Genomic DNA, 71659 nt, shown 5'->3' on the forward strand with positions numbered 1-71659 from the left:
ACCATCGTCAACCCTACCGGAGTAGCTTCGCCTATACCATTCTCAACCCTACCGGGGCCGCTTTGCCAACTCACAAGTCCACAGCCTCAGATCCGCTTCCTCGCATCCTCATCCAACCTACCGGAGCAGCTTCTGACGCCGCATCCACGGCCGTAGATCCACATCGTCGACACCGCCATTAACCCAACCACCAGAGTATCTTCTAACGCCCCGTCCACGGCCGCGGATCCGCATCGTCGACACCATCCTTAACCCAACCACCGGAGCAGCTTCTAACGCCCCGTCTACGGCCGGAGATCCGCATCGTCGACACCATCCTTAACCCAAACATCGAAGCAGCTTCACCTACGCCATCGTCCACGGCCACAGATCCGCTTCGCCCACACCGTAGTCCACCCTACCGGAGCCGCTCCACAAACACCCTACTCGACGATTCTCCGGACCCTGATAGCCAGCGCAGCGTCATCACCCTCGACGTTTCTAACCTGATTCCCACCGTCTGGGGAGATGCCAAGCACCCGCCACGGCCTAGGTACTTGTCACCTTTAAACCCATCTAGCATCACCTGCCCGATGTACTTCAAATATACTAACCGGTCGTTGTTACCTGTTATGCAGCTGGCAAAAACTACAAGGACGATGTTTCTTCTGGATCTAACAGCTTGGCCAACCAAGATCCTGGACTGAGGCATTGCTATGATCTTGTAAGCGCGTCTCTCTCTCTCTCTCTTGTATTGTTCTGTGCCTGCCAGCGTGCTTTGCTAGGATTTTCGACCAGTAATCCCTATGTGCAGACAATGATTTCTACTACTGGCTGCTAAATTAGATATGTAGATGTCATACATGATACTACCTCGTACCTCCGTTCCTAAATATAAGTCTTTCTAGAGATTCCACTATAGGCTACATACGGAGCAAAATGAGTGAATCTACACTCGAAAATGCATCTATATACATCTGTATGTGGTCCATACTGGAATCTCTACAAAGACATATATTTAGGAACAGGGGCAGTACATTACACAAAATCGTAGGTGGCATGTAGGAATTCCAGTGCACTACATTAGGCTCCCTTAGAGTGCCTGCTAGTCCAGCATACAGAGTCATGGCTAGTTTATGGTACGCACACAATCGTTAATTGGTGGTTTAAATATGCGCAAGGGATATGCAATGTAGTATCATGTAGAGATGTCTGAAATTAGCCGTGTCAACTTGCAGATAGGGTTACACAATGAAAAAGTACAAGATGTATGTGGCAATTTCATGGAACATCGCAAAAAAGGAGAGGCAGCGGTGAGCCTATACAGTGTGCTATGGTACGTCACTCCTCCATTGCAATCATCGTGACATGTTATTTGTATGCCAGTTCTATTAGCCAAGTTTCTTAGGGACAGTTATTACGAGTTATCCTAAGAAAATAAGCACCTGTGAATATAAGCTCCATGTAATAAGCCAACCAGTTCTTTTCATTGCGTTTTCAGCTTATCTTTGGTATGATCAGTGGAAAGTCTAGATTGCATTATATTTTTTTCATTTTGCTGCCCGTATGGAAATTAATTTGACTTGCAAACATCACAAATTGAACTCAGTGCAGTAATTAATATGATAGGAAAACAGACCATCACTATTTGCTCAAAATGCAAATATAAAGATACCATCTACTTGGCACAATCTACTTTGGTCAATGTTTTCCATAGAGATCCCATTGCCTAATTTAAACGAAGAACGCATGACCCACATTTAAATGAAGAACAATTATTTATTGAAATTTGATGGTCCAAGTGGCTGGTTATTATCGTATAGCAGCACCACCTGAAAGCATCATATAGCAGCAGAAGCTCATAGCAACTCATCATACAGCAGCAGTCTGCAATTCATCATATAACAGCAGCAGCTAATAGCAATTCATCATATAGCAACAGAAGGAGCAGCTCATAGCAATTCATCATATAGCAGCAGCAGGAGCAGCTCATAGCAATTCATCATATAGCAGTAGCAGGAGCAGCTTGTAGCAACTCATCATATAGCAGCAGCAGCAGCTCATAGCAATTCATCATATAGCAGCAGTAGCTCATAGCAACTCATCATACAGCAGCAGCAGCTCATAGCAATTCATCATATAGCAACAGCAGGAGCAGCTCATGGCAATGCATCATATAGCAGCAGCAGAAGCAGCTCATAGCAATTCATCGTATAGTGGATCAGAATGAAAATTTGGCAAAAAAATTAGAGGAGATCCTCACCTTGTTGGATGAGCTCATCCTTTAACAACACCTCAAGGCCATGGCCTGGGAGGAGGGGAGGGGGAATAAGGTGCCCTCTGCCGCGGTGTGGCATCAGCCGTAGTTGTGCAGCGCCTGCCGAAGTAGTGCGTTGGACGAACCACAGTGGAGCAGCTGCTGGAGACCATGAGAATGAGGGGCGGCGCCAGAGGGAGGAGGAGCCAGGGAGATTTGCCCCTACCCGCCGGCCATGTAGCCTAGCTGGACATAGCATCATTGAGGACTAGGCCAGATGGGACCAGTGGCGACGGCTTGCTGGAGGAACCCTAGTGCTGCAGGCAGGGGATCGAGGTAGAGGGAAAGGGGAGAGGAGATGCAAGCAGGCAGGGCAATGAATGCTTGCGTGTTTGTTTTTACTTGAGGGTCAGGTGTGACACGGGCGTCAGCAGTTGCATTTTGAGTGTAATATAGGCAGACAACAGAGTCATTTCACTATTCCCCTTCCCTTCAATTTTTAGTGAGGTTCTACCCGAAACACCCCCCTCCAAAGCGAAATTAGTTAAGCCCAAGCCCATAACTCAAAAATGACTTCTTTACATCTTTTATGGCTTATTTTGACAATATGCCCTGAAAAGGCGGAATCGAACTGGCCCTTAACCTGCAATTCAATTGTGCGTGCAATGATGAATCACTCCTGCCTGCTATCTGTACATTTAGGCATCATCATACATGGCATAACCTAATACATGTGCATTCCATTGTAGAATCTGGAATATGCAATGTTTATGTTAGTTCATACGTTGCACATGATGTTTAAATGCCCCTTAAATCTGGTCAGTCAAGTGATGGTCTTTAAGCCTCCTTCTTTGCTTCTTTTCTTGATATGTAAGATTTGCTCACACATCTGTTCAATTGCTTGTTTGCATCAGCCAGCCATACTAGGACTGTTTGCTTTGATTACTTGCTGTTCTTGACCTAACACTCTAACAGAGCTTGTCAATGATTTAAACACTAAGGGCTGCTGTAGTGGGGCCTTGTCTAACTCATAGGTGACATAAAGGTTTGGCTGTACACTACAGTAGGCTCTCCAAGAGTACCTGGAGATCCAGTTCGAAGGTATGCCTAGTTTTTACATAGTGCAGACATAGTAAATGCTCATTTCATTGTGTGCAAGTGCAAGAGATGCGGCATGTTTCATTATGTGGTGTTGTTTTGTTATAATCTCATTCTTTTGTGTTCACAGACTGGAAAGTATGCATATTTATCTTCCAAGGAGACGAGTAACTAGTTTGTGTCACCTTGCAGAGGGGGTGCAATGAAGATAAGATTGAGGATTTCCAAGTACAAGATGTTAGGAAGGAGCCTTGCAAGAGAAGTAGGAGCTGCGCTGAGCCTCTTCAACCTGCTAAGGTAAGTCACTGTATGCAACTCAACAGTTCAATTCCTTGTTTGTTTCAGGCATAGTTAATTTTCTCTTTTCAATTGCTTTATTTGTCCTCAATTAATGAGATGCCCAAATAATCATGCCTGATGTTCGGTACTTGTATCACTATTAGTTGACATAATTAAAGGCCTTAACATTTAATTACTCTGCCGAAGTGTGCCTGAAGCTTTGAAGTCTATTAACCAACTATTATTGCATGAGGCTCACAATCTAGTTTATACTATGCTAATGATTGCATAGTTTTGCCTGCTGTAGTATGTTTGTATGAAACCCTCTGCTGTTCATTATGCTCCCTAAGACTTTAATTGAGGCACAGAATGGCCAACTGCTTGCTTACTTATATGCAACGTGCTGTCTAAATTTGTAACTTGTCTGTGTTTTTGATTGGGCCCCAACATCATGCTCCTCTGGTGAGCTAAGAGGGATTTCTGTATGCAGGCTGCACAGACTATCTTTTTTATAATTTTTTAAATATCACCTGCTTATGCTTCATGACGTGTAACATTTTTTTGAAAGTGACGTGTAACATTATTTTTAGTCTTGTTTTGCCATGTAGTACAAAATAGTGTCTTGTTTGCTTCACTGTTGTAACTATATTTTTGCCCTAGTCATGTGTACTTACAGAAACATTTCAGGATGAAGTGACATCAACACAAAGATCTACGAGCAGTACGGCATGGCCGTTACCGAATGATTATGGATTGGAATTGGAATGTGCTGATGTTCTCGAGCATCAACTAGAGGTGGCAAGACAACGTGTACATGATTGTCAACGTATAATCAACAAGTTGAGACTAGACATGCATGTATTAGATGCAGGAGTCAAAAAATGAAACAAGACACTGAGATAACCATAAAGGAATTGGAGATTTTGCAGACTGAAATTTGTGCTATCTGAATCCGGCCAATCCTATTTTCTGAAGAGATTATAGTTCAAATGGAGTTAAGTTGATGCGTGTCCATGATGTATGAGTTGTATTTGCCCAGTGTATGTAATTTGATGTTTGTGTATGCTTTATTATCACCTGTGCCAAACCATAATGCCCAGTGGGTATAATCGGCTGTAATTTCTTTATTGTATAGTGTAGGATTATTCTACCTTTCTATGCCTTGATCTCTTTGTTGTATAGTGTATGCTTTTTAGAGGTGATAGTATTGAGTAGGATAATTCTTTGAATATGCTATATCGTTCAAACGGGGGCCAACTCGCCCGACCATGGCCCTTCACGGGCCGTCAGATCCATGGGCCTTCTACGTCTCGTAGGATCCATGGGCCTTCTACGTCTCATAGGATCCATGGGACGCCGACTCATTTATGGGTCTTGTACGGGCCTTTAATGGGCCGTAGACGGGCCTTTAATGGAAATCGTATGTTTTATGGGCTGACCATAACGGGCCGTTAATAGGCCGTATTAGGTGATGCTATGAAAATGGCCCAACAGACTAACAGTCCACAAATGGGCCGACTGTAACGACGGGCTGAATTTGGCCCACAAGCAGAAAATGACAGTAACGGGCCGTAAGTAACCGAATACTGCAAATGAGCCCAAGAATAAATGGGCCCTCAGAAGGCCGAAAGTTAACTTGGGCTGGAAACGGCCCAACGGAATAACGGGCCGTTAATGGGTATAAAGTGATACACTGTTCATTACGGGCTAGTTTCACCACGGGCCGTTAATGGGTGTAAAGTAATACATTGTTCATTACGGGCCAGTTTCAGCATGGGCCGCTAATGGGCCAAGAGTTACAAAGGGCCTCATATGGGCCGAAAGACGTCATGGGCTATACATGGGCCAGAAGTGAAAACGGGCTGGAATCATATTGGATGGCCCAGATGACGCTACTGGGCCTAATTCGGATAGGGCATAATGGGCCTTGGGTTAGCGGGTTGTAAATGGGCTATATGCAAACAGGCCGTTAACAGGCTTTCCATGAGCTGGCCCGCCAGCTTTTGACCAAGTTAAACGGGTCAGCTTTTTCACAGGAATGGGCCACTGTTGGGCCGTGCCACGTGTTGATGTATCATAGGCGCCTTCTGTCTAGTGAGTGGATGACATCTGTCCCAACGATAGAGCACTCGCGACGAGTGCATGGGCGCTGATGTTTCCCACAACTACGGTTTTGCATCTGACGACGGCGACCTCGGACCATGCCCCAATTCTATTGAAAATTCAGGATGGTGAGTCTCGTCCACCGGCAAAACCTCCCTTCAGGTATGAGGTCATGTGGGAGACGCATGAAACATGGCAGGATACATTCTCACAGTGCCGGAGCGAGAGACAACCGATTGTGAATTTGGAAGAGTTGCAAGTAAAGTTGCGGGGTATGTCTGACAGCCTTGGTAATTGGAATAGGAATACTTTTGGGAGTGTCCGCAAAGAAATAAAGAACCTGTCGGCTGAACTAGAGCGACTGAGAGAAGACCCGATGAGGATCGGACCATCCCATACAGAACTTAAGATCAATGAAAAGCTCGTTGAGCTCTACCATAGGGAAGAACTGATGTGGCGTCAAAGGTCCAGGATTGAGTGGCTTGCATCAGGTGACAAGAACACAATATTTTTTCATATGAGGGCTTCGATGAGGAGAAAGAAGAACATGATTAAAGCCCTTGAGAATGCACTTGGGGTGAACATTAGTGATCCGGCTGAATTGAGAACACTCGTGACTGATTTTTACAAGTCTCTATATACATCTGCGGGTGTAAGTAATGTGGATCAAGTCCTCCAACATGTTCCTACAAAGGTCACCCAAAGCATGAACGAGGCACTGGTTGCCCCTTATACCCGAGAGGAAGTTAAAATATCACTCTTTCAGATGGCACCGACTAAGGTGCCTGGACCCGACGGATTTCCTGCACAATTCTATCAGCGGCACTGGGATATTTGTGGAGAGGAGGTCACGAGAGCAGTCCTAAGAATCGTAAGGGGAGAGGAAAGTGTGGCATGTGTTAATGACACAGTACTGGTGCTAATCCCAAAGGTGATGAACCCTACCCTCTTATCTCAGTTTCGCCCCATTACCCTATGTAATGTCATCTATAAGATCGCGTCCAGGGTTATAGCAAACAGGTTGAAAGTGATCCTGCCAGAGATCATTTCAGAAGAGCAATCAGCATTTGTCCCGGGCCGTCTCATCACAGATAATATTATTTGTTCTTACGAGTGCTTGCATTTCATGAACAGGAGTAAGGCCAAATCAAATAGTCATTGTGCGCTCAAGCTTGATATGATGAAAGCTTATGAAAAGTTAGAATGGTCTTATCTTCAGGCGATTATGATCAAGCTTGGTTTTATGCAGCAGTGGGTGCACATTATAATGGGTATGATCAGCTCAGTTTCTTTCTCGGTTTCTTTTAATGGAGAGAAGTTGGAAGCTTTTACATTATAATGGGTATTCAACAGGGAGATCCGATTTCCCCATATCTATTCTTGATTGCAGCAGAGGGCCTCTCGTGCCTCCTAAAACACACTTCTCAGTCGTCTTTGCTCAGTGGGATTAAGGTGGCTCCGACAGCTCCGGCTGTGAACCATCTCCTGTTTGCGGACGATAGCCTGCTGCTTTTCAAGGCTAGTAGTGAGGGGGTGACGGTGGTGTCAAACCTATTGAATACCTATTGTGATGCATCAGGCCAGAGAGTCAATCACAGTAAGTCATCTATTTTTTTCAGCAAGGGGTGCCCACAACAGAGGAGAGATAGTATCAAGCACATCCTCAACGTTCAGAATGATACCCTCAGTGATCGCTATTTGGGAGTGCCAACTGATGTTGGTCAATCAAAAATGGGAACCTTCCGCTATCTTCGAGATCGTGTTTGGGATAAGGTGAAGGGGTGGCTGCAAAAACTCTTGTCTTATGCGGGGAAGGAGATTTTGATTAAAGCAGTGGCACAAGCACTCCCGGTCTTCTCCATGGCTTGTTTCAGACTACCCAGAGGACTATGTGACAATATCACATTGATCATCCGGCAATTTTGGTGGGGTAGTAAGGCGGGGAGGCGCAAGCCCAGTTGGGTGGCTTGGGATGACATGGTTAGACCGAAACACCTTGGGGGTTTGGGCTTCAGAGACATGGAAATTTTCAATCTAGCATTACTCGCCAGGCAAGCTTGGAGAATCTTGAGCGACCCATCTTCTCTTAGTGCGAGGATTTTGAAGGCAGCTTACTTCCCAGAGACTTCCTTGCTTGATGCAGAATTAGGGAGTAAGCCCTCGCACATTTGGCGGGCAGTCTTGGATGGACGAGACATGTTGAAGCAGGGAATTATAAGGAGAATTGGCAATGGACAGACTACAGAAATATGGAGACACAACTGGCTACCGCGCCCGGGTATGTTGAGACCGATCGCGTCTTTGGTTAATAACCCACCAGAGCTTGTGGCAGATCTGATAATCCCAGCTACAGCATCTTGGAATGAGCCGTTGGTACGCCAGGTATTTTTGCCTATCGATGTTGAAGCAATTTTGTCGATTCCCCGGTGTACCAGAACATCGATGACTTCTGGTCGTGGAGTGCTGACAATCGAGGCATGTTCACTGTCAAATCATCCTACAAGATGATACTTCACACGAAAATCTCAAGGGAGAATTGGTTAGAGGAGGCCGAGGGCGCGTCGGGCGATAACAAAGAGACAAATGACTGGTCGAAGCTTTGAAATATTGATGTTCCATCGAAACTGAAAATGTTCTTGTGGCGGCTGGCTAGATCATCGATGCCAACTGTGGATCTTCTTCATCATTGGAACATGGCTACATCGGCGGCATGAAGGTTATGCGGCGCAAGAGATTCTTGGTGACATGCGCTGATAAACTGCTCGATGGCTCGGAGTGTGTGGGCGTTAGCTGATGAAGAAATTGTGGAGGTGATGTGTCAGAATGAAAGCGACAACGCGAAGGACTGGATCTTCCAAATGAACAGCAAATTATCGCATGACCAGCTAGTTCGCATGGTGATCACGTTATGGGCTATATGGGGAGCGAGAAGGAAAGCAGTTTATGAGGACACCTTTCAAAGCCCAATGTCAACACACTTATATATTCAGTCCTATTGGAGTGATCTCCAAGTTTTAAAGAAGCCACACATCCAGCATTCATAGGCCAGGCCAGCGAGGCCGTCCAACTAGATCCAACCGCCGGAAAATTTGATGAAGGTGAATGTAGATGCTGCGGTGAGGGGACGTCGAGGAGTCGGTTCAGTGGCAGCGATATGCAGGAACAGGCAAGGGCTCTATCTAGGTGCTTCATCTGTGGTATTCAGAGGTATAGTTGATCCCACGACTCTGGAAGCTCTAGCGGTGAGGGAGGCCATGGCATTAGCGGAGGATCTAAACCTACAAGCTATTCAGGTGGCTTCGGATTGCTCAATGGTGATAGATGACATCAAGAGGAGAAGTGGGGCTGGCTATGGGGCTATTATACATGACATACTAGAGTACTCTACTAGTTTTACTTTGTGTAATTTTGTTCATGAATTTAGGAGCTCGAATGTCGAAGCTCACAATCTAGCAAAGCATGCACTAAAACTAGGGCTTGGTCGCCATGTTTGGTTGGGCCACCCTGGGGATCTTCATTTCGTCCATGTAAATTGTGTGGCGGATCAATAAAGCTTTGCTGATTGTCTCAAAAAAGAATTGTCCCAACGATGAGCCGACACTTGTTTCCTCTAGCCAATGATGATTTTACACGTGGAAAATCCCCATTGGTCGGGGCTGTTAACGGGTTATCGGATCCAAAACCCGACCCGATAGCTTAACGGTGTTCCGCTACGGTGGATGCCACCTGCCGGTCACCCTTGATGAAAGCACTTCTGTGACGCGCGATTTATCGTCATGGAAGTGGACACTTCCGTGATGATAATTTTGGTAATGTCATGGAACACTTCTACGACAGCACAGGTATGACTATCTTGATTCTATCATAAATTTGTCATGGATGTACATGCATGACAAAAAAATGCGACCTACTGTGACAAACACGTATCATCACGGAAGTGTATTTTTTATAGTGCAAAGATGACAATACCTAGATCTATTTTTGTTTTTATGCCTAGCTAGGGGCGTTAAACGATGGCGCTTGTTGGGAGGCAACCCAATTGTATTTTTGTTTCTTGCTTTTTGGTTCTGTTTAGTAATAAATAATTCATATAGATTCTGTTTAGATGTGGTTTTATGCTTTTAATTAGTGTTTGTGCCAAGTAGAACCTTTGGGAAGACTTGGAGGAAGTCTTTGTGATCTTGCTGTAAAAAACAGAAACTTTAGTGCTCATGAGATTTGCTGCCATTTTTTACTGAAGAGTGCGATTAGGTTGATTCTTTTTGAAGATGATTAATAGACAAATTCCTCACATCCACCAATTTATTTCAGAATTTTTGGGGTTATAGAAGTATTCGAAACCTACAGATTACTACAGACTATTCTGTTTTTGACAGATTCTGTTTTTCATGTGTTGTTTGCTTTTTGATGAATCTATGGCCAGTATCGGGGGGTGTGAACCATAGAGAAGTTGGAATACAGTAGGTTTAACCCCAATATAAATAAATAATGAGTTCATTACAGTACCTTGAAGTGGTGGTTTGTTTTATTATACTAACGGAGCTCATGAGATTTTCTATTGAGTTTTGTGTTGTGAAGTTCTCAAGTTTTGGGTAAAGATTTGGTGGATTTTGGAACAAGGAGAGGAAAGAGCCTAAGCTTGGGGATGCCCAAGGCACCCCAAGGTAAAATTCAAGGACAAACAAAAGCCTAAGATTGGGGATGCCCCGGAAGGCATCCCCTCTTTCGTCTTCGTCCATCGGTAACTTTACTCGAGACTATATTTTTATTCACCACATGATATGTGTTTTGCTTGGAGCGTCTTGTATGATTTGAGTCTTTGCTTTTTAGTTTACCACAATCATCCTTGTTGTACACACCTTTGGGAGAGACACACATGAATCGAAATTTATTAGAATACTCTATGCGTTTCACTTATATCTTTTGAGCTAGATAATTTTGCTCTAGTGCTTCACTTATATCTTTTTAGAGCACGGTGGTGGTTTTATTTTATAGAAATTATTGATATCTCATGCTTCACTTATATAATTTTGAGAGTCCTCTAGAACAGCATGGTAATTTGCTTTGGCAATAAAATTAGTTCTAATATAATAGGCATCCAAGATGGGTATAATAAAACCTATCATAAAAAGTGCATTGAATACTATGAGAAGTTTGATACTTGATGATTGTTTTGAGATATGAAGATGGTGATATTAGAGTCATGCTAGTTGAGTAGTTGTGAATTTTAGAAATACTTGTGTTAAAGTTTGTGATTCCCGTAGCATGCACGTATGGTGAACCGTTATGTGATGAAGTCGGAGCATGATTTATTTATTGATTGTCTTCCTTATGAGTGGCAGTCGGGGACGAGCGATGGTCTTTTCCTACCAATCTACCCCCCTAGGAGCATGCCCATAGTAATTTATTTCGATAAATAATAGATTTTTGCAATAAGTATGTGAGTTCTTTATGACTAATGTTGAGTCCATGGGTTATACGCACTCTCACCCTTCCACCATAGCTAGCCTCTCTAGTACCGCGCAACTTTCGTCGGTACCATAAACCCACCATATAGCTTCCTGAAAACAGCCACCATACCTACCTATTATGGCATTTCCATAGCCATTCTGAGATATATTGCCATGCAACTTACCACCGTTCCATTTATTATGACACGCTTCATCATTGTCATATTGCTTTGCATGATCATGTAGTTGACATTGTATTTGTGGCAAAGCCACCGTTCATAATTCTTTCATACATGTCACTCATGAGTCATTGCACATCCTGGTACACCGCTGGAGGCATTCACATAGAGTCATATTTTGTTCTAAGTATCGAGTTATAATTTTTTCGAGTTGTAAGTAAATAAAAGTGTGATGATCATCATTATTAGAGCATTGTCCCATGTGAGGAAAGGATGATGGAGACTATGATTCCCCCACAAGTCGGGATGAGACTCCGGACGAAAATAAAAAAGGGGAGAAAGGCCATAGAAAAGAAAAGGCCCAAAAAAAGAGAAAGAAAAAATGAGAGAAAAAGAGAGAAGGGACAATGCTACTATCCTTTTACCACACTTGTGCTTCAAAATAGCACCATGATCTTCATGATAGAGAGAGTCTGCTATGTTGTCACTTTTATATAGAAGTGGGAATTTTACCTTATAGAACTTGGCTTGTATATTCCAATGATGGGCTTCCTCAAAATGCCCTAGGTCTTCGTGAGCAAGCAAGTTGGATGCACACCCACTTAGTTTCTTTTGTTGAGCTTTCATACACTTATAGCTCTAGTGCATCCGTTGCATGGCAATCCCTACTCACTCACATTGACATCTATTGATGGGCATCTCCATAGCCCATTGATACACCTAGTTGATGTGAGACTATCTTCTCCTTTTTGTCTTCTCCACAGCCACCATTCTATTCCACCTATAGTGCTATATCCATGGCTCACGCTCATGTATGCGTGAAGATTGAAAAAGTTTGAGAACATCAAAAGTATGAAACAATTGCTTGGCTTGTCATCGGGGTTGTGCATGATTTAAATATTTTCTGTGGTGAAGATGGAGCATAGCCAGACTATATGATTTTGTAGGGATAACTCTCTTTGACCATGTTATTTTAAGAAAACATGATTGCTTTGTTAGTATGCTTGAAGTATTATTATTTTTATGTCAATATTAAACTTTTATCTTGAATCTTTCGGATCTGAACATTCATGCCACAATAAATAAAATTACATTGAGAATTATGCTAGGTAGCATTCCACATCAAAAATTCTGTTTTTATCATTTACCTACTCGAGGACGAGCATGAATTAAGCTTGGGGATGCTTGATACGCCTCCAACGTATCTATAATTTTTTATTATTCCATGCTATTATATTACCAGTTTTGGATGTTTAATGGGCTTTAATATACCTTTTTATACTATTTTTGGGACTAACCTACTTACCAAAGGCCTAGTGCAAATTGTTTTTTTTGCCTATTTCAGTGTTTCACAGAAAAGGAATATCAAACGGAATCCAAACAGAATGAAACCTTCGGGAGAGTTATTTTTGGAACAAAAATGATCCAGCAGACTTGGAGTCTAGTCAAGAAAGAAGCGAGGAGGCCACGAGGCAGGGAGGCGCGCCCCCCACCCTCGTGGGCCCCTCACAGCTCCACCGACGTACTTCTTCCTCCTATATATACCCATATACCCCGAAAACATCCAGGAGCACCATGAAACCCTATTTCCACCGCAACAACCTTCTGTACCCATGAGATCCCATCTTGGGGCCTTTTTCGACGCTCCGCCGAAGGGGGAATCGATCACGGAGGGCTTCTACATCAACACCATAGCCTCTCCAATGATGTGTGAGTAGTTTACCACAGACCTTCGGGTCCATAGTTATTAGCTAGATGGCTTCTTCTCTCTCTTTGGACCTCAATACAAAGTTCTCCTCGATTCTCTTGGAGATCTATTCGATGTAATTCTTTTTACGGTGTGTTTGTCGCGATCCGATGAATTGTGGGTTTATGATCAAGATTATCTATGAACAATATTTGATTCTTCTCTGAAATCTCTTATGCATGATTTAAATATCTTTGCAAGTCTCTTCGAATCGTCAGTTTGGTTTGGCCTACTAGATTGATCGTTCTTGCAATGGGAGAAGTGCTTAGCTTTGGGTTCAATCTTGCGGTGTCCTTTCCCAGTGACAGCAGGGGAAGCAAGGCATGTATTGTATTGTTGCCATCGAGGATAAAAAGATGGGGTTTATATCATATTGCTTGAGTTTATCCCTCTACATTATGTCATCTTGCCTAATGTGTTACTCTGTTCTTATGAACTTAATACTCTAGATGCATGCTAGATAGCGGTCGATGTGTGGAGTAATAGTAGTAGATGCAGAATTGTTTCGGTCTACTTTGTCACGGGCGTGATGCCTATATACATGATCATGCCTAGATATTCTCATAACTATGCGTTTTTCTATCAATTGCTTGACAGTAATTCGTTCACCCACCGTAGAATTTGCTATCTTGAGAGAAGCCACTAGTGAAACCTATGGCCCTCGAGTCTATCTTCCATCATATTATTTTCTTATCAACTTGCTATTTCTATTACCATTTATTTTACAAATCTTTATTTTTCAATCTATACAACAAAAATACCAAGAATATTTATCTTATTATCTCTATCATATCTCACTTTCGTAAGTGACCATGAAGGGATTGACAACCCCTTTATCGCGTTGGTTGCGAGGTTCTTGTTTGTTTGTGCAGGTACTATGGGACTTGTGTGTTACCTCCTACTGGATTGATACCTTGGTTCTCAAAACTGAGGGAAATACTTACGCTACTGTGCTGCATCACCCTTTCCTCTTCAAGGGAAAACCAATGCAAGCTCAAGAGGTAGCAGCTCACAAGGCTTATGCCGTCCTACCTGGCCAAGGTAGCGCCCGCGCATAACCTTCCCTCGTTGGGGCACGGCGAGAGGCACAACAGTAGACGCAGTTAGGACCCTCCCAAAAAGGCAAGTATGGTTGCACTGGTCAGCTCGATATGGTGGCACCATGACTCAGCCAATAGTTGTTCAAGTTTAATTTAATCTGGTTAAACTTGAATGCAATATGCTGAGTCATGATAAAATAACATGATGCAATTACAATGCATGAACATGATATCAACATGAGCATGAGGGTACAACATAACTATCCACCATATCAACAATGAATCATATCCAACTGAGCATGGCATAATGACGAGCATGAATATCACAAGTACAACACTACTCATTGTATAACATGACCACTAACATCAACAATAAATACCATGCAATAACACATCAATAATATTATCGAGTAAACACTTAACCAATTAACAGCAAAGGAACAATGCATATCAACGGTACTCGGTAACCGACGTTAGTCATGCACCGAAGAACATGACCAACCCAACATGTACTACTATCAAGAATGGCAATATGAAAGTAATACTAGCAAGTAGAACATGATAACTGAGTGCAAGAAAACATAGCATGACGGTAATCACCGATCCATAAGCCTCACTGAAATAACGATAGCAGTAGCAAAACAAACCTACAGTTATTAAAGATTCAAGTTAAAAACCAAAGCTAATGCATGGCTATCATGCAAATGGTGGTTGTGGCTTGCTTGGGGATGAAGAAGGCTCTGGGAAGATGTGCGGAAACATCGCAGAAAGATTCGCCGGAAACACTTCTATCTCGAAAAGGGGCTGGTTAACGGCAAGGGAAATAAGGTCATTTCCAGTATGTCAAACCATAGTGAAAATGATACCAACAGAACGGGCTTGATGAGACAAAGATGTGGTCGTTGGATTCACCTTAATCGGAGTCTCGAGCAAAAAGTTATAGCCCAACAAAGTTCAGGGACCAATCTATAAAAATAATCTCTACAAACAGGTCCCTGACTGGAAAACAGGAAATGTATTCTCAGAAAATACGTCTTCAGAATGGATAAAGCAGACGCACAATACACTTACTTCACGCAAAAACGTACTTTCTGAAGTACGCTTCCACTTATCCACGTGGACAGTGGTGGGGCCGGGCTCCTGGGTCGCGTACAGGTGGGGCCTGTCGTTGACTCTTTCTCCTCCCTTCTCTTCTCTTCTTCCTCCCGACGACGCCCGCGGGGCAGAGAGAGGGTGCCGGCGCCGGCGCTCGCCTGGCCGACTCCGGTCATCCCCCGAGGCGCTCCGGCCACCGACGTGCTCAGGGGGAGTACGGCGCCTCCGTCCCACCTGAGCATGGACGGCGACGAGGCCCTGAATGGCGGCGGCGTGGGCTCCTTATCCAGAGCCAAGATCGGCCGGAGGCCTCTTCCGCGGGTTTCCCCGAGGAAGAAAGGAAGATGGGGGAGGCTTCGCCAGTATCCTGGGCTTCTACTAGTGAAGAAAGGAGGAGCGGAGGGGCTAGGCAGGGCTCCAATTTAGGAGGAGGCCAAGGATAGATACGGCGGCCAGGGGCGATGAGGAGGGGCTCTTGAGCTCGGGCTAGAGGTGGGGAGGGCCTAGATGAGTGCAGTGGAGGCGATGGTGTGCTCGGAGTGGCTCGGGGTGGCCTTTATATAGGCGTGGCCGAGGAGGGGAGGCCGTGGATGTGTGGCCGTGGCTCGGGTGCCACCGCTCGCGTCCGGCCATGCTCTGGCGACGACCAGCGATCACGGGAGGGCACATGAAGGCGACAAGGGAGGGAACGGATGAGCTACGGAGGCGCATAGGGAAGGAGGGGCCGAGGGGCGCAGGGGAGAAGGATCCGAACGCCATTAATGCCTTGTCGGCTACAGCTCGCTCATGGGCATGCGGCGACGAGCACCAACAAAGAAGCAGACGGAGGGGGAAATGGCTCCAGGAGGACGACGATGACGTGGGGAACACGCTAGACAGGCCCGTGCTCGCTGAGACGCCAAGCAGAGAAGGGGCCCGAGTAAGAAGACGCTCTGGACGCGGCCAGTGCGTGCCAAAACGGTGGTCACCGCGTGCACTGGTGCACACAGTGCCACACTATCACCCAAATGGTGTCTGGGGTTTAGTCCTTCCTGGGTAGGTTCCAACTGCGGTGGTAGCTCGGTCAAAGACTCCGTGGTGAAATGGTAAGTGAACTCTGAAGTTTACTGCAGTAAACTTGATCATGAAACAGTGATCAACTGAGGTGAGATTAGAGGCAAATGAGTTGTCTGGTAGGTTTAGGATAGGAAGGACTATAGTCCTGGTAATTATGAGATGATTAGGACAAGCATTTAATATAGTTGCTTAACAACCACATAAATTTGTCCAGAAACAAAATCAGGAAGAACCACTCACATAGAGTGATGGATTGATCTGAAAATGAACATGGCAGGGTTATTTGGTCATGTGAGAGTGCCACAAAAATTTCATACCATTTGGCCAAGCCAAAATGGTACTTCCTTCATACAGCGCCTCTTTGGACAGAAACTTAGGAAAAATCCTGAGGAAATATGGCTAGATGAAATATTCCAAAATTTGGTAGAGATAGGTTATATATATAGGGTAAGGCCTAGGAAAAATTTCAGACACAATGGAGCAATATAGAATATACTTGCTTCACTAACTGAAAATTTGGACAGAAACAAAGAATTGATGCTCATCTCACAAGGATGTATTTAATGAGCTCAAATCTTGAGGAGGGCTTTGATTTGATAAAATGAAGGACCATGCAAAATTTCAACTCATTTGGGTTAACCTAGCTAGTACTTCCTTCACAACCAATTCCCTTAGACAGGAACTTTGAAAAATTTCTCAGGAATATTCACTAGGCAAATTAAGTTTAATTTTGGCATGAGGAAATTATTTGGACCATAAAAGATGTCCAAAAAGTTTGGGGTCAATTGGGAAAAGGTAAATTGCACTTGCTTCACAATCTGCCATTCATGACAGAATAGGAAAAGAGTTAATTGAGCATGATGAGGAACAAGGAAAATGAAATATTTTGCCATGTTTGGGGAAGATATGACCCAAACAATTTATGAGAATTACTTGGGAATTTTGGGAGTGATGGAAATATAGGTTGCTTCACAACCTAGGGCAAATTGGGTTATTCCTTTAAAAGGAATATGCCCAATAAAATGAATATTAGGATTGGTCCAAGATGGAAATGGCAAGGTCTAGGAATGGATATGGGGATGAGAAGCAACTTTGGAAAAAAGAAGAAGAGGGCATCTTCTTCAGTTTCAGACCACACAGCCACGGAAAAATAAAACTCACGCAAAAACTCAGAAAAACAAAAGAAAAAGAAAGGGCCAAAAATCAGGCTGTGACATAAGAGCATAGCCAGAGAACTCTATAACAGCAAGATCAACCCTCTTGGCTTCAGAAAAACCATGGATGCGAAATATTTGATCACACTTCTCCTCCCACTCAATATATGCATCCAGATCCTCTTTTCTCGTGAATGATGGCACATGTAGCTTCACTCTTGCTTGGTTGTCATTGTCATCTTGACCACGACGGTCATAATGATGACCGTTGCGACCAAAAACAACATCACGACGAGGCATGGAGTAGGGTTCATAGTCCCCCATGCCTTCATCTTCGTCACCATGCTCGGAGAGATCTTCAAGGGAGAGGTCATCACCATCATGTGCAGCTCATCGCCGGTGCTCAGCGGCAAACCCGTAGGGGTCATGGCCTCGCCCACGAGCTTCTCCTCCATGCAGCCCACCCTCACGGGTGGCAACAAAGTTGCCATGCCTCCGTTCAGCACCAACAGCAGGGGCGCCCTGGGCAGCAGCTCCTACAACTCTTCCATGCCCATCGTGATGGTCCTCGGTTCTGTGATGTCGCCGGTTGTCGACGACCAGCGAGGTAGCGGGACTATGTTGATGTTGATCCACATTGCCCGTGATAGGAAGACGGCCTCCGAACATCCTTCGCATAGCTGCAACTACAGTCTCCTCAATCATATCACCAAGTGTTGCACGAGTTTTTGGGAGATCATCTTCCACATGTTCATGTCCATGTACACTCGAGTTGGATCTTGTCATGTCAACTCTCGGAAACAAGTGGACAAAAGAAAAAAAATATGTGGAAAACACTCAGCTCACCTTCTTGCTTACCCAAATTCTAATGATTCCTTGGTGGTTGTGCGGTGGTAGAAAATCAGGAGTGGACGGGAGAATGAAAGGAAGGAAGCTGACGGTTTCTAGGTGGATCTGGGTGGGGTAAAATGGGGAGGGCTAGTGCTAAGATCCAATCGATGCAAACCAAATAAACAAGAAAAATTTGCAGATCCTTGCACCACATTTGAGCTGCAACACTTGCCACTACAACTTCTGATATTTCTCACCCAACTGAATATGATTGCACACTTGCTCAACACTTTCTCTTCTCTTTTTTTCACTTTTTTTTGCTTTTTTCCTCTCTTTTTTGTAGTACAAAAGATCTAGCAACAAGACTAGAAGAAAACAACATCAACTTTGGATAGAACTTGGTGCAAACACAAAGAGGAAAGCAAACAACTACATCTCAGCAAACAAAGGCTTGGATTCTTTTTATGGCTTTTTGGCTTTGGACTCTAGGACGGGGAAAACCAAACTAAAAAGGATAGATCTAGCTACAAGGATACAGATCCTACCGTGTAAACCTTGCTCTGAATACGAGATGACACGACATCGTCTTCAGAGAAGAGGGTGTTCAAGGAAAGGTCCGATCTTCACGGCGTAGGATCGATAAAAGGATGGGGATAACTAGCTGCAAGCAGCCAAAAAATGGAAAATAAAAGATTATGACCCGATGAGGAGGATGCTCACCGAAGCTTGCAATCCGAACATTCACCGATCCACAACTCGCAATACTACCCCACACAACCACGCTCAAGTCGTGGAGCACGGGATAGGTGTAATCCGCAAGGGAAACCACGAACTCTAACCCACACAACATGATCTAGTCGTGGAGCACGAATTAGGGGCAATTTCTCAAGGAATCACGAGAATAAGGGTAACAAGAGCTATCCAATCTTAGGAGGAGTCTATGTCTTTGCTCTTTGATAGAAATGGCAAAAGTCCCCAACAAAGGGAAGAGCTAGCCTATTTATAATCGGGACAACCCCCTGGATAGGTTTGAAAACAAACTAGCTTTGGAACCGGCTTAGGTGTGAAAGTGAACCAACTTTGGTTTGACTAATTGGCTTCGAGACTTAAAGAGGTAGCTTCTGGAAATCTCTCGTCGGAGGCGGTTGGTAGTTCCCAACCAAACATTGTTCACTGGGGTCGAACAATGTTTCCTTCAGCAGCAAACTCGAGTTATTGGAACCTTTCGCAAGTTGGGATATCCAAACTCGTGTAAAACATTGTTTCGTCAGAATCGGAACAATGTTTCTTCAACGGACAATTCGTTTCTTCATGAACTCCTAACTTTGTTTCTTCACCATAAAACATTGTTTTACATGGACTGATATGTGTTTGTCCTTGTTCGACATTGCACCTGAGTTCAACCAACAACAAAGGAGGTGAAGGCACAACCATGTTTTCAAGGTCAAATGATAAACTTAAGTTAGCGTTCACCCGATCATGTATTTGCATTGCGCGACTTCTTGTGATTGGACCGTTGATGGTTGGGATGTCCTCATCACCTAGCTCTACCTGTAATCATGACATGCATCTGTTTGCTTGTATTTACTATTTCTCCCCCCCCCCCCTCTTCTCTCTGGTAGACGCCGAGACCGCTGCTGATGCCCCTGTGATCGACTACGTCGACGACAATCCTTCTTCCCTTTGAGCAGAGCTTCCAAGCAAGCAAACTCCCCTTCTTTTGTCTTTCTTTTTTGGATTTGAAACTACTCATGGAAGCCTCATAAAAAGTTAATAAAATGTTTGAAACAAAATTTGAACCTCAAAACACTGAAACCATTTGTTTCTAGCCTTTTTTAAGGGAACTATGTTTCTAGTCAAGACAGGAAAATATAGAAAAGCCAAACCATAATGGGCCAAAGCCCATCTATTCTCCCCCATTTCCTTTTTAGGTCACTCTCCACCTTTTCCCCTTTTTTGAGGCATCCATTTTCCTTTTCTTCATGTACCCTCCACCACCGAATGGGCCAAACACCATCTTTCCTTTTCATCATCCTTTATTTCTTTTTTTTTCACTGAATGTGCATAGCCTAATAAACTAAGCGAGGCTAGTATGAAACCTCCTCTTCTCTTTTTTTAGCAAAACTCGCCTATCGCGAGACCTATTGTCGCCTCGCCTCAGGCGTTGGGGTGCCCTTGCATTAGTGGGTCGGCCCATCTAAATGGTTTTGGAAGGTACTTCATATTGATTTGGATCGGGTTTAGAACACCGCATGCATATTTTGTAAACTTAGAAGAGGAGAAAAAATCACAGAAATGAAATTAAATCTTTATGTACTGACCCCTAAGAAAATTATTTGGGATTGTGAACTGCAATAAATCATTTTATCCACTAATAGTGGCCAAATTAGATTTTTATGTGTTCCTCTCATCATTTTCTACATACATACCAAAATTTTCCAATACAGGTTATACAGTTTTCTTATATGAGTATAACATTTTTATGCATGTTGAACATTTCTCAATTGATGAGCATTTTTTCAAAGCATACTTGAACATTTTTTTCAAATAAATGTTACACATTTTTAATACGCATGGAACATTTTTTTGAACGCTATGAAACAATTTTTAATACTACGTGGACGTTTTTCTACATTGTACAAACATTTTTATGAAATGTCACAAACATATTCTTGAAATGAGTGGAAAAAAATTAAGTTTCACAGACATTTTTTGAATGGTACATTTTTTAAAAAAATCTAACATTATTATTTGTTGTATAAACAGTTTTTAAAATGTCACAAACATTTATTTAAATGCGTGAATTATTTTTCTGAATGACACAAACATTTTTTTTCCAAATTACAATCTTTTTCTACATTGTGTAATGTTTTTTTTGAAAATTTTACGACATTTGTTTTGAAACACATGAACATTTTCAAATGTCACAAACATTTTTTTGAATGATATCTACATTTTAAAAAAAAATTGTGCACACATTAATTTTACACTCCATGATTTTTTTTGAATATGCAATGAATACTTTTAAAAATGTATGTAAATTAATTTGAAATATGTATATTCAATTTTTTCGAGAGTACAAACAAAAGTAAAAAAATGAAAAACTAAAAAGAACAAAACGAACGAACTAACTAACTTTGGCTGTAACTAACGGATAGCCCACTACTGCGTCGTGCAGAGGCGAGATGGATGCTCCTCTTGGTGCAGGCGAGACATATGCCCTCCCTTAAAAACATCCCAGTCTTACAAAATTACAGGTAGCTAGATGAAACCCACATGTTACAGTTGGGATGGGTTGCAATATATTTCAATAAAATTTGATTGTATGAAATATAAATATTTAGATTGCTAACATATGAGCCAAAATTAAAAATACAAACATACTATTATATTTGATTATGTATCTCTATACGAGTGCAGCGATTCGGTGCCCAGACTCATCTGCACCCGGTCAGAAAAAAATTCAAAACAAATACTAGAAAAAAAATCCACTTTTTCCTATGATAGAAAATTTATTGCGTGAGGTTCTCTCCAAATTTTAGCTCATTTGGACTTCTAAGTAGCTCTCAGCAAACCCGACAAATTGGGCCAAAACAGTACGTGAACAATAAACTGTTTTACAAACCCTGAATTTTTCTTTTTTGCTGAGAGTTGCTCAGTTGTCCAAATAATTTGTAAATTAGGGCGGACCTCACACATCAAATTGTCTACCATTGGACACAAAATTGATTTTTTTTGAATTTTCCTAGTATTTGTTTTCATTTTTTATTCAACAGGGTGCATATGAGCCCGAGCTCATAGAAGGATTTCTCTCTATATATACTACTTAAAAAGAACGTAAGGTTCCCATTTAACATTTCTTTCCCCCACCCTTTAGTCCAACCTTTCCATGTACATGATAATCTATCAATCGCCTTAATTTACTTACCTTCTAAACCAATTCCACTTTAATTTACTTACCAAATTTCCAATCAAAATATAAGGTAATTCATGGGCAAAATTACATTATTATTGACAGGTAACTCACAAGCATGGACATTATTCTAGTAGTTGTAAAAATTTATTGAATATAAGTACAATAATATAATGATTTCCCTCCATAGATGGTTTCATGTTGAGGTGGGCCTTATCCAACCCATAATGTATGGTGATCTGGCATGCTTGCATGTTGAGATAAATAAGTTAGTGAGACGACCCTCTTACGTATATAGGATTACTCTTACTATCTTTTCATTTCATGAAAATGCTTAGAATACTGCCATCTACCTTTTTATTTCATTTGGATGCATGTTGTAAGTAAGATTTAATCTATTTATTTAACAAACAAGTGTAATTAACTATTAATCTCTCGTGGGAGTATATTCGATTTCCTATATCTTGAGCATTTTAAATCCAAGTAATCAATTCCACTTATATTGGTCTTAGTTTTAGTGTATGGTGTGAATTTCATATCATGATCATGTTGATACCTTGGTCATAGCTAGTTTTGAATGTCTTATTCCCTAAAGAAAATAGTTGTAAATGTCTTAGTGCAAACTGTGAGAACCCACACGAAGTTAGTGCTTTTGTTGTTTGAAGTAGGAAAATCAATAAATTGTTAAAATAGACACGGGGCCATAAAACATAGGCTCACCCATAGGTTGTTAGGAATGCCTGCACCATGCTGATATTTCCGCTAATTTTAGCAGAATTTGATCTAGACCAAATTTAGCCAGTTATAGATAATTTGATATATTTCTATTTTTATTATATTCTATTTAGGATCTTGAATCTATTAAAAATATATTATGTGCTCATTAATAAGGTGATCATTCTTTTTTTATGTTGGTCATTTCTTCATTTAAGATTGTCTATAGGGTGCTCCTCCAATACTATCATTCCCACCCTCGATTGTTAACTTGCAAGCTTATTGAGTAGTTTTAACTTCTAGTCCCTCCGTTCCTAAATATTTATCTTTCTAGATATTTCAACAAGTGACTACATACAAAGGGAAATAAGTGAATCTACACTTTAAAATATGTCTATGTACATCCGTATGTGGTAGTCCATTTAAAATATGGGAAAACTTTGTTTTTGCCACTCTAGTTTTTGCCAACTTTGCTTATGCCACTCTAGAATTTGACATCTCACTTTTGCCACTCTTAGCTTTTGACAATACATCACAAATGCCATTCCGTGGCAAAAACGATAATTTTTCATTTCACTTTTGTCACTCTTAGCTTTTGACATGTATCACAATTGCCACTCTAAATTTTTTGTTTTTGCCACGGAATGGCAAAAGTGATATATTGTCAAAAGCTAAGAGTGGCAAAAATGAAATGTCAAATTCTAGAGTGGCATAAGCAAAGTTGGCAAAAACTAGAGTGGCAAAAATAAAGTTTTCCCTTAATATCTAGAAAGACAAATATTTAGAAACGGAGGGAGTAGAATTCAGACCATTTCCTCCATGGTAATAGGAGCATCTTTCATGTTGGTGGTTTTCATGTTTTAAGATAACTACTCACCGAAGTAAGCAAAAGCTAGAAGTTCTTGCATAACGTAACGATGAGATACGAGGCCTACAACCATAGTGTCGCGAACGATGAAATACACAGTGTGAATTCATGGAACATGTTGCTTGGGATCATGTTTTGCTAGAGTTTTTTTTTTTTTTGAATGTAGAATGCAGTTTGGGTAGCCATGTTCCATGAATTCGTGGAAGAAGTTGTCAACTGACGACCGGGGTCGCTGGTCCGTGAATAACAAACAATCTGAAACAGAAGAGAAGCGGTAGCCCCCGTTCCCCCGGATCACCAGGGGCATCGGCGACCGATGCGATGCGAGTCGCGGCGCCGGTTGACCATTTCGCTCCCCCCCCCCCCCCCCCCCCCCCCTCTCTCTCTCTCTCGCTGGGTGCATGGCATGGCATGCGACGCGACGCAATGCGAGGTCTCCTCTCCTCCCACACCCGCTCTCTGCGCTGGAGCTGTGGACTTCCCCCCTCTCTCCGGAGAGAGGAGAAGAAGAAATCGTGGATGCTCCTCCCTCTGGGTCTGGCTCAGGCTCTGACTGCTCAGGTCAATGGTCGCCAACACTGCCTAGAATGGTGGACTCAGATCGACCCGCCACGCGTCCCCCTCCGCCACCTTCTTATACCCGAAGCCCACCTCCATCCACCCATCCGCCCACGGTCTCCCCCTCCTCCTCCATCGATCGCCATCCGTTTCTTGATTCCTTGTTGCTGTCAATGGATCAGTCGTCCTTCGTCGCCGCCGGCCTCAAGCGCAAGAACGCCGCCCTCGGCTGCGGCAGGGAGCTGCCCTCGGAGGCGGTGGGGCTGGGCTACGGGGCGAACGACGGCGACGGGGAGCGCCGGGTGGTGGTCGGCGAGATGGACTTCTTCGAGACGGAGATGAGGAAGGAGAAGCGGGACAAGAAGGACCATGCCGCCGCCGGCGCGGCGGACGGCGATCTCGGCATGAAGCCCGACCTCACCATCGACGTACGTGTGATCCGCCGATGCGTCGTGTGGATCGAAACGTATTTCCCTAAATCTGATTGACCTAACGTCTGTTTCTGGATCCATGTGCGATGGATCGTGTTGTTCTTGATGGATCTGCAGATGGGGCTGCACGTCGGGGGCCGGAGGAGGAACAGCGGCAGCGAGGAGTCCACCGTCGACGACGGCGTCTCCTCCAACGACGAGGACCACAGGGAGGCCAAGGCCGAGGTAATTAATCTCCCCGGTGCGCTTGGTATACCTAATTAAGTCCCACATTTTCAAATCAACTAAGATCCTTTTTTTCTCCAACAGGAAATCAACTAAGATCCTACAAAACATGAAATGAAATTCAAATCCAGAAGATCGTCTATAACAGATGAAAACGAGCCAAAAACCCTACATTTTTCTCTTAAAATATATGAACTAGATCGCAATTATATTGTGACCCATAATAAGTTGACAAAAAATGCGTTAGCCACACAGAAAAATAGTCGGGTTGACTAAGCCGAAGCCGTTTAAGATTTTTTTTCTAATGCCTAAATGGACTTGCTTTTTCTTTAATTAAAAAAAGTATAGAGGCACTTAAATATAGAGGAAGCAAAAAAAACGTTGACCTGTTTGGCTTTTATTTTTAGACGACTTTTTTGACTGTCTTCTGTGCCTATGGCTTTGACCAGTTAGCGGCCGCAAAATCGGAGCTGGCGCGGGTGAACGAGGAGAACAAGCGGCTCAAGACCATGCTCGCCAACGCCAACACCAAGTGCAGCTCCCTCCACATGCAGATCGCGCTCATGCAGCAGCAGCAGCAGCAGCACAGGAGCAGCCATGGCCACGGCCACGGCCACCAGTTCGAACCGGAGAAGAGGGAGCAGCAGCTCCTCCTCGACGCGGGGAACCACAGCCAGCTGGTGCCGAGGCAGTTCATGAGCCTCGGCTCCTCGTCGTCGCCCGACGAGCCCCGCCCCGCCCGCGGCACCGACGCGTCGCCGAGCAGCAACCCCCTCCTCGCCGTCGGCCCCGACGCGGCCATGGACTGCGCCGGATGCCATGGCATCGTCGGCGCGGGCAAGGCGGAGCTCATGCCGCTGCCGTCGTTCGAGCACCACGGTCACCACGAGAGGGGCGGCAGCCCGGAGGCCATGCAGGGCTGGCTGCCTAGCAAGGTGCCCAAGTTCCTCCCTGCTGCCAAGGGACCCGAGCCTCCCCCGCCTGAGGCTGCCGCCGCCGCTGCCACCATGCGTAAGGCCCGCGTCTCCGTGCGCGCCCGCTCCGAAGCCGCCATGGTACGTGCGCTCCTCGTCCTCGTCGTCATCCATGAAGCATGACATGTTATGGCTTGTGTATAATTAAATGTTTCTGCCGACGGTGTTGCAGATCAGCGACGGATGCCAGTGGCGCAAGTACGGGCAGAAGATGGCCAAGGGCAACCCGTGCCCGCGCGCCTACTACCGGTGCACCATGGCCGCCGGCTGCCCGGTGCGGAAGCAGGTGCAGCGCTGCGCCGAGGACCGGACGGTGCTCATCACCACGTACGAGGGCAACCACAACCACCCGCTGCCGCCGGCGGCCATGGCGATGGCGTCCACCACGGCAGCCGCGGCCTCCATGCTGCTGTCCGGGTCCATGCCCAGCGCCGACGGGCTCATGGCGGGCGGGTCCAACTTCCTGGCGCGCGCCGTGCTGCCCTGCTCCTCCAGCGTGGCCACCATCTCGGCGTCGGCGCCGTTCCCGACCGTCACGCTCGACCTCACGCAGACGACGCCGGGGCAGGGCGCGTCGCCGCCGCGCGCGCCGGAGCCCGCGCAGCTCCAGGCGGCGCTGGCCGAGGCGGCGCGGCCGGTGTCGCTGCCGCAGCTGTTCGGGCAGAAGCTGTACGACCAGTCCAAGCTCTCCGCCGTGCAGGCCGTGGCCGGCACCAAAGGGGACGGCGGCGCGCAGCTGGCCGACACGGTGAACGCGGCCACGGCCGTCATCGCGTCCGACCCCAACTTCACCGCCGTGCTCGCGGCCGCGCTCACCTCCTACATCGGCAGCAGCAGCGGCAGCGGCAGCGCAGGAGGTGGCGCCACGGCCGCCGGCGGGAGCAGCGGCACGGTGCAGCCGCTGGTGAGCAGCGGCGGCGATAGCTGCAGTAGAGACGACACGACCGGCTAGCTTGATCAAGAAGACCTTGGTCGTTTGCTCCCTTCCAATTTTGCTTCTTTTTGCTTGGTTCAGTCAAATTTTGATCAGGGTTTAGTCTTGGCATTCTCTTTTGGTTAGTTTTGCACACCGCCGATCTCCCCTCCGGCCGCCACCCCGCCGGAATCGGAGGAGATGAGAATTTTTTGCTTGGGCATCTGCTCCTTTTATTAGTTCATTTTGTGTAGGTGTAGCAGCAGCGGCAGCAGCAGCTTTGGGGTAACAAAATTTTGTGGTAGATTGATGAGAATATATGAGGTGGCTTTAGTTCAGACCTTCAAATCAAGATGCTATTCAATCAAGATAAACTGTTTTTACTGATGATTATCTCGAAGATGAAATTAGCCTCAGAACTCTGCTCCTGTGATCCCACAGACCTGGCCTGAATTTTGCAAAGCGTCCGTTCACATTTCAACGCAGATGAACACGGGCAGACAAATTCATGGAACCAAACAGCCTGAAAAGGCGAGGCGGATACCTGGGGGTTTGGCTCCATGAAGTGTAAAGCAACTTCAGCAGACAAACAGAGGATTGAAGCAACACTGCAGGCTATCTACAGGGACAGAGCTGAAATATGATTTGGATGTAGAAACAGCTATTCCATAGTACACCAGATGTCTACATCAAAATTTGGTAAGAGTTCCTGACTAATAACTGATCTAATTCAACCTGCATTTCAGCACCTAAATACCTCAACTCAACAGGGGAAGAAGAAAAGAAAAGTAAAAAACCCGGGCTATTTCCTACTCCCACGACCTGATAAGCTATGTGCCATGCTTGTATTTATAGCGCTTGAATCTCCCCACCATAGCCGTAACGTTTCAAAAGCCGTTCATCTTGCCGCCAGTTTTCCTTCACCTTCACATCTATCTGTTCAAGACAATAGTATGTAGTGATTAGAAACTGCTCTACAACTATAGCAGAGGGGTGATCATGCGACAGAACAAGGAAGAAGTTATGACCTCAAGATAAACCTTCTTTTGAAGGAAATCTTCAATGTCAAGCCTTGATGCTGTTGCCAACGTCTTTATAGCTTTCCCATCCTGCGTTTGAGAAATATAGCGGATGATAGTTTTGCTCGTTAAAATATTCAAGCTAGGAACTGTTTGATTCCATATATATATCTTCTTATTTATGACCCAATTCCTTTTCCAACAATAAGATCAGCCTTACTTCTGTTTCATCAATTCAAAACTTTGTAGAACAACACATACATTTAGTAATTCACGAAATTCCCAGAAGGTAGTTTGTGCAAAATCCCTCAATTTGTTGTTATGCTTAACTGAATTTGTAATCCTGAAATATTCAAGACTGCACATGAATGATTTTTTTTGAACTGCTTTACCTTCCCAAGTATAATGCTTCTTTGTGATTCCCTCTCAACAAGTATCTCAACTTGAATAAAATCCTTGGCACTAGGCCTGCTTTTGTAACTTGTAACATTAACCTATCATAAACAGAAATTACATCACACAAACAGGCTAGCAAAACGGATAAGCTTATACACTAAACTGAGGAAATCACCAGAAGATATACCTGGCATGCGTATGGAATTTCCTGCCTATATTGAAGAAAAATCTTTTCCCTCACTATTTCCCCCACAAAAATCTCTCGGGGTGTTCACTAGCTATGTCCTGGAACAAAGAACATGCACAACATATTTAGTGTTTTATAATCTCAGGACTTGCTCCCTGTAGCCAAACATCGAAATGAACACCTGGAATGCAGTAATAGACCATCTAATGAATAAACATGAAACTACCTTTAACAGACATGCCAAAAAACTGTAAAAACAATATCTAGCCAACAAAGGCTCCAGACTATGATTTTAGCATCATAATGACTTCAAGTAGAGAAGTTGTGTGATGGAATAAAGTTTAAAGCTGTGGGATGATTACTCTACAGTAACAGGTCAAAAAAAAAAAGTAGAGAAGTCATGAAAACCCATATCCTCTATTTGGAAGAATATTTCTTCACAACTGATTTATAATACTCCCTCCATTCCAAATAAGTGTCTCAACCTTAGTACAACTTTGCACTACAGTTAGTACAAAGTTGAGACACTTATTTTGGGACGGAGGGAGTAGTAGTTAGTCAAACGTGCTGATTAAAATTATCATGCCTCCAAGTTCACAGAGTCAGCTTATATAAAGCTGTCTCGGGAATCAGAACTGTGTTACAATGATGGTAAGATTCTCAATACTAGGATCATCTTATAAGATAATGTGGTATTGGTTTGCAACTGATGGAAGCAATTGAACTCACAGAACAGTTAACCATAGCTTAACAGATTATTCAGTGTGCAAAATAAAATATGAAGAAAAAAAATGTAAAACTACCACATCGCCTACACGATAGATTGATTAGTACATCTCAGTAAAAGAAAGACTGATCAAAACAACAATTGCAGGATTCAAATTTGGCATGAGCACATCAGCAATCAGGCAGACATTCTTAACCAAAGTGGCAGAACCGCTGATTATTTTGTACTATCAAAAGGTGTTGATTCTTGCAGATTAAGGCCAAGGAAAATAAATAAATAACTTGTGCATGTTACTAAATTGCATTGCACATTTCTACTTGATTTGCTAGATCTACATGATAAAGAAAATGGCTGTCCATCCATAGTACTAACTGCTTCAGAAAATTTTGCATCTTCCATAATGATACCTTGGGGTAGTAGGCAGGACCTAGTGGAAGCTTTGACAATATCCACTCCTTGATATCAACCACTCCATGACCAAATTTAGCACTTATAGGTATAACATCGTCAACATCAGTGAATTTTTGGTACCACTGTGAAAAGAGTTGTCAAGAAATAAATACCGTCGTATACAGAGGAAATCACAAAACCATCAGTGAATTAGAACTCTGCTCCTGTGATCCCACAGACCTGGCCTGAATTTTGCAAAGCGTCCGTTCACATTTCAACGCAGATGAACACGGGCAGACAAATTCATGGAACCAAACAGCCTGAAAAGGCGAGGCGGATACCTGGGGGTTTGGCTCCATGAAGTGTAAAGCAACTTCAGCAGACAAACAGAGGATTGAAGCAACACTGCAGGCTATCTACAGGGACAGAGCTGAAATATGATTTGGATGTAGAAACAGCTATTCCATAGTACACCAGATGTCTACATCAAAATTTGGTAAGAGTTCCTGACTAATAACTGATCTAATTCAACCTGCATTTCAGCACCTAAATACCTCAACTCAACAGGGGAAGAAGAAAAGAAAAGTAAAAAACCCGGGCTATTTCCTACTCCCACGACCTGATAAGCTATGTGCCATGCTTGTATTTATAGCGCTTGAATCTCCCCACCATAGCCGTAACGTTTCAAAAGCCGTTCATCTTGCCGCCAGTTTTCCTTCACCTTCACATCTATCTGTTCAAGACAATAGTATGTAGTGATTAGAAACTGCTCTACAACTATAGCAGAGGGGGTGATCATGCGACAGAACAAGGAAGAAGTTATGACCTCAAGATAAACCTTCTTTTGAAGGAAATCTTCAATGTCAAGCCTTGATGCTGTTGCCAACGTCTTTATAGCTTTCCCATCCTGCGTTTGAGAAATATAGCGGATGATAGTTTTGCTCGTTAAAATATTCAAGCTAGGAACTGTTTGATTCCATATATATATCTTCTTATTTATGACCCAATTCCTTTTCCAACATAAGATCAGCCTTACTTCTGTTTCATCAATTCAAAACTTTGTAGAACAACACATACATTTAGTAATTCACGAAATTCCCAGAAGGTAGTTTGTGCAAAATCCCTCAATTTGTTGTTATGCTTAACTGAATTTGTAATCCTGAAATATTCAAGACTGCACATGAATGATTTTTTTTGAACTGCTTTACCTTCCCAAGTATAATGCTTCTTTGTGATTCCCTCTCAACAAGTATCTCAACTTGAATAAAATCCTTGGCACTAGGCCTGCTTTTGTAACTTGTAACATTAACCTATCATAAACAGAAATTACATCACACAAACAGGCTAGCAAAACGGATAAGCTTATACACTAAACTGAGGAAATCACCAGAAGATATACCTGGCATGCGTATGGAATTTCCTGCCTATATTGAAGAAAAATCTTTTCCCTCACTATTTCCCCCACAAAAAATCTCTCGGGGTGTTCACTAGCTATGTCCTGGAACAAAGAACATGCACAACATATTTAGTGTTTTATAATCTCAGGACTTGCTCCCTGTAGCCAAACATCGAAATGAACACCTGGAATGCAGTAATAGACCATCTAATGAATAAACATGAAACTACCTTTAACAGACATGCCAAAAAACTGTAAAAACAATATCTAGCCAACAAAGGCTCCAGACTATGATTTTAGCATCATAATGACTTCAAGTAGAGAAGTTGTGTGATGGAATAAAGTTTAAAGCTGTGGGATGATTACTCTACAGTAACAGGTCAAAAAAAAAAAGTAGAGAAGTCATGAAAACCCATATCCTCTATTTGGAAGAATATTTCTTCACAACTGATTTATAATACTCCCTCCATTCCAAAATAAGTGTCTCAACCTTAGTACAACTTTGCACTACAGTTAGTACAAAGTTGAGACACTTATTTTGGGACGGAGGGAGTAGTAGTTAGTCAAACGTGCTGATTAAAATTATCATGCCTCCAAGTTCACAGAGTCAGCTTATATAAAGCTGTCTCGGGAATCAGAACTGTGTTACAATGATGGTAAGATTCTCAATACTAGGATCATCTTATAAGATAATGTGGTATTGGTTTGCAACTGATGGAAGCAATTGAACTCACAGAACAGTTAACCATAGCTTAACAGATTATTCAGTGTGCAAAATAAAATATGAAGAAAAAAAATGTAAAACTACCACATCGCCTACACGATAGATTGATTAGTACATCTCAGTAAAAGAAAGACTGATCAAAACAACAATTGCAGGATTCAAATTTGGCATGAGCACATCAGCAATCAGGCAGACATTCTTAACCAAAGTGGCAGAACCGCTGATTATTTTGTACTATCAAAAGGTGTTGATTCTTGCAGATTAAGGCCAAGGAAAATAAATAAATAACTTGTGCATGTTACTAAATTGCATTGCACATTTCTACTTGATTTGCTAGATCTACATGATAAAGAAAATGGCTGTCCATCCATAGTACTAACTGCTTCAGAAAATTTTGCATCTTCCATAATGATACCTTGGGGTAGTAGGCAGGACCTAGTGGAAGCTTTGACAATATCCACTCCTTGATATCAACCACTCCATGACCAAATTTAGCACTTATAGGTATAACATCGTCAACATCAGTGAATTTTTGGTACCACTGTGAAAAGAGTTGTCAAGAAATAAATACCGTCGTATACAGAGGAAATCACAAAAACCATCAGTGAATTAGAACTCTGCTCCTGTGATCCCACAGACCTGGCCTGAATTTTGCAAAGCGTCCGTTCACATTTCAACGCAGATGAACACGGGCAGACAAATTCATGGAACCAAACAGCCTGAAAAGGCGAGGCGGATACCTGGGGGTTTGGCTCCATGAAGTGTAAAGCAACTTCAGCAGACAAACAGAGGATTGAAGCAACACTGCAGGCTATCTACAGGGACAGAGCTGAAATATGATTTGGATGTAGAAACAGCTATTCCATAGTACACCAGATGTCTACATCAAAATTTGGTAAGAGTTCCTGACTAATAACTGATCTAATTCAACCTGCATTTCAGCACCTAAATACCTCAACTCAACAGGGGAAGAAGAAAAGAAAAGTAAAAAACCCGGGCTATTTCCTACTCCCACGACCTGATAAGCTATGTGCCATGCTTGTATTTATAGCGCTTGAATCTCCCCACCATAGCCGTAACGTTTCAAAAGCCGTTCATCTTGCCGCCAGTTTTCCTTCACCTTCACATCTATCTGTTCAAGACAATAGTATGTAGTGATTAGAAACTGCTCTACAACTATAGCAGAGGGGTGATCATGCGACAGAACAAGGAAGAAGTTATGACCTCAAGATAAACCTTCTTTTGAAGGAAATCTTCAATGTCAAGCCTTGATGCTGTTGCCAACGTCTTTATAGCTTTCCCATCCTGCGTTTGAGAAATATAGCGGATGATAGTTTTGCTCGTTAAAATATTCAAGCTAGGAACTGTTTGATTCCATATATATATCTTCTTATTTATGACCCAATTCCTTTTCCAACAATAAGATCAGCCTTACTTCTGTTTCATCAATTCAAAACTTTGTAGAACAACACATACATTTAGTAATTCACGAAATTCCCAGAAGGTAGTTTGTGCAAAATCCCTCAATTTGTTGTTATGCTTAACTGAATTTGTAATCCTGAAATATTCAAGACTGCACATGAATGATTTTTTTTGAACTGCTTTACCTTCCCAAGTATAATGCTTCTTTGTGATTCCCTCTCAACAAGTATCTCAACTTGAATAAAATCCTTGGCACTAGGCCTGCTTTTGTAACTTGTAACATTAACCTATCATAAACAGAAATTACATCACACAAACAGGCTAGCAAAACGGATAAGCTTATACACTAAACTGAGGAAATCACCAGAAGATATACCTGGCATGCGTATGGAATTTCCTGCCTATATTGAAGAAAAATCTTTTCCCTCACTATTTCCCCCACAAAAAATCTCTCGGGGTGTTCACTAGCTATGTCCTGGAACAAAGAACATGCACAACATATTTAGTGTTTTATAATCTCAGGACTTGCTCCCTGTAGCCAAACATCGAAATGAACACCTGGAATGCAGTAATAGACCATCTAATAAATAAACATGAAACTACCTTTAACAGACATGCCAAAAAACTGTAAAAACAATATCTAGCCAACAAAGGCTCCAGACTATGATTTTAGCATCATAATGACTTCAAGTAGAGAAGTTGTGTGATGGAATAAAGTTTAAAGCTGTGGGATGATTACTCTACAGTAACAGGTCAAAAAAAAAAGTAGAGAAGTCATGAAAACCCATATCCTCTATTTGGAAGAATATTTCTTCACAACTGATTTATAATACTCCCTCCATTCCAAAATAAGTGTCTCAACCTTAGTACAACTTTGCACTACAGTTAGTACAAAGTTGAGACACTTATTTTGGGACGGAGGGAGTAGTAGTTAGTCAAACGTGCTGATTAAAATTATCATGCCTCCAAGTTCACAGAGTCAGCTTATATAAAGCTGTCTCGGGAATCAGAACTGTGTTACAATGATGGTAAGATTCTCAATACTAGGATCATCTTATAAGATAATGTGGTATTGGTTTGCAACTGATGGAAGCAATTGAACTCACAGAACAGTTAACCATAGCTTAACAGATTATTCAGTGTGCAAAATAAAATATGAAGAAAAAAATGTAAAACTACCACATCGCCTACACGATAGATTGATTAGTACATCTCAGTAAAAGAAAGACTGATCAAAACAACAATTGCAGGATTCAAATTTGGCATGAGCACATCAGCAATCAGGCAGACATTCTTAACCAAAGTGGCAGAACCGCTGATTATTTTGTACTATCAAAAGGTGTTGATTCTTGCAGATTAAGGCCAAGGAAAATAAATAAATAACTTGTGCATGTTACTAAATTGCATTGCACATTTCTACTTGATTTGCTAGATCTACATGATAAAGAAAATGGCTGTCCATCCATAGTACTAACTGCTTCAGAAAATTTTGCATCTTCCATAATGATACCTTGGGGTAGTAGGCAGGACCTAGTGGAAGCTTTGACAATATCCACTCCTTGATATCAACCACTCCATGACCAAATTTAGCACTTATAGGTATAACATCGTCAACATCAGTGAATTTTTGGTACCACTGTGAAAAGAGTTGTCAAGAAATAAATACCGTCGTATACAGAGGAAATCACAAAAACCATCAGTGAATTAGAACTCTGCTCCTGTGATCCCACAGACCTGGCCTGAATTTTGCAAAGCGTCCGTTCACATTTCAACGCAGATGAACACGGGCAGACAAATTCATGGAACCAAACAGCCTGAAAAGGCGAGGCGGATACCTGGGGGTTTGGCTCCATGAAGTGTAAAGCAACTTCAGCAGACAAACAGAGGATTGAAGCAACACTGCAGGCTATCTACAGGGACAGAGCTGAAATATGATTTGGATGTAGAAACAGCTATTCCATAGTACACCAGATGTCTACATCAAAATTTGGTAAGAGTTCCTGACTAATAACTGATCTAATTCAACCTGCATTTCAGCACCTAAATACCTCAACTCAACAGGGGAAGAAGAAAAGAAAAGTAAAAAACCCGGGCTATTTCCTACTCCCACGACCTGATAAGCTATGTGCCATGCTTGTATTTATAGCGCTTGAATCTCCCCACCATAGCCGTAACGTTTCAAAAGCCGTTCATCTTGCCGCCAGTTTTCCTTCACCTTCACATCTATCTGTTCAAGACAATAGTATGTAGTGATTAGAAACTGCTCTACAACTATAGCAGAGGGGGTGATCATGCGACAGAACAAGGAAGAAGTTATGACCTCAAGATAAACCTTCTTTTGAAGGAAATCTTCAATGTCAAGCCTTGATGCTGTTGCCAACGTCTTTATAGCTTTCCCATCCTGCGTTTGAGAAATATAGCGGATGATAGTTTTGCTCGTTAAAATATTCAAGCTAGGAACTGTTTGATTCCATATATATATCTTCTTATTTATGACCCAATTCCTTTTCCAACAATAAGATCAGCCTTACTTCTGTTTCATCAATTCAAAACTTTGTAGAACAACACATACATTTAGTAATTCACGAAATTCCCAGAAGGTAGTTTGTGCAAAATCCCTCAATTTGTTGTTATGCTTAACTGAATTTGTAATCCTGAAATATTCAAGACTGCACATGAATGATTTTTTTTGAACTGCTTTACCTTCCCAAGTATAATGCTTCTTTGTGATTCCCTCTCAACAAGTATCTCAACTTGAATAAAATCCTTGGCACTAGGCCTGCTTTTGTAACTTGTAACATTAACCTATCATAAACAGAAATTACATCACACAAACAGGCTAGCAAAACGGATAAGCTTATACACTAAACTGAGGAAATCACCAGAAGATATACCTGGCATGCGTATGGAATTTCCTGCCTATATTGAAGAAAAATCTTTTCCCTCACTATTTCCCCCACAAAAAATCTCTCGGGGTGTTCACTAGCTATGTCCTGGAACAAAGAACATGCACAACATATTTAGTGTTTTATAATCTCAGGACTTGCTCCCTGTAGCCAAACATCGAAATGAACACCTGGAATGCAGTAATAGACCATCTAATGAATAAACATGAAACTACCTTTAACAGACATGCCAAAAAAACTGTAAAAACAATATCTAGCCAACAAAGGCTCCAGACTATGATTTTTAGCATCATAATGACTTCAAGTAGAGAAGTTGTGTGATGGAATAAAGTTTAAAGCTGTGGGATGATTACTCTACAGTAACAGGTCAAAAAAAAAGTAGAGAAGTCATGAAAACCCATATCCTCTATTTGGAAGAATATTTCTTCACAACTGATTTATAATACTCCCTCCATTCCAAAATAAGTGTCTCAACCTTAGTACAACTTTGCACTACAGTTAGTACAAAGTTGAGACACTTATTTTGGGACGGAGGGAGTAGTAGTTAGTCAAACGTGCTGATTAAAATTATCATGCCTCCAAGTTCACAGAGTCAGCTTATATAAAGCTGTCTCGGGAATCAGAACTGTGTTACAATGATGGTAAGATTCTCAATACTAGGATCATCTTATAAGATAATGTGGTATTGGTTTGCAACTGATGGAAGCAATTGAACTCACAGAACAGTTAACCATAGCTTAACAGATTATTCAGTGTGCAAAATAAAATATGAAGAAAAAAAATGTAAAACTACCACATCGCCTACACGATAGATTGATTAGTACATCTCAGTAAAAGAAAGACTGATCAAAACAACAATTGCAGGATTCAAATTTGGCATGAGCACATCAGCAATCAGGCAGACATTCTTAACCAAAGTGGCAGAACCGCTGATTATTTTGTACTATCAAAAGGTGTTGATTCTTGCAGATTAAGGCCAAGGAAAATAAATAAATAACTTGTGCATGTTACTAAATTGCATTGCACATTTCTACTTGATTTGCTAGATCTACATGATAAAGAAAATGGCTGTCCATCCATAGTACTAACTGCTTCAGAAAATTTTGCATCTTCCATAATGATACCTTGGGGTAGTAGGCAGGACCTAGTGGAAGCTTTGACAATATCCACTCCTTGATATCAACCACTCCATGACCAAATTTAGCACTTATAGGTATAACATCGTCAACATCAGTGAATTTTTGGTACCACTGTGAAAAGAGTTGTCAAGAAATAAATACCGTCGTATACAGAGGAAATCACAAAAACCATCACTTCTATATTGTTCAGTTTTATACCTCGAGTTTCTTTGCGATTTCTCCGGGTTTTATCATATCTTTCTTGTTGAGTACCAACACAACAGGGACCTTGGTATCTTTGTTTCCCACACCCGCTTCCAGCATATCATCTATCTAAAACCAGAGAGGGAATGTCAAGCAAGGTAGACTCAAGACATTGACCTGGTTCTTTATTTTTGCCGACAGTTACCTTTTCGGGCAGTTTGGAAGCATCAGCGACGACAATCACACAGTCCGCATTGCCAATAGCGCTCTGGACATTCTTCATCATCATCGAGTCTAGCTTGTGCATTTCCTTCTTAATGACGCCTGGCGTGTCATAAAGTATTATCTGCAAACTAAATGATAACTCGGATCAGCATTCAGAAATCGTCATGATATCCTCTGTGGACAGACACATTGGTTTATACCGCATTTGAACCGAACTCTACAGGTGCTTTGGAGACTAGAAGGTTGTACCTGGTATTCTGGTTCCGAACATATACCAAGAATGCGGTGACGTGTGGTCTGTGGCTTGTCCGTTACGATCGAAAGCTTCTGACCCACAATTTGGTTTATCAGGGTGCTCTTGCCGACATTCGGCTTCCCCAACACAGCAACATAACCTGTGGAGACACACAGCACAGACTCACAATATTATAACATGGCAATTGTCACTTAGAAATTACAAACCAAATAAGCTGTTTCCTCTGAATTCTCCCGGAATCTTGTAAAAAAATGTTTGGCAGGAAGCACTTTTCCCCCCCACTTAACTCATTTATTTATGCTGCACAATGACAAGTTCCTGAATTTTACTGAAACCAAAAATGCTACCGGGCGCATTTGACGCATCATAAACACTGAACACTGAAATAATCTACTTGGTCAGGGAGTGCTGAATGAAATCCAGCTAAGTACAAACAAAGGAAAGCGCAGAGAGAAGGAGAAGGCTCACCGCTGCGGTGGTTGGCGCAGAGCGCCGCCCCCAGCTCCTCCGACTCGTACTCGTCCAGCAGCGCCAGGCTCCGGTCCGGCTTCTCGATGAGCTCCAGCCGCGGCCTCGCCATCTCCTCCTCCTCCCCCTCCTCATCTTCAACCACCGCATAGCTCACACCCCCACTCGTCGACACAGCCCCCGCCCCCCTACTCTCGCGCCTCCCAGCGCAGATACCGCTCCGTCCTGGCGCGCACGGCGGTGTTGAATACCGGCGGCGGGGGAGGCGCGCCGGCGGCGCGGCTAGCCGGAGCGCGAGGCCTAGCTCCATTGCGCAGAGCAGAGGAAGTGAATTGGAAGTGACACCGGAGGACGAGGGGATAAGAGAGACGCAGAGCAGAGCGTTTTGATTTCCCCTCGCAGCCCAGGCCCACGCCCACACCCAAAGAGGCCCATACACAGGCCCATCGGGCCGTCGCGGCTCAACCGTCGCCGTGAACCCGACAAAACGGCCGAGGCAGCGAGGCGGCCGAGCAGAACCCAACCCCCCGCAAAAACCCTAGCCCCATCCCCTCCCTCCCTCCCTCCCCCTCCTCCTCAGGCTCGTCGGCGGCGGCGGCGCGCGGCGGCGATGGGCAAGGCGAAGGGGAAGCAGAGGCAGGACAAGTACTACCACCTCGCCAAGGAGCAGGGGTACCGGAGCCGAGCGGCCTTCAAGCTATTACAGCTCGACGCGCGGTTCCGGTTCCTGCCGACGGCGCGGGCCGTGCTCGACCTCTGCGCGGCGCCCGGCGGGTGGGTGCAGGTGGCCGTCAACCACGCGCCCGTGGGCGCCTTCGTCGTCGGCGTCGACCTCGTGCCCATCCGCCCCATCCGCGGCGCCCACTCCCTCACCGAGGACATCACCACCTCCAAGTGCCGCTCCGCCGTGCGCAAGCTCATGGACTCCAAGGGCGTCGCCGCCTTCGACGTCGTCCTCCACGACGGCTCGCCCAACGTCGGCGGCGCCTGGGCGCAGGAGGCCACCACCCAGTCCGCCCTCGTCATCGACGCCGTCCGCCTCGCCACCATGTTCCTCGCCCCCAAGGGCGCCTTCATCACCAAGGTTTGACAGAGGACTTGCACCGCGATTGTCGGCCCGTTGATCCCCTATGTGAAGTGCGCATATCAAACTCACCTGTACTTTTCCTTCTTCAACAGGTCTTCAGGTCCCAGGATTACAATGCTATCATGTTCTGTCTTAAGCAGGTGTGTATTGAACGCAGGTTCTTCATGTTCTGTCTTAAGCAGGTGTGTTGTTACTTATGTATTTCGTACTAGTGTGTTGACACATGAAACAAACCCATTTGCATTTCAGCTGTTTGAGAAGGTTGAGGTGACCAAACCTAGTGCGAGTCGTGGCACGTCCGCTGAAATTTACATTATCTGTCTCAAATATAAAGCGCCTGCAAAGATTGCTCCAGAACTTCTTGATATAAAGCACCTGTTCAACGTCGAACCTGAGAAGAAGATGGTAGGCTGAAACATTTGTCAGAGTTACTCAATGATTTCTCTTTTTTATATGTGTTAGCATCCCTTTAATGTTACATTTTTGTTTCTGCAGCCTAGGGATGTACTTGGTACTAATAAAAAGGACAAAAGACAGCGTGAAGGGTAAGTATGCCTTCGTATGTCGGCAAATGAGTTTGCATGGTCATTTTTCTTGCAGTACTGCTTTTCTACCACTCAACAAATGCGTCGGTAATGAGGGTCATGCTACAATAGTTTATTTGTATTTCAGTGCCTCATAGAATGGCTGGTGTAACGATATAAGATTTAGAGAACATCATGCTTTGCTAGAACTATAATTTTACCACATATTGGTTAAAACCCATGAATTTATTACATCGTCTTCAATATGGAACTTTTCATACAGTGACTGGCTATATTGGTGCATTTGCTAGTGTAAACAAGACAACAGCACAGTGAACTTATGTTCAGATCTGGCATGCCTTCTCCCTTTCTCACACTAAGGGTAACAACATATTATGCAGTGGTGCATCACATGTGTGAAAACATTTCTCTGCATATCTTGGTAGCAGTCAGCCACAGTGTGATTTCTAGAAACTAATTGATGCCTGTTTTTTGCTAGTTCTGTTTGTAGGTTCAAATAAGCAGCTAGCCATTTGAAATTTGACCCTGATAACATTCCTCTTTTATGCTATTTTATTAAGTGGTTAATGGTAAAGAATTGAAATTATCTGAACATCTGGTCCTTTGTATTGTACTTTCAAACTTTGAATTATATAATCCACTCTGGTGGGAGATCCACATTTCTAATTTCTGTTGTATGTGATTCATTCAGGTACGATGATGGAGTCACAGTATTGAGGAAAGTTGGTCAGGCATCAGATTTTATATGGTCTGATGCTCAGACACCACTGGAATTTCTTGGTTCTGTTACAGAAATTTCATTTGATGATGAAGCATCTGTGCCTATCAAGAATCATGAGTTTACTACAGATGAGGTAATGGAGTAATGCCTTTGCTCTGCATTCCTGCTGCCTAACTTGTATTCAATCTTAGTTATAATGCTGACTGATTCTATGTTTTGTTGTGTGCCAGATAAAAAATCTTTGTGACGATTTACGTGTGCTGGATAAAAACAGCTTTAAGCATATCTTGAAGTAAGTATCTTTTCCTATTATATTGTCTCATCAAGTTTATTTCTAGATTATGATTATCCAAGCATGTCTATTACTATCAGTGTGTCATGTGGAGAGGTGCCTTTTCATCTCATGAAACTGATATATATTATGTTAGGTGGCGCATACGCATAAGGAAAGCATTGTCGTCATCTTCCCAAGTGACACCTAAGGCTGATGGTACTGTGGTGGAGACCAAGGTCAACGATGATGACCAACTTCTACAGGAAATGGAAGACCTGACGAGTTTCATTGATAGGAAAAAAAGAAGAGATAAGAAGCGTCAATCAAGACGTCGTGCAAAGGTATTTACATTATGAAATATGAAAAGCCTCGTTTGCTGCACGTGGCATTGATTTGAATTGTGTGCTGATATATCAGTCTCTTCATTCCAGGATAAAGCACGCAAGGCAACAGGAATGCAAATTGATGCTACAGAAGAGGGATATGGTGATCCTGACTTGTTCTCTATTAAGGCTATCAAGGTATCCTGCTGTTTTTGTATTCCTGTCTGTCTTACTTTGCCTTGTACACCACAGAAAGTTCATCATTCTTTCTCTCAGAAGAGTTTTTCTTCTAAGTCATCTAGCCCTTATTATCATTCGGCGAGCACATGTGGAAAAGTGATTTTGGTTCTGATGTAATTTCTCTAAAGTTACTGTCCCAGATTGATGTCTTATTTTAGCTTTTACGTGTTCAAGTTGTCCGTGCTTGCGAACTCAGTGATATATACTTTGTCTATAGGGTGGGAAAGATCTTCAGGCTGTTGAGTCAGCAGAGTATAATGCGGAAGATGGCTCTGGAGACAGTGAGAATGAAGAGACTCAAACTCATGAAGACTCTGACGAGGAAATGGATTCTGATGAAGAACATCTGAGGTAATTTTTCAGACATCCACACCAAAAATAATACTCCCTATCATCCATATTACTTGTCGCTCAATCGGATGATTTAGACGTATTTCAGTGCTAGATACATCCATTTGAGTGACAAGTAATATGAATCAGAGGGGTAATATTATAGTTTGGTCATATAAATTCATCACTTGCAAAATTTACTGTAAAAATTCCAGAGACTCATAACACAACATCTTTCTAATCAGGTATGATGCTCAACTTGAGGAGATGCTTGATGAAGCTTACGAACGTTTTGTGACAAAGAAAGGTGGAGAAGTAAAACAAGAACGCAAACGTGCCAAGAGAATCAATACTGATGCTGATACAGATCTGTTAGAGGTAATAACTGACATTAATCCACATGAATTTTGTCCTCGCCTTTGAAACCCGTTTTTTTATACAGTAGCCAATGGACTCAACTTGATGATAATATATGCTATTATGTTTCAACTTGATAGGGAGGTGAAGATGATGGTAGCGATGTTGACATGGACCAAGGTTCTGAGGAAGAGGAAGATCAAGAGGCAAACCCCCTTTTACTGTCTTTTGATTCAGCGAAGCCAACAAAAGAGCAGACTACAAAGCAGTGGTTCGGTCAGGATCTGTTTGCAGAATTAGGAGCTGACCTAGATGAGAAGAGTGACAGTGAGGATGAAAGAGAGAAGCCGCGTAAGAACTTGAAAAAGAAGGTGGATTCAGGAAAGAAGGAAACCCCGGCTAAAGCACAGCTGGACTCAGGAAAGAAGGAGAAACCGACTAAAGCTCAGCGCCTGCAGCAAGATGATATTGAGATGGTGGCAGCAGAGCCAGTCCGAGCTGCAGATGACTCGTCCTCATCCTCGGACGAGTCAGACGATCTAGATGAGGACATGGACGACGACACCAAGGCCGAAGTGCTGGCCTATGCGCATAAGATGCTGAGGAAGAAGCAGAGGGAGCAGATCCTGGATGACGCCTACAACAAGTACATGTTTGACGACGTGGGCCTGCCCAAGTGGTTTGCCGAGGATGAGAAGAGGCACACCGTGCCCATGAAGCCGATCACGAAGGAGGAGGTGGCGGCTATGAAGGCGCAGTTCAGGGAGATCGACGCGCGGCCATCAAAGAAGGTGGCGGAGGCCAAGGCGCGCAAGAAGCGGGTGGCGGCCAAGAAGCTGGAGAAGGCGCGGCAGAAGGCGGACATCGTGGCGGACCAGAGCGACATCAACGAGCAGTCCAAGGCCAAGATGATCGACAAGATCTACCGCAAGGCGGTGTCGACCCAGCGGCCCAAGAAGGAGTATGTGGTGGCCAAGAAGGGCGTGCAGGTCCGGACCGGCAAGGGCAAGGTGCTGGTGGACCCCCGGATGAAGAAGGACAAGCGGAGTGCCGGCTCGGGCAAGAAGGGCGGCAAGGGTAAGAAGGGCGCTGGCGGCGGTCAGAAGAAAGGTGGGAAGGCTGGTGGCGGTGGGAGGAAGGCCGGCGGCGGCAAAGGGGGGCCGCGTTGAGTAGTTTGACGAGAGGCGTATGGATGAGCAGCTGGGCATGTCGCGCCTGCTGAAAGTTGGATAGCTCGCTCTCTGCTGCCGAAATTTTTGCCTGTCCGGGTAGCTAAGCTGGTTTTGCTATACTATAATACGTTGATGCTATGAGAGCTGTTTCAGTCCGTCAGAAAAGTTTTGTAAGTTACGCTTGTATCGGACGAATTTTCTGGATAATAATTTGTGATTGTGGTTAAAGCCTGACAGTAACATAATCATGACGAGCTTACCTTAAACATGCTAGCCTTGTGGCCTACTAGAAAACAGAGACCAAAAATGAAGCTAGGACACATGGAGCTCTACATATTTGTGTCATGGATGCAATTTTCTCAGTTAGCTCGGAATGAAAGAGGTGGTGGCGTGTGCCGTGCGCACGTACGTACCCTGTGAAGAGGAGAAAGCCTTTGGGGGTCGCCGTTTCCTTGTCGGGTGAAAAGAAAGAAAGAAAAAGGAACGAAACTTTGAATCCCCGGCATAGCGACCCTGGCCTGGATTCCGATTCCCGTCTCTCCTGGCAACTTGTTGAGAGAAGCGAATCCGGACCCCACAGCTTTCGGGCTCCAAGATTTGGAATCCGGCCAGCCAGCCGATGATGATGTAGTGACGGCAAGAGGGTAGGGCATGGCAGAATCCAGTCCGATGCAAGCATTTTGGCAACGATACCGACTAATGATGGCTCACACATAGCCTAAAAGCATTCCCACTTTGCTCTGCTTACCTTAGCTTATATACTCTATTCTTTTGTGAAGATGTTTGGAGTACTAGTCAAGGATCTAGTTATCAAGCCTCAACATCAGATGAACGGATGAATTTTTTAGCCAAAGAATCAGAAGCATACGTGCAGATAGAAAAGCAAGCTTTTCCTGTGCAAGATAACTTATTCTGCACAATATGAGATGCCCCCTCTCTTATCTACCTCCCTTTTCACTTGAAGGAGACAGGACTCCCTGGTCAAACTAAGGATCTGGTAGTATGATTTCGCCAAGCCCGGTGCTAAATTATGATACATCAACAAGTTTATAACAACCTTCGCCTCCTTTTCACTTGAAGGAGAGCAAGGCTCTGGTCAAACTAAGGATCTAGTAGTATGATTTTTGGGAAGCCCGGCGCTGAATTATGATATGTCAACAAGTTTATAACAATCTTGGCGATCCCTGGAACTAGAGGAGTCCAAGATCAAACTGCAGACAAAGAGAGAAAGATCCATGCCGCCTATTTCTCCTCGAATGCATCGTTTTTCGTGAAGAAGAAAGCGGTAAGATAGCGCGAGCGACCATTTCAAGATTGTGACGATTATACTATGTCGGATAAAGTTATGTTTCAGTAATATACATGAGCTGTGTTGCGATGACCCCTCGTAAAGAATACGTAAGTTAACCCATTACTGAACTGGCAAAAACTACAAGAGAAATGCCTCCTGTCCTGCAGGAGGCAGAGCAAACCTACAGAAAAATGGCTGCGAAATACATGAAACAAGTATTTATGCACTTCGCTAGCATCTTCCTGAGAGGCTTTTGCTCCGATTGTTCGAAATATGACGGGGAATCCTGCATCTTTCCTGTGGCTTTTACGCAGATATGATTCCGAGTAAGAGATCTCCGGTGGACGATGGTGGACTAGTCCACACACCCGCAAGAATCAAACCCGACGCAAGTTGCGCCCGCCGCCCCCTCCACAGTCCAGTGCATCCGATGCAAACCTCAAGACTGCCGTGAGCACGCAGCAAGCAATGAGCCAGGAGCAGGATTTTGTCAATTCCTTTTCCAAAACCATTGGAGATGGAAAGATAGATATATTCCTTCGGTCCCCGGCCACGTTCGGAGGGCGTTCCTCTCCCTCTTTGGAATCTGTTTGTCGACCGGGTGGCGGTGATCATTCGGGCGACATGTAAAGAATGGAGGCTCTTAGCCCACATCCCTGCCACCTTTTTATCTCTCACTCAAATGGATGAATCAATCATGCATGGTGCTCCCTAAACCAATGCATGGTCAAGCAAAAGCACTACCTCTGAATTCCAAGACGCCTTTCTGAACAATGCAAAAAATACTTAGAAGATTTTCTTAGAGGTAATAGCACCCCAAGTCCTTGAACTTGCACGGCATGTGATGTTTTAGTCCTTATACTTACAAAAGTGGATTGGGCAGTCCCTGAACTTGCAACAGATGTGCAATTTTAGTCTAGAGCCAATCACGTGAAGCCAAGTGAACGCCAAGTGGACGAGCTGGTCAGCGCTGCACCTTTTGCAATTAGGCCCCTGCCTTTCCCCTCTATCTACCCGCAGTACACCACAATTAACGAGGATTGTAGATGTCAAGCTGTGTCTGCATCAATCTATTTGTTCTTTGTAGATGTCAAAACTTGTATCTATCTAAAGAGTGTTTATTTTTTTTTCCCAGGTATCACGTCCAAATTAATCGCACTGTGTACGGGCTACTGCAGTTGTACATGCATATTGCAATAGTAAGGGGAAAGCCCTTTCCTGTACAAATCAAGTTCAGAGAAGTTTATATGTGCTAGTAGGCGAGTACACGCGCCATGCAAACCTTGCCTGCTAAGTACTCCCTCCGTTCCAAAATAGATGACTCAACTTTATACTAAGTTAGTATAAAGTTGAGTCATCTATTTTGGAACGGAGGGAGTACGTACTTTTGATCCAAGAACTTGTACCTATCTTGTAAAGATTGGACCCTGCTCATCTGCAACACAACTGTCAGACTCTGCCATCTATCTAGTTTCTTATCAAATTATGGTCGTGGCTTTATGGACTGAAATGGGTCTTCCAGTAATCAGTGCTATACTGTATGAAAGAATTCAGTGACTGGGACTTTCTATAGGTCTCAGTCAAGTCTGTGGTTCTTGCAGAAGAGAAGATGTGATTTTATAAATGCAACATTTGCCTGAGTAAATTGTCTTCTCCTCTGCTCTGCTCTACTGCTTACTGAAATATACGCTTACTTATGGCAGAGATGCATACATGTCTTGCATGGGTAGTGGTAGTACTTCGAGTAGCGGGGAGCCAAAGACTCAGGTCCGATGGTTCTTCTATAATCATTATGTGTATTGTACTGCTTGCTGAAATAGTACTTGAGGAATTTTGTGGGATGTTACTGTGTGAAAGATTTCAGAATTCAGTAACATGAATATGTTCAGTATATATCAGGGTAGAGTGTTCAGTATAAACACTCTAGGTACTCCAAATGTTGTAGTTCCTCGGACAGACACAGCTTCAGCCCAGTTTCCCCTGTCGTTCGAGGATTTGCTTCCTGCGTGGATATCATGCCTGTTAACACACTACTCCCTCCGTCCTTGAAAAAATGTACTTCCAACTTTATTAAAAAGTCAAACTTTTTTATGTTTGACCGTATGTATACAATAATGAACCAACATTTATGCTATCAAATTAGTAGCATTAGATTCATGATTTAATATATTTTCGTCATATACCTATTTGGTTTCACAAGCATTGATATATTTTTGCACAAACTCGGTCAAACTTTTAGATAGTTTGACCCTCTAACAAAGTTGAAAGTACACTTTTTCAAGGACGGAGGGAGTATATATTTTTGGTGCTCATTTCATTCAGTAGATAGATTATAACAAAATGTACAAGAACTGTATACACACTAGCATGATAAAGATCCGAGGAAGGATTACAAAATATTTCGGTCACCAGTAGCGATGTCTAGATGACGCTGAATTAACATAAATTACAAGCAGCAGCAAAAGCGGCATTATTCACAAACATTACAGTTTTTTGCCCGAAAAGGGCAAGATCACGTGCAAAAAAAAATCATAATATGTATGGTACAATACAAATACAACGAAGAATCCAGGCCAAAGGCGTACCCTCGGAGGATCCATGATTTACTAGATTGCCACAAACTCATAACTGCGGTACATGTAGATGCAAACGAGTTGAAGAAACAATACATGTCTGGTAAGTTTAATGGATAGATAGATACCCGAGGAACTCAATCGAGCAAAGAACATTCTCCAGCAAGTGAGCTTGCTTTTGACAGTAGAGTCCCATCGATGTACACCTCGGGAATATGGCTTACAAAAGGGTAATCCTCTCCGGATTCGGCTGCGCATCTTATGCTCAGCTCAGGGCAGTTGTAAACCAAGGCTTTCTTCAGAGAACGGAAATCTTAGATGTAGCTTGGTAGCCCCTCCAGATTTTCGCAATCGACAATCTGAATATATTTAAGCGAGGAAGCAGCAGACTTAAAGCTGTGGAAGGCGTGCCAACTTTGGAAGACCACCAAGTTGCAGGTTCTGACTTCTGAAGGCTATGTGATCTCCCCGAGACTTCCCCTGGTCAAATCTAGCTCTTCACAGCCACTAATACTCAATGCAACAGGCAGCGGCCTAATTGTGGTGTACTGCGGGTAGATAGAGGGGAAAGGCAGGGGCCTAATTGCAAAAAGGTGCAGCGCTGACCAGCTCGTCCACTTGGCCTCACATGATTGGCCCTGGACTAAACTTGCACATCCGTTGCAAGTTCACGGACTGCCCAATTCACTTTTACAAGTATAAGGACTAAACCATCACATGTTGTGCAAGTTCAGGGAACTGCCCAATTCACTTTTACAAGTATAAGGACTAAACCATCACATGTTGTGCAAGTTCAGGGAACTGCCCAACTCACTTTTACAAGTATAAGGACTAAACCATCACATGTTGTGCAAGTTCAGGGAGTTGGGGTGCTATTACCTCATTTTCTTACAGGATGACATGCTTGGCAGCATCGGATCAGATGGGGTTCAGAAAACTTACGGAGAGGACCATCGAGATCAGAGATGGTGGGCACGCGCACCTGTGTGCAGCTCTGTTCTCCTCCTGTGGGCGGCTTGCAGCCCATTGGCCGGCGCGCGCCTTACGAGGAGGTCTCTGCCGGTCCAGCTATGTCAGGATCATGCACGGCTGTGGGCAGCTTCCGTTGATGATGTGAGCAGAGCTCCATCCATTCATCGATCCATGTTACTCTTGCTACCTTAGCTAATTAGGCCTCCTTTGGTTTAGAGGAATTTCATAGGAATTCTAGACGATAGGATTTTTCTCTTTGAAGCCCTTTGATTCATAGGAATGGATTCCTATTCCTACATAGGATTGGTTCCTATCCTCCACATTTTATAGGAAAATAAAAAAGAGGCTAGACTCAATGGAAAAATTCCTTTGGTGTCAACTAAATGACATTTTGTTTCCTATTTCTACTCATAAGATGTGAGATACATGTCATCTCATTTCCTGCAAGATTCCTATTCCCATGATAATCCTATCCTATAAACCAAAAGAAGCCTAAAGTTGTGAGGAAAGGCAGGCAAGATGTGCAAAGCTCCAAATGCTTGACAGGTTTCTACTTGGAGCAAGGCCAGCTACAGAGCAGAGCTCGAACTGAAACCGATGGCCTGAGCTGAGAGGGCGCATGCATCCAGATTCCGGAGTGAAACTGAGCACTCGCCGGTGAGTAGTAGTAACTGTTGCCTGATGATGAATAGTTGTCAAATCTCAAATGCATGCAAGCTATAGCTAGGACAGTACTAGGATACAATGGAGGTCGTGACACCACCATCGCCAGGATGGCCACGCTCACATGGGGTGCCGCCCACCCCAGGCCACCTCCATCTGGCTGGCAGAGCTACGACCATAATATGCACTCACACACACAAAAAAGTTTGTTTCACATCCGAGGAACGAAATACATAGTAGCAAAACATATAATCATTGTGTTTCTCATGAACACTTTGTATCATCAGGTTGCATCAGACCGAACAACATATATATTCGAGAAAAGTATACTCTTCGTCCCTCAATTTTTTTTTTAGAAGGATCGTTCCTCAATTCTTGACAGAGTCTAGATTTGATCCCTCAATTTTAAAACCGGACAACTTGCACCCTTAACTACTGAAACCGAACAAGATTCATCCCTGATCACGGTTTTGACCGGTTTGGGTACTGTCCCACCCGGTTTTGACCGTGCCAAGTTGAATTCACGTACTTTTTCCAAGTCTACTTAATGTTTTCAAATTCGGATACTTTTTCAAATATGTGAACCTTTTAACTTCGTGTTCTTTTTTCAAATCCGCATATTTTTTAAAGTTCACGTAATTTTTAAAATTGACGTACTTTTTCATATTCACGTGCATTTTTTGGAAAGAGTTCATGAATTTGAAAATTTTATGCAAACTTGAAAAAGTACGCGGATTTGGATTTCTTGTACGCAAACTAGAAAAAGTATGTGGATTTGAAAAAATTATGTCAACTTGAAACAATTACGTGATTTTCAAACGAAGTTTATGGATGGGAAAAGGAACACTGATTTGAAAAATGAACAAACTTTAAAAAGTACGCGGATTTGAAAGAAGTATGCAATTTTAAAAAAAATCATGAATTTGAAAAGGTACACAAATAATAAAATAGTTCACAGATTTGAAAAATGTATGTTTATTTTTGAAAAAAATACGCGACCTTGAAAAAACTACGTGGATTTGAAAAGAGAATGTGAATTTCAAAAAGTTCATGGATATGAAACAATTACGTGAATCTGAGTCAGGACCAGTCAAAACCGGGGTTAATTAGTCAACACCAAAACTGGTCAAAACCGAGACCCCGGACGAACCTTGTCTGGTTTCGGTAGTTGGGGGGTGTAAGGGCATCTCCAGCCGCACCCCCAAGAAGGCCCCCCAGGCGTCTTTTTGTCCGCCGGCGCCAAAAAATCGGCCCAGTCACGCCCCCAAGAGTCCAGTTTTCGCCGGCTCGGGTCGAAATTGGCGTCGACGGACCCAACCCGAACCCGACGCGCTGGGGGTCGCTTGGGGACACCGGGCGAATCGTTTTTGGCGCGAAGAGCCGCGGCCCTGCCGCGTCAGCGACTCTACCCTCTTCTCGCCCCTTAGTCGTCCTCATCGCCTCGTTTCCCGCGGCGAATCAATGCCAAAACTGCCGCGCGCTGCCGCGCCGGTCAGCCTCCATTGATGCCTCATGGGCGACGCAGTGAAGGCTGGGCGGCGCGTCCCTCGGCCGCCATGCAATGACGCCACGCGTAACGCGCCGGCCAAGCCTACCACGCGGCGTCTCCGCCTATAAAAGCCGACTGCAAGCGCGCCGGAGAGACTCACCCCGATCATCCAACGACGACGCGCTCATTTTTCTCCCTTTCCTCCTCTCGCCATCACCAGTTGAGAAAGCATGGCTGAGCGTTTCCCAGGCGACGGCGCGGCGGCGAACGGATTCGGGCGCCGTCATCTGCATGAGGACGAGGCTCGCCTCCTTTTCGAGGCCGAGTACCCGGTCCCGCCGGACATGCGGGTGCCCGGGGCTTGGAGGATCAGCGTCGCCGGCGTGCCGGTGCCACCACCACCCACCGGGGTGACGCGGCGTGCGGAGATCGCACGCATCCGCGCGTCCCTGCCGCGGGCGGCGAGGGAGGGGCCACGGTACGTCCCCGACAACTCGCTCTAGGAGCCCTACTTTCGCCGCCGTCACACCGAGCAGCTCGAGGCCACCAATGGTGTCGTGCCCTCCGGCAGGCTCAACTCCGATGGCCGGCGCCGGTGGTGGGGCGTGCCCGGCCGCACGTTGGAGGCCGTCCTCGAGTACATCGAGGGCGGCAACACGCCGCGCCTCGAGTACCCCGCTCCCCCGTCCTTCTCACGCCGCCGGGGAAGCTCCTGGACGTCGAGGCGCATGGAGACCGGGGCGTCCTCCTCCTCGTCCGACGGCTCTCCCTGCCTCCACCTCCGCCCCGTCAAGCCGGAGCCCCAGGACATGCCTGTCAGCGCGCGTACCCGCAGCTCCGGCGGCTCTCCCTGCCTCCACCTCCGCCCCGTCAAGCCGGAGCCCCAGGACATGCCTGTCAGCGCGCGTACCCGCAGCTCCGGTGGCTCTCCCTGCCTCCACCTCCGCCCCGTCAAGCCGGAGGCCCAGGACACGCCTGTCCGCACGCGTACCCGCAGCTTCGGCGCCCTCGTCGAGCCCAAGGTGGAGTCCAGCCTCCCCTCGGAGTACGAGGAGATAGCCCGGCGCGGCTTCTCCGACGAGGACGCCATGCGGTGGTCACGCGATGACTACGTGCGCGAGGAGATGGTCCGATAGCGCCGGGCCCTGGAGGAGATCGCCGCCCGCAAACGTGGGCGAGAGGACGAGGACGGTGTCGTCGTCCTCGATAGCTCCGACGACGACGCCCCCGGACCGTCCAACCCGCCACGCCAACCGCGGGAAGGATGCAGCAGGGACGTCGGAGGCGTAGGCGGGGGCGATGACGACGACGACGGCGGCGGCGGCGGTGACTACACGCGGTTCTACAGCCTCCTCGGCATGTAGAATCGCGTGGGCGGGCGGCGAGGCGGGCGGCGAGGGAGACGGCGGGGGTAGCCCGCGGTAGTTTTTTTTTCTTTTTTTTGTAAAATATGTTTAAATTTGAACGAACTCGCCCGTGTTTGCGTTGTGTTTGCGCTGGATTTGAACATTTTAAAAACCCGTGGGGGGCCGCGACTGGGGGGCATCACGCCCCCAGTGCGCGGTTTAGCGCCGGTGCGCCCTCAGGGGGCGATTTTTTGCCCCTCCTGGGGGGCCAACGGCTGGAGATGCCCTAAGTTGTCCGGTTTCAAAGTTAAAGGACCAAATCGACTTCACCAAGAGTTGAGGGAAGAAAAGTATACTTTTCTCCATATATTCGGATTCAGATACGAGGAATCCGAGAGTTGATTTCTACATACATGTACATCTATAAAATATCTAGGCTAGATGATGTGTACAATAATGTTGGATATATACAACTTCAGAGTCCAGACGTTGATTTCTACAGCTATAATATCTAGACTAGATGATGTGTATAATGCTGGATACAACTCCAGACGACGTTGGGAATGCCTACCCTTATCCCACAATATACATGTTGTCCTCTCCTCAGCCACCCTTTAACCCACAGGGCCTATAAATAGCAGCCCCCGCAGCAAGAGACACCAAACCAAACCACCAGAGCTCTCTCAAGACATCAGAATATCAGATACAAGAAGCTAGCACTAGCTCAAGTAGAATCTCACTAGGGAAGCTTTACCTCCTTCAAAGGATGTCTTCCGGGTCATCGTCTCGGAGCACCTCACCGAGCTCCGACTCGGAGTGGAGCAAGAAGGAGAACAAGATGTTCGAGGAGGCTCTCGCTTACTATGGGGAGGCCGCCCCCAACCTCTGGGAGAAGGTGGCCAGCGCCATGGGGGGCACCAAGTCCGCCGAGGAGGTGCGCCGTCACTTCCAGATCCTCGTCGACGACGTCAACAACATCGAGTACGGCCGCATCCCCTTCCCCAAGTACAAGACCCAGGGCTTCTGGACCTAATTGGTATGTATATTCCTCAAGACCCAGGTCTACTCCTAAATCCTAATATAACAAGTTTTCAGTTGAGCAGACGCACACCAGTCAGTGCTGTATTTGTCTTTTCCTTAAGAGGTTGCCACCATGCATGCAGAACTGGTACCATGAATGAACTCTCTATGATCCAAACTGCTTAATTGCAGCCACCCTGGCCCAATTTATCGGTGGTTTAATCTTAGCACTAATAGACAATCTCCCTACTTCCAAAGCAAAAGCTTGGATGGATCTTGCAGTCTTTCTCCCCTCCTTACAAGGCTTTTTCATTCATATATTTTTGCTAGATTTTGTGCAGCTCCACACTGTTTACACACACACACACATTCATCCAACCTCATGCCTACATAGAACAAATCAAAAGAAAGAAAGAACAATCCTTCACACTCTTTGAGTACCTGTATTTCTGTTCAAACTTTAGAGTTCAAATAAGCTTACAGTGCAAGTGCTTTCTCATGTTTTCAGGATGAAGCAGTGTAAACTCCAGCGGACACTGAACAAAGTTGTACAAACTAGATCTCTTAGGAAGCAAGCAATCCAGCATTGGTTAGAATAACGAGAGGGAAAGGAGTATTGTCTATTGTGTGTACAAAGTATTGTTAGGTTATTTCCAAGGTTAAGTTTGTCTCTATGTTGTTGTAGATTCTCGTCTACATTCATGAACTGCAAGATGGCTGTTAAGAGTACATTGACATATCTCTATATTTGCTAGAATAGGATTTGCAACCCACCTCCTAACTTATCTCTAGGAGGCTTCTTGCCCTCAAAGTCTTGTACATGTATATATACTGACCTAGGAGAGGCTCAATACTGTTAGGGCTAAACAACAAATATGTGATGCATAAATTCACCGATACGACAAATATGCACACTACCCCCCCTTTTGTTGTAGTGAACTTTGAGGACAGTTTCAATCAACAAGTAAGCAGTAAAATAACACAAACAACATACACATGTGAGAAGGATTTAATGTGGAAGAACCTCTTCAACTAAGGGAGTAAAATACTATGGCTGACCAGTCCACACAACTTGACTACTAGAATGATGAGTACAAGTATTCTCTAGAACCTCCAGAGAGATTTACAACACACTCTCCATGTTGCCAACCGGCAACAACAACAACAACCATAACACTCAAGATTTTAGCGAAGTAGAGTTTACACAACATCTGTCCCCTTCAGTATTTTGCAAACTACTCTCAAATTGCTGAAACAAATACCACCAAAATTGGCATACAATAAGACACATGATTTACTGAGATCCCCTCAAAATTTCAGCTCAATCAGACACCGTTTTCCTACCCAATCTGTCCGTCTCCCAAAACTACTCTGTTATGAAACTACAACAGTCTGAACTAACAAAAGCAGTCAAATATGATGCTCCACTGACCCACCTCTAATTAGCTAACCAGATAGATCATAGAAGTAGTCGAAATAAGGAACAAGCTCACTAAGTTTGGTGCCAATCCAAGCAGGTTTGAGCCTCCAATCACCAGCTTGAACACTATCCAGTCAGGTGCAACAGATTTGGACAAAATCTCCACTTCTTTTTCTTCCTCTCTTCTCACTGGTTAAGTTCCTCTTGTTGTGTGTTATCTCACTCTCACAATGGCAGCCACCACCAGCAAGGGTGCTCACTTCACTAGGAAGCACTCACAGCCGTTGGATACAAAACAGATCAATGGTTCACATGCGTTGAACTTATGTGGGCTGATGTTGGGCTGCCAAGACACCTCCAAGTGAATGGACTTATCCCAACAAATACTATACTTGCCCACGAGACTCAAGTACAAGAGAGCAACTAGTTAACGAGCGCTCCTTCGGGAGCCTCGCAACGATCAGCGCCACTTGGCGCGCTCTCAGCCATTCGCCACGTGTCGCGCTTTGGGCGCTCCTTCGGATTTTGTTTTTTTAGTTTTCCGCACGCGTTTTCGGCTTTTTAAACGGTTTTTCGACGTTTTGGTTTTCCATCGCTCTTCCTTAGCTTTTCAATCAAAAAATATTTTTTGGAAAAAATATTTTGCGTGAAAAACGTGTTTGTTTCCTTTCACGAGAGTCACGATTTTGCTTCCACGAGAGGCACGGTTTTGCTTTCGCGGGAGTCACGGCCGTGCCTCTGGAAAACGAAAAAAACATGTTTTCTGCTTTTTTTTCTTTCGCGAGAGTCACGGTTTTGCTTCCGCGAGAGGCAGGGGTGTGCTTTCGCTGAGTCACGGCCGTGCCTCTCGGAAACGAAAAAAAACGCATTTTTTGTTTTTTTCTTCCGCGAGAGTTAGGTTTTGCTTGCGCGAGAAGTATGGTTGTGCTTTCGCGAGAGTCACGGTTGTGCCTCTCGGAATGAAAAAACGCGTTTTCTGTTTTTTTCCTTTCGCTAGAGTCACGGTTTTGCTTTTGCAAGAGTCACGGTTGTGCTTTCACGAGAGTCACGGCCGTGCCTCCTCGGGAACGAAAAGAAACACGTTTTCTCTTTTTTTTCTTCCGCGAGAGTCATGGTTTTGCTTCCGCGAAAGGCATAGTTGTGATTTCGTGAGAGGCACGGGCACGCCTCTTTCGGAAAGGGGAAAAACCCGTGCTCCTGGTTCGGTTTTTCTGTCTAGTTTTTTCGTGAAAAAAATTCGTCAAAACTTATCAACATGGGATCTAGTTTTGAAGGTCTCGACGCGAGGAATCCAATGGTGAAAACGGTTCGAGATTTGGACGCACGGTTTGAGAGATAAAACGTTTTGAATAAACAGATCTACGAAAAAAAGGGAAAACTCCCTGGTTGCGACAAGTGGCGCGCTGCATGTGCGCCACTTGTCGCAACAAAGGGAATTGAAGTGATCTTTGTAACGAGTACTCCTTAATTAGTGATTTTGCAAGTACAACACCTCGTCGAGCAGTTTAACGAGTGGAGCATCTGGGCATGTCGCCTGCTGGAATTTTTCGGCTGTTGGATCTCTATGCTGCTGAAATTTTTGGCTGTCCACCTTAGCCGACAAGTCAGATAACTAGTTGTTGCGACGTGCGGGATCTCAGCATGCAAAATGACTGCCTCCTACTCAAGATGCTCCACTGTCGCATGGAGCAGCTTGGCCGCGGGCTGAGCTCAATGGCCACTCCCCTCTTACCGCCGGCGCCTCTGCTCCTGATGACGGGAACTGGCACACTCTACAAAATCTCCTGCCATCCTACCGCTCTCTCTCAAAAGTCACTTGGGGGGGGGGGGGGGGGGGGGGGGGGGGATGGCAAAAGACGTCGTTCTAGCATGATTGGTGGCTCCCCTGTGGGCCGCTTGGGGGTGTTTTCTCACTCCACCTGCCCCGAGGTGACGGTTTGCCAGGTTCAGCAGCGTGGCATGGGGGAGGTCATCGTCCCGCGCCTCTCTCAGGTCGCTCTCTCCAGGAGAAGGAGGTGCCGATCGGCCTTATGCATGGATGTTCGGGTGCTGCTCGTGAGGATCAGCAATGGGTCACCCTCTGCTCCACCCCAACTGTGTGTTTTCGTCTCGCTAGGCGTACACCCTCTATCGCCTGGGTGGGGAGAAGACGGCCAACGCCAGGTTTCTCTGGAGTTCCATGGCTCCCTCTCACGTGAAGTTCTTTGGTTGGCTCCTGTCTATGGCTAGGATCCACACTCACGGCATGCTCCTAAAGAAGACGATCATCACTTCTCCGGAAGCTGGTTGTCCGTGCTGCTCGGCGACGCTTGAGACGGCCGACCACCTCATCTTCGGGTGTGAGTTTGCTGTTAGGTTTTGGCGGTGCCTTGGGCTTGCTACGGGCGGCGCCACGGTCACCACTCTCCACCTCTTCGACTTGTTGTCGGCGATCGGCATCGCCTCGCCCGACGCCTTCCTTCTTCTTTGTTGTTGGCACCTCTAGAAACGACGAAATGCCATCATTTTCCGAGACGTTACGGCCTCCCTCGCCTCTACCATGAAGTGTTGCCGCGACGATGCGGTGCTCTAGATGTGTAGGTTCAAGGACGGCTGCCAAAGTCATGTTGATATGTGGCTTCATGCTTTGGTGGTGTCGTTGTAGTTTCTGCAAGTTTGGTCTCGTCTCCCCCCGGAGCCGCCCCCGCGCTCTCTTCCTCTTTGTAAAAAGTGACACTTGGGCGTTTTGGCCCCTTTCAATGAAAGATTCAGGCGGGGGGAGCGTCTCCCCAACCCCCCTTGAAAATTCAAAAAAAAAAGATGGCTAGTTGTTTTTGTTATACTCCGTTGTTACTATGTGAGAGCTGTTTCACTCTGTCAGAAAAGTTTTGTAGGTTATTTTGTATAGGACAATTTGCGGACAACAATTTGTGATTGTGGTGAAGGCCGGAAAATATCATAATCATGGTAAGCATATTTTTTCACTTGCTGCCTCAAAAACACAGACCTAAAAGCGAGGTCACATACATAGGGCTATGGCCATATTTGTAGGAGCAATATGTATGAAGCAAATAGTATCATTTGAGAATGAACCAAGCGGGGTGGAATTCTGGGGTGGTGTGTGCCGTGCACGTACCCACCCTGTGAAGAGGAGGAAGCCTTTGGGGGTCGACGTTTCCTTTTCAGGTGAAAAGAAAGAAAGGATCCCTCAAAAAAAAAAAAAGGAAGAAAGGAGGGAAGCTTCCCAGGCATAGCGACCCTGGCCTGGATTCCGATTCCCGTCGCCTACCACTTGACCGGGGTAGCGAATCCGGATCCCAGAGCTTTTGGGCTCCAAGATTTTAGAATCTAGCCAGCCAGCCGATGATGATGCAGTGACGGAATCCAGTCCGATCCAAGGCTACTTGTAAGGCATCCATAGATAGGGATCTGTCATTCAAGCAGCTGGCAAACAAGATACCATATACCGACTAATGATGGCCTCAAAAGCATTCCCACTTCGCTTAATATACTGCGATAGATACATGATGTTCGTACTGGCCTCAACATCAGATGAATGAGTGAATTTCTTCCAAGAATCAAAAACCATACGTGCAGATAGAAAGCTAGTCCTATACAAGATAGAGTGATTCTGCACAATATGAGATGCCTCCCTCGTTTTATCTCCCTTTTCACTTGAAGGAGACAACACACTGTGGTGAAACTAAGGATCTCCGATTCCCGGACCCCGACGCTAAATTATGTACTTCCTTCATTTTTATTTAGTCTGCATATTATCTTTGGTCAAAGTCAAACTTTATAAACTTTGAAAAGTTTATAAATAAAAATATTAACATATACAATAACAAATCAATACCATTAGATTCATTACTGAATGTATTTTCACATCATAATGATTTGTTATGATAAATATTTATATTTTTTCTATAAACTTGGTCAAACTTTATGAAGTTTGACTTCAGTCAAACCTAATATGCAGAGTAAATAAGAACGGAGGGAGTACTAATAACCAGATATCAAACTGCTGATAGAAGGAGAAAGATCTGTGCCACGTGGGCACATGTCTGTCTGATTTTGTTTTCCTCAAGCACGCCCATCGCTGGTCGTCCTTTTCGTTCAGAAGAACGGGCTAAGTGCATCTCCAACACTGACCCGCAAACCTGAACCGTGCGGTCCGGACCGCGGAAACCATCCAACGGGGTCCTGTATCTGTCCGCGACGCGGTTCAGACACAATTTCTCCCGCAAACCGGAGACAAAAGTGGGGGAGGTTCGCGGGAATCCAGACCGGTCCCAAGCCCTCAACTGACCGCGCTGGCCCGCCAAAAACCCCTCCCCCTTCCGCGCGTTTTCGGCCAACGCCGCTCTAGAGCGTCCGTGCCCACATTCATGCTCGGCCAGAGCGGACGTGACTGCTCACTGGCATCGGCATTGAAGCGGCGCCGGCCGAGAGAGCGTCGCCCGCGTCGCTTCCTGATGTAGGTGACTGTCGCGCGTTCAAACGACACGATGGCTGCCCATCCATCCGTCTGCAGCCCGCATTGATGGCACGCGGTTGCCGAGGCGTCTCCTCCGGTGCCACCCGTCTGTCCCTCTGCCGCCCGCCGATGCTATATAAACTGCTGCCCCGACCATAGCCACAGTCATCCCTCTCCGCACCACTTTCCGCCATGGATCCCTCCGCCGCCAAAACTCTCTGGGATGGGATGGGCTGACGTTAGAGTAGAAGAAGGAGATGGCCGCCATTGCCGCAGACAGGCAGTCGGAGGACGCCTCCGATGACAACATGCAAACGGAGGACGCCTCCGACAATGAGCAAACGCCACCCTCTCCTCTTCCTCCACGACACCCTCCTCCTCCGCTCCACACTCGCCGGTGCATTGCACCATGACCATCGGCGAGGCCCGTGACCATTATATGGACATGGTGTGGGAGGGGGGGGGGGAGGACCAGTTCCCGGAGGCGCATGACGACGACAACTACAACCACAACCTCCTCCAGGAGCATCTGCAGGCAGAGGAGCAGGTCGCCGCCGACAGGGTGGTCGTGCCGGACATGGACCTGGCGGAGCAGGAGACGCTGCTCAAGTCATACCGCTCCGCCCACGAGATCCGCCTCGCCCGCTTGCAGTACCGGCAGCAGGTGGCTGAGGTGGCGTCCGCCGGCAAGGAGTGCGACGATGAGGTGGGTGAGGCGTTGTTCGATAAGACCGACGAGGAGGACATCGTCGAGGCCGCGTCCCAGCGCTACGACCACGAAGAAGCCGACACATCCGCAGGCGCCGCCAGCAGCGAGCAAGAGTAGTGCACGGTAGGTCACCGCCACTCGTGTCCCAGGAAGGCCACCACTCCTCCCCTCCCGTCGCGACGCCAAGTTTGGTGGGCTGAGCATCTTCAACCGATTAGTCGCTTGGCGACAACATGGAGGCGTACAGGTTCAGTTCCCGGTGCTCCGGAGGCGGAGGTTACGGAGGTGGAGCTGGAGAGCGCCGAGGCGGAACTGGAGACGGTGAAACTTCAGTTCTCGGGGCTGATGGCCAAACACGGGGACTAGACGCTGTCGATCATTTAGATTAGGTATTAATTATACTCCAGAGACCGCCTAGCACCGCTTTGATGTATTTGTAATGAAATCCGGCCGTGTTTATATGAAATCCGGACTTGTTTGAACGAATTTAGTCCGGTTGGTTCAAATTGTTGTGAAAATGTATGCGGCTACGGTTTGGATGGCTGCCTTCCGCATCTTTGTCCCCCACCCTCCACCCAGCGGTCTGCAGACGAATAAGGGAGGACTTTTGTGGGTTGCCGTTGGAGATGCCCTAAGATAGTGCAGATTGTATATCGGCTAAAATTATGTTTTTACTAATGTAGATGCACTGTATTGCGACGGCCTGCCTTAGAGAATATTGGCAAAATCTGCAAGAGAAAATGCCTTCTGTAGGAAGCAGAAAAAACCTACAGAAAGTTTTTTATTTTTTGAATGATTGTTTTCGACAAAAATAAATAAATAAACATGTAGGAAGCAGAATAAACCTACAAAAAGTTAGTTCTTGTGTACAAAATAAGTTCAAGGAAAAAATAGCACCACCCTCTTAAATTACGCTATAGTAACATGCTATTAACAAGACATTATACATTGATTTATTTAGGTAGACGATTTTCTACACGCTATAGCGTGCTATTAGGGACGCTATATCCCGCTATTTTTTATGGATAAGATACAAATTCCGTGCAATATGTGACGCCCCTCTCCTTTTATCTCCATGAGACATCACTGTGATCAGTCAAACTTTCCAGGAAGAAGCAACACGTTCGAAACAAACTATCTTCCGTTTTCGATCTGCATGATTAATTATAAATCCAAAACAGATACTCCCTCTGTCCGAAAATACTTGTCATCAGAATGAATAAAATATGATGTATCTAGAACTAATATACATATAGATATATCTCTTTTTATTCATTTTGATGACAAGTATTTCCAGACGGAGAAAATATTACTACAGCATATTCAATTTGTAACAATTGTATATCAGACCTGGTTTTATATAATTTTTTTCGATAACATGCTTTTTGGAAGTGAACCCATGCATGACCGTGGAACTTAAAAACTGATTGCATAAATACATGAAATAAGTACGCATTTTGCTAGCTTATACTATGAGCTAGCATCTTCCAGAAAAGCTTTTTGCTCCCATTGTCTGTAATATGACGGGGAGTCCTGAATCTTCCCCATGGCTTTTACGTAGACATGATATGAAGAGATCTCCGGCGAACGGATGGTGAACCAGTCCACACGCTGCAAGAATCAAACGCAAGTTGCGCCGGCCGCCCCGGTACAGTCCAGTGCATTAGAGCATCTCCAGCCACGCCTCTAGAACGGCCTCCTCAGGTAATTTATTTGCGCCGACGCCGAAAAAACGGCTCAGTCACGTTCCCAGGACGCCGAATTCCGTCGGCTCGGCCCGTTTTGGCGCCCGACGCTCGCAGGCCGAATCCGGCGCACTGGGGGGGCGCTCGGGGGCTCCGACGCAAGGGAAAAGCGTTTCCGGGGCCACATTGACAGACGAAAAGCCAAGCCACCCGCCCAGATTCGCCTCCTGCCCCCCGCGCTCGGCCGCCACCTTGCGCCACCCTTCCGATCCCGGCGCCGACCACCGCCCGCCACAGCTAGGTAGACCATCTCCCGCCGGGAAAAAGAAGGGGTTTCGCCAAGGGATCCTCTCCGCCGCCGCCCCGGCACCTTTTCCGGCGCTCCGGCCGCGCAGGGCCTGTACACCGGCGGGCTTGCGCCCACCTCGCCCACAAGGTGTTCGGTGAATTGTCCGGCCCGACGATGGACTCCAAAGATGAGGAGGCGCTCGCGGCGTTGCTGGATGAGGAAGCCGAAGCCGACGCCCAGGAGCAGGAGCATCTCATGGTGCTCGCCACCCTCGCCGGCCTGCTCGCGAGTAGTGAGAAGCCGCGGCGAGGTGGCTCGGCGCTTGGGCGGGTGAAAGCAAAGAACCGGCATCGTCTGGAAGGCTACTGCATGCTCTACTCGGACTACTTCGCCGACGCTCCATTGCACGGTGAGAAAACATTTCGGCGCCGTTATAGGATGAGCCGAAAGCTTTTCCTTCGGATTGTGAATTCCATCCGGGAGTTCGACAACTACTTCAAGTGCAAGAAGGATTGCACCGGCACACTTGGATTCACCTCCATCCAGAAGTGCACGACAGCTATAAGGATGCTTGCATACGGAGCTCCCGGTGATTCACTCGACGACTATGGGCGCACGGCCGAGTCAACCAGCTTAGAGTGTTTTTACAAGTTCTGTCGGGCAGTGGTGGCAGTGTTTGGATCGCAATACTTGAGAAAACCCAATGCGGAAGACACTGCTCGGATCCTAGCATAGAATGCAGCAAGAGGATTTTCTGGGATGCTTGGAAGCATCGACTGCATGCATTGGAAATGGAAGAATTGCCCATTTGCTTGGCAGGGGTTGTACAAAGGCGCCAAAGGCGGTTGCAGTGTGGTGCTTGAGGCAGTGGCCACACATGACCTCTGGATTTGACACTCTTTCTTTGGAATGCCAGGAACTTACAATGTCATCAACGTCCTGCAGTGCTCCCCAGTCTTTGCCAAGCTTGTTGAAGGTCATTCTCCTCCTATGAATTTCGAGGTCAATGGACGGCAGTACAACAAGGGGTACTATCTAGCTGATGGCATCTATCTGAGATGGTCGACATTTGTGAAGACCATCTCAAACACTGTGCCAGGAGGCAAGGACGCCTGGTTTGCGAAGATTCAGGAGGCCTGCAGGAAGGATGTCGAGCGGGCATTTGGTGTGCTCCAATCTCGATTTGCTGTTGTCCGGTACCCCGCTTAGACCTGGTCGAAAGATCAAATGTGGGAGATCATGACTTGCTGTGTCATCTTGCACAACATGATCATTGAGAGCGAGCACAAAGAGCCAGTGTTTGACACTGAACCATACTACAGGCAGGGCCCTCTAGCCGAAGTTGATCAGCAGCTACCGGCAACCTGGACTACCTACCTTAGTATGCGTCAGGAGATCCGAGACCCACAAGTGCATCATCAGCTGCAGCAGGATCTGGTGGAGCACCTATGAAGGCTCAAGGGCGAGGCCGGGAATGACGTGTGATGAAACTTGAGTTTTTATTCGTTAAACAATATAATTTGTAGTGAACTATTTGTTGAACACGCCGAAACACGCCGAACTATGTGACGAACTAATTGATTTATATTTGTATTCGAAAATTCACGCCGAACCACGCCAAACCGCATCGAATATGGGCCGATTCACGTAGATATCGGGCCGTTTTTGGGCCGAAAGTGGGCTGAATTCGGCGCCCGGGGGCGACCTGGGGGGCGACGGCTGGGTGCCAAACTGTCCCCATCGCCAAGTTTATCGCCGGCGCTTCCCCAGACCGCTTTTTTTCGGTGCCTTTAGGGCCGAACGGCTGGAGATGCTCTTAACCAAGGAGCCAGGAGCAAGATTGCATTCTGTCAATTACCTTTCCAAGACTATTGAACTGGAGATGGAAAAATAACACACATAGAGATAGATATATTCCTTTGGCCCACGGAGCTAAGAGGGTGTTCACAGGGCCGTCTCCAGGAATTCGGGGCCCCGGTGCGAAAAGCAAAATGGGGCCCCTAACATTAAAAACATATAATATAACTCAAGCATAATCACATAATTATATAATTTAAATTTATGTTATTTCATACAATGTTTAGGAAATTCTCAAGTATCAACGCAAAATACCAAAACCAAGAAACTGACCTCATGCTCTATTTAAGAGTGTCATCCGTCTCGCGTTCATTGATATGAAATCTTCAATTATATCTTCATAATCAATCTTCTCCAAACACATCATTTTCAAGTGCTAGTTTCTCCAAGCCATTAAGTATTTCTTGTGTTATAGTAGAATGTAAGTAGGACTTCAACAACTTGATTTTAGAAAAGCTCCTTTCCGCAGATGCAACAATTACAGGAATTGTTAACCAAATACTTTCTTCTAGACCTAGGATGCATAATTGTTTCTGTTTATGAACCAAACACAAATCATATCAATGAATTTGAACTGATGAACTCCATGACTTATAGGCTTGTAACTTGGATAGATAGTTGGAATGGAAAAACATAGAACCTTGATTTTGGACTTGGAAGAGGAGCTATTGAAAATCTTGAATCTGTGACCGACAAAAAATGTTCCAAAACATATTAATATTACTGTAGTAACTAGTAAACTGTTATACAAATTTGCAGGTCAGTTTATCAAAATTAGTTAGAGAAAAGGGCCGCACCAGTTGGCCTTCTGTTTGGCGGCACTGTGGCAGTTTTGGCGGGCTTGGCGGCGGCCGGCGCTCGCAGCTACCGTGCAGTTGATGGTTTTATATAATTTTTTTCGATAACATGCTTTTTGGAAGTGAACCCATGCATGACCGTGGAACTTAAAAACTGATTGCATAAATACATGAAATAAGTACGCATTTTGCTAGCTTATACTATGAGCTAGCATCTTCCAGAAAAGCTTTTTGCTCCCATTGTCTGTAATATGACGGGGAGTCCTGAATCTTCCCCATGGCTTTTACGTAGACATGATATGAAGAGATCTCCGGCGAACGGATGGTGAACCAGTCCACACGCTGCAAGAATCAAACGCAAGTTGCGCCGGCCGCCCCGGTACAGTCCAGTGCATTAGAGCATCTCCAGCCACGCCTCTAGAACGGCCTCCTCAGGTAATTTATTTGCGCCGACGCCGAAAAAACGGCTCAGTCACGTTCCCAGGACGCCGAATTCCGTCGGCTCGGCCCGTTTTGGCGCCCGACGCTCGCAGGCCGAATCCGGCGCACTGGGGGGGCGCTCGGGGGCTCCGACGCAAGGGAAAAGCGTTTCCGGGGCCACATTGACAGACGAAAAGCCAAGCCACCCGCCCAGATTCGCCTCCTGCCCCCCGCGCTCGGCCGCCACCTTGCGCCACCCTTCCGATCCCGGCGCCGACCACCGCCCGCCACAGCTAGGTAGACCATCTCCCGCCGGGAAAAAGAAGGGGTTTCGCCAAGGGATCCTCTCCGCCGCCGCCCCGGCACCTTTTCCGGCGCTCCGGCCGCGCAGGGCCTGTACACCGGCGGGCTTGCGCCCACCTCGCCCACAAGGTGTTCGGTGAATTGTCCGGCCCGACGATGGACTCCAAAGATGAGGAGGCGCTCGCGGCGTTGCTGGATGAGGAAGCCGAAGCCGACGCCCAGGAGCAGGAGCATCTCATGGTGCTCGCCACCCTCGCCGGCCTGCTCGCGAGTAGTGAGAAGCCGCGGCGAGGTGGCTCGGCGCTTGGGCGGGTGAAAGCAAAGAACCGGCATCGTCTGGAAGGCTACTGCATGCTCTACTCGGACTACTTCGCCGACGCTCCATTGCACGGTGAGAAAACATTTCGGCGCCGTTATAGGATGAGCCGAAAGCTTTTCCTTCGGATTGTGAATTCCATCCGGGAGTTCGACAACTACTTCAAGTGCAAGAAGGATTGCACCGGCACACTTGGATTCACCTCCATCCAGAAGTGCACGACAGCTATAAGGATGCTTGCATACGGAGCTCCCGGTGATTCACTCGACGCCTATGGGCGCACGGCCGAGTCAACCAGCTTAGAGTGTTTTTACAAGTTCTGTCGGGCAGTGGTGGCAGTGTTTGGATCGCAATACTTGAGAAAACCCAATGCGGAAGACACTGCTCGGATCCTAGCATAGAATGCAGCAAGAGGATTTTCTGGGATGCTTGGAAGCATCGACTGCATGCATTGGAAATGGAAGAATTGCCCATTTGCTTGGCAGGGGTTGTACAAAGGCGCCAAAGGCGGTTGCAGTGTGGTGCTTGAGGCAGTGGCCACACATGACCTCTGGATTTGACACTCTTTCTTTGGAATGCCAGGAACTTACAATGTCATCAACGTCCTGCAGTGCTCCCCAGTCTTTGCCAAGCTTGTTGAAGGTCATTCTCCTCCTATGAATTTCGAGGTCAATGGACGGCAGTACAACAAGGGGTACTATCTAGCTGATGGCATCTATCTGAGATGGTCGACATTTGTGAAGACCATCTCAAACACTGTGCCAGGAGGCAAGGACGCCTGGTTTGCGAAGATTCAGGAGGCCTGCAGGAAGGATGTCGAGCGGGCATTTGGTGTGCTCTAATCTCGATTTGCTGTTGTCCGGTACCCCGCTTAGACCTGGTCGAAAGATCAAATGTGGGAGATCATGACTTGCTGTGTCATCTTGCACAACATGATCATTGAGAGCGAGCACAAAGAGCCAGTGTTTGACACTGAACCATACTACAGGCAGGGCCCTCTAGCCGAAGTTGATCAGCAGCTACCGGCAACCTGGACTACCTACCTTAGTATGCGTCAGGAGATCCGAGACCCACAAGTGCATCATCAGCTGCAGCAGGATCTGGTGGAGCACCTATGAAGGCTCAAGGGCGAGGCCGGGAATGACGTGTGATGAAACTTGAGTTTTTATTCGTTAAACAATATAATTTGTAGTGAACTATTTGTTGAACACGCCGAAACACGCCGAACTATGTGACGAACTAATTGATTTATATTTGTATTCGAAAATTCACGCCGAACCACGCCAAACCGCATCGAATATGGGCCGATTCACGTAGATATCGGGCCGTTTTTGGGCCGAAAGTGGGCTGAATTCGGCGCCCGGGGGCGACCTGGGGGGCGACGGCTGGGTGCCAAACTGTCCCCATCGCCAAGTTTATCGCCGGCGCTTCCCCAGACCGCTTTTTTTCGGTGCCTTTAGGGCCGAACGGCTGGAGATGCTCTTAACCAAGGAGCCAGGAGCAAGATTGCATTCTGTCAATTACCTTTCCAAGACTATTGAACTGGAGATGGAAAAATAACACACATAGAGATAGATATATTCCTTTGGCCCACGGAGCTAAGAGGGTGTTCACAGGGCCGTCTCCAGGAATTCGGGGCCCCGGTGCGAAAAGCAAAATGGGGCCCCTAACATTAAAAACATATAATATAACTCAAGCATAATCACATAATTATATAATTTAAATTTATGTTATTTCATACAATGTTTAGGAAATTCTCAAGTATCAACGCAAAATACCAAAACCAAGAAACTGACCTCATGCTCTATTTAAGAGTGTCATCCGTCTCGCGTTCATTGATATGAAATCTTCAATTATATCTTCATAATCAATCTTCTCCAAACACATCATTTTCAAGTGCTAGTTTCTCCAAGCCATTAAGTATTTCTTGTGTTATAGTAGAATGTAAGTAGGACTTCAACAACTTGATTTTAGAAAAGCTCCTTTCCGCAGATGCAACAATTACAGGAATTGTTAACCAAATACTTTCTTCTAGACCTAGGATGCATAATTGTTTCTGTTTATGAACCAAACACAAATCATATCAATGAATTTGAACTGATGAACTCCATGACTTATAGGCTTGTAACTTGGATAGATAGTTGGAATGGAAAAACATAGAACCTTGATTTTGGACTTGGAAGAGGAGCTATTGAAAATCTTGAATCTGTGACCGACAAAAAATGTTCCAAAACATATTAATATTACTGTAGTAACTAGTAAACTGTTATACAAATTTGCAGGTCAGTTTATCAAAATTAGTTAGAGAAAAGGGCCGCACCAGTTGGCCTTCTGTTTGGCGGCACTGTGGCAGTTTTGGCGGGCTTGGCGGCGGCCGGCGCTCGCAGCTACCGTGCAGTTCCGCATCGGGCATCCTACGCATCGGGCATCCTATGCATCCGCAGCGGAACTGCACGGTAGCTGCGAGCGCCGGCCGCCGCCAAGCCCGCCAAAACTGCCACAGTGCCGCCAAACAGAAGGCCAACTGGTGCGGCTCTTTTCTCTAACTAATTTTGATAAACTGACCTGCAAATTTGTATAACAGTTTACTAGTTACTACAGTAATATTAATATGTTTTGGAACATTTTTTGTCGGTCACAGATTCAAGATTTTCAATAGCTCCTCTTCCAAGTCCAAAATCAAGGTTCTATGTTTTTCCATTCCAACTATCTATCCAAGTTACAAGCCTATAAGTCATGGAGTTCATCAGTTCAAATTCATTGATATGATTTGTGTTTGGTTCATAAACAGAAACAATTATGCATCCTAGGTCTAGAAGAAAGTATTTGGTTAACAATTCCTGTAATTGTTGCATCTGCGGAAAGGAGCTTTTCTAAAATCAAGTTGTTGAAGTCCTACTTACATTCTACTATGACACAAGAAATACTTAATGGTTTGGAGAAACTAGCACTTGAAAATGATGTGTTGGAGAAGATTGATTATGAAGATATAATTGAAGATTTCATATCAATGAACGCGAGATGGATGACACTCTTAAATAGAGCATGAGGTCAGTTTCTTGGTTTTGGTATTTTGCGTTGATACTTGAGAATTTCCTAAACATTGTACGAAATAACATAAATTTAAATTATATAATTATGTGATTATGCTTGAGTTATATTATATGTTTTTAATGTTAGGGGCCCCATTTTGCTTTTCGCATCGGGGCCCCGAATTCCTGGAGACGGCCCTGTGCATGGTTGCATGTTGAGGTGGATCTTTTCCCATGCATCTTACATGATGAGGTGGCATGCCTATATGTTGAGAGAAATAGGTTAGTGGGGGCTAGCTTTTTAGATTTAGAAGATAAAGTAACCAACCAATCCCAAAAAAATAAAAGTCTGCTGGACTACAACACAAGCATGCCCAAAGAAAACACAAAAGAAAAGCGAAAAAAAAACCACCAAGTGGCCACAACAACGTTGTGTGACCGGTGGAGCGAGGAGTTGAGCCGTGTCATGTAGCGCGTCCAACATCTGCCCCAGCTGGTTGTAGTCCTGCTGCCTAGCCAACGGGTGACAGTGCTGCAAGAACGCAATAAATTTAAAGAAGGCGCCAGAGGCCCATCGAATGAGTCTTTCTCCCTCGTGCTTTCAACTCACAATGCTATTTATTTTAATAGATGTTTTCTAGATCTTGTGCTATCTAGATACACATTCTCCTAATCTCATGCCTACATAGAACAAAACAAAAGAAAGAAAGAAAGAACAAGCCCCTTTCATTTGAGTATCTGTATTTTTGTTCAGAGTTCAGATAAGCTTACAGTGGAAGTGTTTTCATGTTTCCAGGATGAAGCTGCGTAAACTCCAGTGGTGGACAGTGAACAAAGTTGTACAAACTTCATGTCTTAGGAAGCAACCAACCCAACATTGGTTAGAATAACAGGAGGAAAAGGAATATTGTCTATTGTGTGTACAAAGTATTATTAGTTTACTTCCAAGGTGAAGTCTATCCCTATGTTGTTGTAGGTTCTTGTCTACATTCATGAATTGTGTTGTCTGTTAGAGTATATTGGCATATCTCTCTATCTCCTAACTTATCTCTAGGATTTTTAATACATCTATGTCATGTTAAATAGTGTTCCTAGAAAGTTGTTTAAAGGCAGAAGGGGAGCAAGGCAGGGTGATCCACTCTCTCAATTACTATTTGTTTTGGCAGTTGATTTTTTTACAGGCCATATTGAATGATGCCATGGACATGAGCATTTTGCAGCCCCCTATCAGATTCTCTTCATGCACAAAGTTTACTATTCTCCAATATGCATATGATACACTAATAGTCTTACAAGCTAGTCCAACACAACTCAATAAGTTGAAAGGTCCAGTTGATCTTTTCTCTAGAGCATCTGGATTGAAGGTGAATTATCACAAGTCTAATTGATACCCATTAATGTATCCGAATCTAAAGCCCAAAGTCTCTCGTGAATTTGAACTACCTGAAGGAAATATGCCCTAGAGGCAATAATAAAGTTATTATTTATTTCCTTATATCATGATAAATGTTTATTATTCATGCTAGAATTGTATTAACTGGAAACATAATACATGTGTGAATACATAGACAAACAGAGTGTCACTAGTATGCCTCTACTTGACTAGCTCGTTAATCGAAGATGATTATGTTTCCTAACCATAAACAAAAGAGTTGTTATTTGATTAACGGGATCACATCATTAGGAGAATGATGTGATTGACATGACCCATTCCATTAGCTTAGCACCCGATCGTTTAGTATGTTGCTATTGCTTTCTTCATGACTTATACATGTTCCTATGACTATGAGATTATGCAACTCCCATTTGCCGGAGGAACACTTTGTGTGCTACCAAACGTCATAACGTAACTGGGTGATTATAAAGGAGCTCTACAGGTGTCTCCAAAGGTACATGTTGGGTTGGCGTATTTCGAGATTAGGATTTGTCACTCCGATTGTCGGAGAGGTATCTCTGGGCCCTCTCGGTAATGCACATCACATAAGCCTTGCAAGCATTGCAACTAATGAGTTAGTTGGGAGATGATGTATTACGGAACGAGTAAAGAGACTTGCCGGTAACGAGATTGAACTAGGTATTAAGATACTGACAATCGAATCTCGGGCAAGTAACATACCAATGACAAAGGGAACAACGTATGTTGTTATGCGGTCTGACCGATAAAGATCTTCGTAGAATATATAGGAGCCAATATGAGCATCTAGGTTCCGCTATTGGTTATTGACCGGAGACGTGTCTCGGTCATGTCTACATTGTTCTCGAAGCCGTAGGGTCCGCACGCTTAAGGTTTCGATGACAGTTATATTATGAGTTTATGAGTTTTGATGTACCGGAGTTAGTTCGGAGTCCCGGATGTGATCACGAACATGACGAGGAGTCTCTAAATGGTCGAGACATAAAGATTGATATATTGGACGGCTATATTCGGACACCGGAAGTGTTCCAGGTGATTTCGGAGAAAACCAGAGAGCCGGAGGGTTACCGGAACCCCCCCGGGAGAAGTAATGGGCCATATGGGCCTTAGTGGAGAGAGAGAGAGGCGCTGCCAGAGGTGGGCTGCGCGCCTCCTCCCCCCTGGTCTGAATTGGACTAGGAGAGGGGGGGGGGGGGGGGCGGCGCCCCCCTTTCCCTCTCCCTCCCTACTTCTTTCCCCCTCCTAGTAGGAGTCCTACTCCTACTAGGAGGAGGACTCCTCCTGGCGCGCCTATAGGGGCCGGCCGGCCTCCTCCCCTTGCTCCTTTATATACGGGGGCAGGGGGCACCCCTAGACACACAAGTTGATCTTCGTGATTGTTCCTTAGCCGTGTGCGGTGCCCCCCTCCACCATATTCCACCTCGGTCATATTGTAGCGGTGCTTAGGCGAAGCCCTGCGACGGTAGTACATCAAGATCGTCACCACGCCGTCGTGCTGATGGAACTCTTCCCCGACGCTTTGCTGGATCGGAGCCCGGGGATCGTCATCGAGCTGAACGTGTGCTAGAACTCGGAGGTGCCGTAGTTTTGGTGCTTGATCGGTCGGGCCGTGGAGACATACGACTACATCAACCAAACGCTTCCGTTGTCGATCTACAAGGGTACGTAGATCACACTCTCCCCTCTCGTTGCTATGCATCACCATGATCTTGCGTGTGCGTAGGATTTTTTTTGAAATTACTACGTTCCCCAACAGTGGTATCCGAGCCTAGGTTTTATGTGTTGATGTTATATGCACGAGTAGAACACAAGTGAGTCGTGGACGATATAAGTCATACTGCTTACCAGCATGTCATACTTTGGTTCGGCGGTATTGTTGGACGAAGCGACCCGGACCGACATTACGCGTACGCTTACGCGAGACCGGTTCTCCCGACGTGCTTTGCACAAAGGTGGCTAGCGGGTGACAGTTTCTCCAACTTTACTTGAACCGAGTGTGGCTACGCCCGGTCCTTGCGAAGGTTAAAACAGCACCAACTTGACAAACTATCGTTGTGGTTTTGATGCGTAGGTAAGATTGGTTCTTGCTTAAGCCCGTAGCAGCCACGTAAAACTTGCAACAACAAAGTAGAGGACGTCTAACTTGTTTTTGCAGGGCATGTTGTGATGTGATATGGTCAAGACATGATGCTAAATTTTATTGTATGAGATGATCATGTTTTGTAACCGAGTTATCGGCAACTGGCAGGAGCCATA

General features: G+C 45.1%; 4 protein-coding genes and 1 pseudogene across 4 annotated transcripts; 3 read left to right on the forward strand and 2 right to left on the reverse strand.

Moving 5' to 3' along the window:
• Positions 1-24298: 24298 nt before the first annotated feature.
• On the forward strand, positions 24299-27251 carry LOC123068752 (probable WRKY transcription factor 31). Its single transcript, XM_044491399.1, has 4 exons — positions 24299-24749; positions 24870-24977; positions 25427-26032; positions 26124-27251. The coding sequence occupies exons 1-4, from the start codon at positions 24351-24353 to the stop codon at positions 26901-26903; spliced, it is 1893 nt and encodes a 630-aa protein (XP_044347334.1). The 5' UTR covers positions 24299-24350; the 3' UTR covers positions 26904-27251.
• A 247-nt stretch (positions 27252-27498) lies between these two features.
• On the reverse strand, positions 27499-30121 carry LOC123053085 (GTPase ERA1, chloroplastic-like; annotated as a pseudogene).
• A 2412-nt stretch (positions 30122-32533) lies between these two features.
• Positions 32534-38632, reverse strand: LOC123068759 (GTPase ERA-like, chloroplastic). Its single transcript, XM_044491410.1, has 13 exons — positions 38303-38632; positions 37828-37973; positions 37559-37699; positions 37369-37482; positions 37156-37281; positions 36020-36118; positions 35829-35930; positions 35446-35526; positions 34961-35352; positions 34636-34864; positions 33502-33600; positions 32928-33412; positions 32534-32835 (listed from the first exon to the last, which is right to left on the reverse strand). Exons 1-9 carry the CDS (start codon positions 38610-38612, stop codon positions 35266-35268), a joined length of 1206 nt encoding a protein of 401 aa, XP_044347345.1. The 5' UTR covers positions 38613-38632; the 3' UTR covers positions 32534-32835; positions 32928-33412; positions 33502-33600; positions 34636-34864; positions 34961-35265.
• A 186-nt stretch (positions 38633-38818) lies between these two features.
• LOC123068768 (pre-rRNA 2'-O-ribose RNA methyltransferase) lies at positions 38819-43587 on the forward strand. The gene is made up of 11 exons (XM_044491422.1): positions 38819-39386; positions 39482-39529; positions 39639-39794; positions 39885-39934; positions 40626-40788; positions 40886-40947; positions 41084-41270; positions 41361-41450; positions 41710-41843; positions 42068-42200; positions 42320-43587. The coding sequence occupies exons 1-11, from the start codon at positions 38913-38915 to the stop codon at positions 43346-43348; spliced, it is 2526 nt and encodes an 841-aa protein (XP_044347357.1). The 5' UTR covers positions 38819-38912; the 3' UTR covers positions 43349-43587.
• Positions 43588-52361: 8774 nt separating this feature from the next.
• On the forward strand, positions 52362-53434 carry LOC123068775 (protein RADIALIS-like 3). The gene is made up of 2 exons (XM_044491429.1): positions 52362-52721; positions 53214-53434. Exon 1 carries the CDS (start codon positions 52452-52454, stop codon positions 52716-52718), a length of 267 nt encoding a protein of 88 aa, XP_044347364.1. The 5' UTR covers positions 52362-52451; the 3' UTR covers positions 52719-52721; positions 53214-53434.
• The last annotated feature ends 18225 nt before the right edge of the window (positions 53435-71659 follow it).

This window comes from Triticum aestivum, chromosome 1A (assembly GCF_018294505.1).
Source record: "Triticum aestivum cultivar Chinese Spring chromosome 1A, IWGSC CS RefSeq v2.1, whole genome shotgun sequence".
NCBI lineage: Eukaryota > Viridiplantae > Streptophyta > Magnoliopsida > Poales > Poaceae > Triticum > Triticum aestivum.

Coding starts and splice junctions, on each gene's coding strand:
- LOC123068752 (XM_044491399.1), top strand. CDS start 24,351: ATGGTGGACTCAGATCGACCCGCCACGCGTCCCCCTCCGCCACCTTCT. Junction 24,750..24,869: donor AGCCCGACCTCACCATCGAC/GTACGTGTGATC, acceptor ATGGATCTGCAG/ATGGGGCTGCACGTCGGGGG. Junction 26,033..26,123: donor CCCGCTCCGAAGCCGCCATG/GTACGTGCGCTC, acceptor ACGGTGTTGCAG/ATCAGCGACGGATGCCAGTG.
- LOC123068759 (XM_044491410.1), bottom strand. CDS start 38,612: ATGGAGCTAGGCCTCGCGCTCCGGCTAGCCGCGCCGCCGGCGCGCCTC. Junction 37,700..37,827: donor GTTCGGAACCAGAATACCAG/GTACAACCTTCT, acceptor TTTAGTTTGCAG/ATAATACTTTATGACACGCC. Junction 37,483..37,558: donor CTTCCAAACTGCCCGAAAAG/GTAACTGTCGGC, acceptor CTCTGGTTTTAG/ATAGATGATATGCTGGAAGC.
- LOC123068768 (XM_044491422.1), top strand. CDS start 38,913: ATGGGCAAGGCGAAGGGGAAGCAGAGGCAGGACAAGTACTACCACCTC. Junction 39,935..40,625: donor GACAAAAGACAGCGTGAAGG/GTAAGTATGCCT, acceptor TGATTCATTCAG/GTACGATGATGGAGTCACAG. Junction 41,271..41,360: donor AATCAAGACGTCGTGCAAAG/GTATTTACATTA, acceptor TCTTCATTCCAG/GATAAAGCACGCAAGGCAAC.
- LOC123068775 (XM_044491429.1), top strand. CDS start 52,452: ATGTCTTCCGGGTCATCGTCTCGGAGCACCTCACCGAGCTCCGACTCG.